This window comes from Dendrobates tinctorius, unplaced genomic scaffold (assembly GCF_039654945.1).
Source record: "Dendrobates tinctorius isolate UK_male_01 unplaced genomic scaffold, ASM3965494v1 ptg000016l, whole genome shotgun sequence".
NCBI classification, from domain to species: Eukaryota; Metazoa; Chordata; class Amphibia; order Anura; family Dendrobatidae; genus Dendrobates; species Dendrobates tinctorius.
In genome coordinates, this window is record NW_027361684.1 from 78,774,328 (window position 1) to 78,846,416 (window position 72,089).

Consider the following 72,089-nt stretch of genomic DNA (forward strand, 5'->3'; position numbering starts at 1 on the left):
TATGCAGCATGCAGGAGGTCAGTGTCAGTGCTCCCACCCCGGGGTATCTTGAGAGAGCAGGCCTAAGTCTTAGAGGCCATAGTGCCATTGCCAGAGACTGTTGTCAGAGTCTTGTACCGACACCGCTGACACCACTGACTGTTAGTCACAGGGTCTGTGGACGGAGCATAGTAATGCGCCCATACCAACCGGAGAGGCTGGTCACTCGTTTTGAACTTTGTCTTGATCAGTTCGCATACAACTGCCACATAGAGAAAACTCCTGTACGGGACAGAGACATTGTCTTCTCCACTTCTATGCCTTTCGGACCCAGGACCGGCTTCAGGACCACGAGGAAATACCGCCAGCGCCAGGACTCAGGATGCCATCTTCTCCAGGACTAAGTCAGAACCCCTCCGCGCCACAGCCTTGGCGCCACCATTTACCCCCCAGGAGATTTGCTGCTGATTTCGCCAGATTGATAAGTCTGTTACCCCTGAATGTATTGTTTTAATTACCAGTTTTGTTTTTGTGTTCAAATCCACAACTTGTCATATTAAGGAAACTTCCTCGCTATTTCCCCCTGCGTGGAGTGTCCATTGTAGAATTAAATCCCCTGTTAAACCTTGCTCTGCCTAAGATCCGTTACTGCATCCCACGTTCCTGCGATTTAAACACTACAGTAGTGTGATGTTAGGTATGAAGCATATCACATTCAGTTGTAGGCTGCAGGCCTCCACTATATCCAGGATTACATCCTCAGGAGCTATCGCAAACAGTTCAGGGGACATCAAGTTCTCTAAAACAGGCAAACATTTATTTGTTAATTCAAGGCCATCAGTAATAGGTTAATGCATTTATTTGGTAATTCAAGGCCATCAGGGATAGGTCAAAGCATTTCATGTTTCTTCCTTCCCTAGTACAGTAGCACTTCAGCCCTGCCACTCATTCGTGCAGGACTACCCCAAAACTCACTGACTAAAACAGCCTCAGGGATATCTCTTCCACTCCGGCAGAGCACCCAGGACCGACCACCTGCCCCCCATGTAATTCCACAACCATTGAGATGTCAGAAGACCAAGCCTGCTCATTGGTACCTGGCCCAAACCCTAGGCTCCAGATGTTACAGGAATGTCCATCAGGGAATTCAATATGGCCTCCCACTACCTCGAATGATTGGTTCATGCTGCTCCTAGCAGACCAATGCAACTGAACACTGCACTTCTCTAACCACGCAATATATAAAAAATATCCCTTTTTATCAACACTAGTTACCACCCACTGAGCTAGTTCCATCATTAACTATTTCCTATCTTATCATATGCCCTATACTGTTGCTAAACCACTTAGCATATAAAGCACACTTAAGCTATCTCAAAGCTAATTCTATACTTATCTTGCACTATACACTATTCACATAACACATTAACACATTACATGACTCATATGCTGTACATTACCATAATACATTTCATAAGACGCACTTCAATATTACATATTAAACTGCATGACCCTACTGTATATACATACAGCGATAGTTATCTTCAGGAGCAGGAACAGGATAAGACAGTTCACATCCCTACATCTCTCACAGAGAACAGTGGAACACTCGGTCAAGCAAAGTGTCCTTGTGCATTGGGGAGTCGGAAGAAATTATTTTGGAGACAACTTTCTAATGCGCATTAGATAATGCTTACACAAAGAGATACGTAGATTGTCTACTTAACATTGTCTACAGAAATTTCTCATTGTGAACTGCGGTGAACTTGCTAAGCTCAGCGCTGTATTGTGAGACTTTTTCTCATGATGCTAGCAGTGATCTCACTAAGGTCACAGCAGATGATTGGCCCAGCTCACAGCTAAGTGAGCTGGGAACGCAGCCTCAATGACGTTACATCTGGTCACTGACACTGCTTATGCAGCAGTTAATTTTACCGTATTTTTTACTTTTGTTTTTATACAGGAGTCCAGGACTTCAATGGAATGGGTGTTAGGTGAGTATTATTGTTATTTATTATTTTCTTGAACGAGGGCTTCAATTGAATGGGCATAAGGTGAGTATAGCTTTGTTTTTTTATTTTTAAATAAAAAATGTAAAATGGTGTGTATTTTTATTTCAAATAAAGGACTTTATTCTGGCTGTATTTTTTTTACAATCTGACTGTAGAGTTAGTGATGGAGACGCCTCTCCATTACTAACTTGTGGGATTGATGTCACCTGACAATACAAAGGTGACATCAACCCCACAAATATGAACCCTTCTTGCCACCACCAAAGAGCAAGTGAGAAGACCCAGGTAAAAAGCCACAATTGTCGCATCTAATTGATGCACCTTTTCTGGGTCAGCTGTGGGCTGCTATTTTTAGGCTGGCCGGTACCTTACTAGCCTGAGAATACCAGCCCCAGCTGTCTGCTTTAGCTTGGCTGGTTGTAAAAAATGATGGGGAGACCCCATGGTATTTTTTGAACTATTTAAATAATTTAATAGAAACACGTGCGGATCCCTCTATTCTTGATAACCAGCCATGATAAAGCTGACATTTGAGGGTTGCAGCCCACAGCTCTCAATTTTGTCATGGAGGTTATCAAAAATAGAGGGTAACCCATGACTTTTTTTAAATTTATTTTAGAATGCAGGCACCGGCTGATGAATACTCCCATCAGCCAGCACCTTCTCTCGATGTTATCAGCAACAGCAGGCATAAGCCGCTCCAGTCACAGCTGCTGGCTCACAGCAATATCTGACAGCATGTGAGTCACAACGCTCTGACTGGCAATAATGATATTAACTGTTCTTCTGAATCCGCCGCATCCCAACATCCAGGGGTTGGCCCATCACTACTCACAGCTACACAACCCTGTATTAATAGGCCCAGGGAGGTGAAAAAAATTAAGTACTTACCTCCTAGATCATCTCCTCTCCTTCGTACTGAATACTGCATTCCTCACTGGGCTACAACGATCCATGACTGAAAGGGTAACAGGGGAGTCAAGCTGCAGTCAATCAGTTTCCACTGCATTCCTATTTAACACGAATGGAAGAAACCATGTAAAATGTGAATTGTGGCGGTAGATTGGCTGCAGTGCTCATATGGTGCAGATGTTGATGATTGCTGGTTTACATGTTCATTTTTCCATTAGTTACAGACTATACTGAATTAACCAGCAACACGCTTTAGGCTTATGTAATGAGAAAATAGTCAGCAATTTGAGTTTTCTGCAGTCAAATAAAATAGAGCTGTAAGCCTGCAGTGGCCATTGAGATCACACAGATTGTGCCCCATCTATCCAGCCTATGAATAGCAGCATCTGTTTCTCTTGTGATCTTAGACATAGAGGGGGAGTTTGTACAATGGAGGTCTGCATTAATAATGATCGATAGATTTCACAGTTGTGTCCCTAATGCACGCAGCTCTGCTCCTTCAGTAAGAACATGAGCGCAGCTCTGACACATAAATGCTGTCGTACACAGGCATAATTACATTGATCTGCTCAAAGAGGATAACCTTGCACCACAAGCCTGTGATTACGCCTGTGATCTGTCTAAGGAGAAAACTAAATTAGATATTGAAATCCAGTGAAAAAGAAAGCGTCTTGCGGTCGATTTGGTTGCTACTGTACGATGCTAAATGAACCTGCTCCTACGATTTTATGAATCTCCAGCAGAAGAACCATAAATAAAACAGTCTATGACCTTGCAATGCTACACGCAATTGATTCTTAGCGGATGAACAACTGCAATTAAGCTGTGGGTGCAAATGGATCAGAAACAAGATATCAGATTTATATTCATAGTCCTGTGGTATAATTGTATTTTAGCAGATATGTGCACATTGCCTTCATGTTCGCTGAGGATGTGTTTCGTAATGGCTGTTATTTGCTAAATCGCTCTTTGGCTGATCATTCTAATTAGAGAAGATTCATTGCTGCCGGTTTCAGCACAATGGCAGTTTTTCCACTTAACAGACATCTCCCGGTAGAGTTACAAAAATCCCAAAGAAGATTTAGGCCTACATCTGCTATCTACTGTATATATCTATGTATCTATCTATTGTGATAAAGTCACTGGCAAAGTGTTGGAAGGGAGATATGTTCCAGTGAGGCTATTAGCTTCAGGGATTTGAAACCCGAAGTTTGCTCTAGCACACTATACGTTGAGAGGGGTTATTCAGGCTTTTTAAGGACGGGGTTTTTGTGGACAACCATAGAGCGTGTGGGATGTTGTCCACCCTATCTCCACCCCAAGGTATGGTCTGGGGTTTAAATAGTTGGCCTTCTGAGGCTTTCAGTGTTCAGTGTGTCTGGAGATGCAAACTCTTGAGAAGTGTTTGTGTTTGTGCTAACAATAACTGTGTGTTTTTGCTTAACCTGAGCAGGTGGATCCCTGCTACCACAAGGACTATACTTTGTGTTATCACTTTGTTTAGTTTTCCTGCTTTTGCCAATGTTTATTTTTACTTCATCATGGTTTACATCGCATATATATTAAGCCAGTGAAAATCTTAAAGAGCACGGTTACCTTGTCTGCCTTGGTGTACAGCTGAGTGAGCCGATCTACCACACTATCTATTTATATTCTATCAATCTATATATTTTTTTGTCTATTTATCTATCTCTTTGTGTCTATCTAGAAATACACCAATGAACAAAAGGGTAACAATATGTTGCACTTTTGACTTTTAGGCTCCATATCTCACAATTCACTACTGTTTAGAACCTTAGACTACCATCATTTTGTAAACAACTAGAGGTGTGCCTGATGCTATCGCATCGGGAGGGAAGTGTGTGTGGGGTGTGTGTGAGTATGTGTGTGTACATGTGTGTGTACATGTGTGTGTACGTACATGTGTGTGTGTGTACGTGTGTGTGTTGCAGCTCCCTGCCCACCCACCTCCATGCAGTCACATCCGACAGGAAAGAGGGTGGTTTGCGGCCTGTGCTGGAGATGTGAGAACGTGTGTGGGCGTATGTGAGCACGTGTGTGTGTGTATGTGAGTATGTGTGTATGTGTGTGTGTGTGTGAGTGTGTGTGTATGTGAGTGTGTGTGTGTATGTGAGTGTGTGTGTGTATGTGAGTGTGTGTATGTGAGTGTGTGTATGTGTGTATGTGAGTACGTGTGTGTGTATGTGAGTACATGTGTGTGTATGTGAGTATGTGTGTGTACTGTATGTGAGTATGTGTGTGTGTGGGTGCGTGTGCGTATGTGAGTACGTGTGTGCCTGTGTGTGTGAGTACGTGTATGTGTGTGTGTAAGTATGTGTGTGTACGTGTGTGTACGTGTGTGTACGTGTGTGTGTACGTACGTACGTACGTGTGTGTGTACATACATGTGTGTGTACATGTGTGTGTATGTACATGTGAGTGTGTGTATGCACATGGTGGGCAGGCAGCGGCGTGTCCGGCGGGGGGTCCAGCAGCATGGTCAACAGCGGCGCGTCCAGCGGCGGGGGGTCCTGGCGGCGGCCAGCCGGCAGGAAAGACTGCGGCTTGTGGCCTGTGCTGGAAATGGGGTGCGGTGCCACCAGAGGGTGCCCGCACCCCATCTCCAGCACAGGCCGCAAGCCGCGGTCTTTCCTGCCTGCTGTGACGGAGGTGGGTGGGCAGGCAGCGGCTGGTCCAGCAGAGGTGGTGGCGGGGGGAGGTCCCGGTGGTGTCCCGCTGGTGGTACTGTGGAAGGGCTTGGTACCACCAGCGGGTGCCATATTGGAATACCCATCACTCTTGTATTCCAATATGGTGGTCGGCGTACTTCCGGTGCGGCGCGGTGGATTGTGGGATACGGGGACATCCAGATGGAAGTGGATGACAGACAATTTAAGGCAATTATATATATAGATTTTCTTGGCTATGTGATACATAAATTTGACTTTCAACTATTTTGCATTTGATTAACTATGCAGATTCTTGTTATTTCACTGCATAGTTACTGCTTTTCTCCTATTGTTGGAAAAATCTTTTTCTTCCTGTATACTAAAAATTATAAGTGTTCTAACATTCCCTAATAGCTCAGTGTGTTATTAGGTTGATTCCCAAGTGAAAGGTCACTAGTTAGAATTGAGGAGCAGCCATGAAGAAGATTTCCCAAGAAAATAGAAACGGCATCATCCAGCTCATCGATAGCGGCCTCTCGGCTAAGAACATTGCAAAATGCATCATGTGAATGCCCTGTCAGTTGGAAAAATACGAAAAGAAGTCCATTCATCCACTCAAAAGCGAAAAACAAGAATAATTCAAACTGCATCATGTGAGTGCCATGACATCACAAGGTCTATCAGTTGTGGAGCGACAAACATGGCAGTGGAGGTGGCTTGTATGCTTTACAATAGTGAGATCACAGATGTCCATGCAAGTACCGTTCAAGGCACAATATACAAGTCTGGAATTGTTGAGAAGGTGAAGAAGCCTTGACTTCCACATCATCATATCATCATAAGAAGTGGTGGCTCGAGTTTTCAAAAAAATGCAAAAAGTGGACAGTAAAAAATTGGAAAGGAATTGGAGGTGCTGGATTGACCCACACAGTCCCAAACCTCAACACAATTGAACACTTGTGGGTAGAGTTGAAGAAAAAGATTTATACATATCCGAGTGAGTCAACCAGAATGCCCCTGTAAGGGTGGTGTGCTGTACTGTTGTGTTTCTACCCCTGAATCCACCTACCTATCTATCTATCTATCTATCTATCTATCTATCTATCCATCCATCCATCTCTCTCTCTATTGTATCTAACAAACGTAATGGTAAATTTATAAAAGCACAACTGTGTTAAATTCAAAAAATAAAATCACCTGTGATTATCGTGATAATAAAAAAATAAGAAACATGGTCACATAACCTATGAGATATACTTGACTTTAAAATGATTGCTTTACAGGCAATAATCTCAAGATTAAAGAACGAAACCTGGTGCTTTGGAGCAGCTCATAAGCCCCCCTTCGGTGATTTCTATAATAATGGGGACACTGCTGTATGTTAATGATATCAGTCTATTGGTTTGACTTGCTGCAATTGTGAGAGCTATTACTCTACGGCAGTTAAGTTTCTCTCATGAGTCACAATCAGTTTATAAGTGACAAATAAGTTTCACTAAATTTATATTAATGTGACTTAATGTATTGGGAGACACTAGCAAAAAAGTTACATGTGCCTACATGGTTCAAGAATCTTCAACTAATATATATTTATACTGTAGACCCTATCTGTCCTCCATGATAGGAACCTTATAGAAGGAGATTGTGAACTGGGTATATCAATAATCCCATTTAAATGAAAAATTCATACTATCTAGTATTAGCCATGAGAGTCAGTTTAGCACCATGCCAGAGTCCTGCTCTGACAGTTAGGGTATTCGGCGTGTCTCTTTGCTCACCCGTGCTGTGGTTAGTTCTTCGCTTCCCCATGCTCTGCATGCTTCCAGCCAGTCCTCTGGCCTTGTCCTTAGGGCATGTGCACATGCACTCCCAACCTCTTAAAGGGCCAGAGCGTGCAATTGCTATTTCTTCCCCAGTCAATGGCTGTAGGACTGTCATGATCCAGGACGGGATTTCGCTTTGACCCGTCCTGGTTAGACTATGGGTTAATTGTGCTGCCTCTCTCTGACAGCAGGGGGCTATTTAGTGCTCACTGGACCTGGGTCCGGTGTCAGTTATACTCCTTCCCTCTGCTGAGTTAAGTGACCTCTTGTATACGTGTGCCTTGTGCCTGATATCTTGCTTGCTTGTTCGGTTGTGATCTGGTTCTGTCCCTGTTACGAGTTCTGCCTGACCCTCTTGTACTGCGCTACCTCTCGTGTATGACTCTCTGCTTGTGACCCGACTTCTCTCTGCTTATCCCCTTGGTACCACGTCGTCCTCTTGTGTATGACCTTTGGCTTTGTCTGACTACCTGTCTGTTTGTCCCTCCTGTACCTCGTTTGCCCGTACTGCTGTGACCTCTGTTTTGCCTGACTCTGAGTTGTTGTATGGTGTCCTGTCCTATCTGAATACAGGACGCTAAGCCCCGCCCCCTTGCAGTCACATGACCATAGGTCCCATGCAGACTATTCAGTTTCAGTGTCCGCAGGTCCTATGCCTCTTTACTTTCCAGCGCTGACTGGACCCTGACACTATTAGCCTGAAGCACGCATGGTCACCTCTGCTGCCCTGCTCCACAGGTATCTTTTAGCACTGCTTCTGTACTCAGGACACGCGCACTGGCTCTATGAGCAAGTGTAGTGCGGTGTCTCTGACATTATAACTGACCCATACCATTTTTTTTTCTCTGCTCCCATTCACCTGTGTGTGTGATGGATCCTGTGCACACTCTTTCTGAGCAGGTTAAGCATCTGACGCAGATGTCTCAGAAACTCTTTGGAGAACAAAGAGTCCTGGCTCAGTCTCAGCAGCTGATCGCCGACACTGTGCAGGGAGTTCTTTCATGGGGGGCTCGGGATGTTACATTAATTTCCCCTGAGTCTCCAGTGAAGTTACCAGATACCTTTTCTGGAGATAAAAATGACTTCAGAGTTTTCAAGGAAGGTTGTAAGCTTTTTTTTTCCTTAAGACCACACTCTTCTGGGGATGAAAGTCAGAGAGTGGGGGTCATTATGTCTCTGTTAAGGGGAGCCCCCCAAGCTTGGGCTTTCTCCCTTCATACCATGGCCCCTGAGCGTATGACTGTAGATGCATTTTTTGAGGCCCTGGGGCATATTTATGATGAGCCTGATCGGGTGCGTATGGCTGAGGACAGGCTGATGAATGTTTGTCAGGGGAAACACTCAGCCGAGTGGTTTTGCTCAGAGTTCAGACGCTGGGGTGCTGAGGTCTGCTGGAACGACGCCGCTCTCCGGGGGTTGTTCCGTAGAGGCCTGTCTGAGCATCTGAAAGACGCCTTGGCTCTCCACCCCCCATCTGATGCCCTGGAGGAAGCTATGACACAGGCCGTCCGAATGGATCGCAGGTTACGGGCAAGGGGAGTGATACAAACCGAGACATCATTATTCTCCCAAGGAAGGGGAGCCAGTTCTTCATTGAAAATCACGGAGATGGGAACCACCAACCTTAATGAGGAAGAAAGGAGACAACGGCACGTGAGAAAATGCTGTGTTCACAGTGGCGAGTCTGGACATTGGAAAAAGGATTGCCCCTCCCGGCCACTAACCAACAAGCGACTGAGCCAGGGTAATTATCGTGGAGGTCACCCAGGCTCTCAGGTACCCTTTTTTGCATTTTCTAAAATGTCATTTCAAGTGGAACTTTGTTGTGGGGGTGTCTCCACATCCACTTCTGCCTTCGTGGATTGCGGTTCATCATTGAACTTTATTGACTCTGACTTGGTGGCCAGGTATAAGTTAGGGACAGTTAGGTTGGAAACTCCGATTCACCTTGTTGCTATTGACAAAACACCACTGGTTAAGAATGACATTGTGTTTTGTACTGAAGAGTTTCTCCTTAAAGTGAGTTCCTTACACCAGGAACGTATTTCATGTTTTGTAATGAACAACCTGCCTGCGGGACTGGTGTTGGGGTTCCCCTGGTTACAGCTGCATAATCCTGTGATTAATTGGGAATCTCGGGATATTGTTAAATGGGGTCCCTATTGCTCTGAGAAATGTCTTGTTTCTGTGTCTGTGTCGTCCGTGGGTCTAGAAGGCATTCCGGAGTGCCTGATAGATTATACTGATGTTTTCTCCGAAAAAGAGGCTGAGGTTTTACCACCACACCGCCCATTTGATTGTGCCATTGACCTGGTTCCAGGTGCTAATTTGCCCAAAGCTTGCCTGTATAACCTCTCGGGTCCGGAACGGGCTGCGATGAAGGAATATATTTCCGAGAGCCTCTGTAAGGGACATATTCGTCCTTTTGTTTTTCCTGTGGCGTCAGGGTTCTTTTTTGTAAAAAAAAAAAGACGGTGGTTTGTGCCCATGCCTCGATTTTCGTGAGTTAAATAAAATAACTGTGAGGAATACTTATCCCCTTCCACTTGTTCCTGATTTATACAATCAGTTGTCCGGAGCTAAGTGGTTTTCGAAATTAGATCTACAGGGAGCGTATAACCTTATCCGAGTCCGGGACGGAGATGAATGGAAGACCGCTTTTCTCACTACTGAAGGGTTGTTTGAAAATTTGGTCATGCCCTTCGGCCTGACCAACGCTCCAGCGGTCTTCCAAAATTTCATAAATCATGTGTTCTCCGATTTGATTGGACATTTTATGGTGGTGTATTTGGATGACATTTTAATCTACTCGCCTGATAAACAGACTCACATTGGTCATGTTCGGGCAGTTCTCCAAAGGCTCAGGGAGAACTGTCTGTTTGCTAAACTTGAAAAATGTTTATTTTTTGTTCAGGAACTGTCCTTTCTGGGGTTCTTTGTGTCTGCTGAAGGGTATCGCATGGATCCTAATAAGGTGCAGGTCATTCTCGAGTGGGTTCAACCGTGTGATTTGAAGGGTCTGCAACGTTTCCTAGGGTTCGCTAATTATTATCGGAAATTTATAAGGGGGTTCTCACAGGTGGTTAAACCCCTCACAGACATGACTCAAAAGGGGGCCGATATCAAGAATTGGTCAACCACAGCGGTAGCGGCATTTCAGTTTTTGAAAAAATGTTTCATGTCGGCCCCGGTTCTTATCCAACCGGACCCCTCTGAACCATTTATTGTTGAGGTAGACGCCTCAGAGGTGGGGGCGGTATTGTCCCAGGGACCCGCCACTTTGACCAATTTAAGACCTTGCGCCTTTTTCTCAAAGAAGTTCTCCCCTACGGAGAGAAACTATGATGTGGGGAATCGGGAACTTCTGGCCGTAAAATTGGCTTTTGCAGAATGGAGGCATTTTTTGGAGGGGGCTGTTCATCCTATAACGGTAATCATGGACCACAAAAACCTAGCTTACATTGAGTCAGCTAAAAGGTTGACTCCCAGACAGGCTAGATGGTCACTATTTTTTTCCCGATTCAACTTCTCGATCACTTTTCGACCAGGATCCAAGAATATTAGAGTGGATGCATTGTCACGCAGTCTTGATCCGGTGTCCCCCCCGGAACCTCCATCCTCCATTCTTCAGCCTGGGGTGGTGGTGGCAGAGGTTTCTAATGTGTTGGAATGGGAGATTCGAGAAGCCCAGGCTCTTGCACCTCCAGCTAAGCCGTTGGATAAACTTTTTGTGCCAACTCAGTTTCGTCTCAAGGTCCTCCAGGAGTTCCATGACTCAGTTCTGGGTGGACATCCAGGGATCTCAGCGACCCGGAAGGCCATTGCTAGAATATTCTGGTGGTCTTCTTTAGCCTCTGATGTTGGGGAGTATGTGTCTGCGTGTGAGGTTTGTGCCCGTGCGAAAACTCCCCATAACCGGCCGGCCGGGGAATTGGTACCACTGCCAATTCCTGAGAGACCATGGACTCATCTGTCCATGGATTTCATCACCAACCTTCCCCCTTCCAAGGGTAATACCGTGGTCTGGGTCGTAGTGGACAGGTTTAGTAAGCAGGCACATTTTGTACCTTTGGCAGCTCTACCTAATGCGGAAACATTGTCCAGATTGTTTGTGGAGTATGTGGTGCGGTTGCATGGGGTACCCCTGAATGTGGTGTCTGATAGGGGAGTGCAATTTGTGTCCAGATTTTGGAGAGCTTTTTGTAGGAGGTTGGGTATTGGTCTGTCCTTTTCATCCGCCTACCATTCAGAGACTAATGGGCAGACTGAGCGGACCAATCAGTCTCTGGAGCAAATTCTGCGTTGTTTGACCTCAGCCCAACAGGATGATTGGTGTTCTGTGTTACCATTGGCTGAGTTTGCGTTTAACAACCGCACTAACCAGTCTATGGGTACATCTCCTTTTTTTTGCAATTATGGGTTTCATCCTCATTTTGGAGAATTTTCCCGCTTGAATTCTGGGTGTCCTGGGGCGGACGAGACAATCCAGTGGTTGGGGGAGGTATGGCGGGAGGTCCAGAATAACATTACGAAGGCCCAGGACAAATTTAAATTTTTGCGGACAAAAAACGATCCGTGGGTCCAGTGTTTCAGGTCAGAGATAAGGTATGGTTATCCACCAAAAATATAAGGCTCAAGGTCCCCTCTGCGAAGCTTGGACCCAAGTTTATAGGTCCCTATGTAATTACCGAAGCAGTTAACCCGGTGGCTTTTCGGTTGAGTCTTCCGCCATCTCTAAGGATCCCTAATGTTTTCCATAAGGCCCTTTTGAAACCTGTGAGGTCCAGTGGGGGGGATCATCTTCCCCGACACCGGTTCTGGTAGATGGGCAGGCTGAGTACGAGGTGGAACGAATTGTCGACTCCAGGTTGGTCCGTCGCGCCCTTCAGTATCTGATACATTGGAAGGGCTACGGTCCTGAGGAACGCTCGTGGGTTCCTGCTCGATCAGTTCATGCGGATCGGTTGATCCGAGCCTTTCACGCCAAGTACCCTGAGAGACCTGGGGGTCCGGTGGCCTCCCATTGAGAGGAGGGTACTGTCATGATCCAGGACGGGATTTCGCTTTGACCCGTCCTGGTTAGACTATGGGTTAATTGTGCTGCCTCTCTCTGGCAGCAGGAGGCTATTTAGTGCTCACTGGACCTGGGTCCGGTGTCAGTTATACTCCTGCCCTCGGCTGAGTTAAGTGACCTCTTGTATACGTGTGCCTTGTGCCTGATATCTTGCTTGCTTGTTCGGTTGTGATCTGGTTCTGTCCCTGTTACGAGTTCTGCCTGACCCTCTTGTACTGCGCTACCTCTCGTATATGACTCTCTGCTTGTGACCCGACTTCTCTCTGCTTGTCCCCTTGGTACCACTTCGTCCTCTTGTGTATGACCTTTGGCTTTGTCTGACTACCTGTCTGTTTGTCCCTCCTGTACCTCGTTTGCCCGTACTGCTGTGACCTCTGTTTTGCCTGACTCTGAGTGGTTGTATGGTGTCCTGTCCTATCTGAATACAGGACGCTAAGCCCCGCCCCCTTGCAGTCACATGACCATAGGTCCCATGCAGACTATTCAGTTTCAGTGTCCGCAGGTCCTATGCCTCTTTACTTTCCAGCGCTGACTGGACCCTGACACTATTAGCCTGAAGCACGCATGGTCACCTCTGCTGCCCTGCTCCACAGATATCTTTTAGCACTGCTTCTGTACTCAGGACACGCGCACTGGCTCTATGAGCAAGTGTAGTGCGGTGTCTCTGACAAGGACATTATGTATATATTGCTTCCTCCCCACTGAGGAGGTGCCTGAGCAACCCTTATGTTTTGCAGTCTAAGTTGTGTAAGGTTGCATACCAGTCCCCACTGCACTCAGGTGCAAATCCTGCCTGCTGCACTCTAGTGTAATTCCTGCCTACTACATTCTGATGTAAATCCTGCCTACTGCTCTCTGATGCAGACCCTGTCTGCTGTACTTTGACACGAACTCTGTCCGCTGCATTCTGACACAAACTTTGTCTGCTGCATTCGGATATGAACTTGGTCAGCTGCACTCTGATGTAAACTCCGCCTGCTGCTCCGTCCAGTCTGTCCTTCTGGGTCCAGCTGCTGCGTGACCGTTGGCCTGTCCTGGAGTGGCAACTTGCATTCATCGGGAGCCAAGTCTAACCTCACCATCAGAAGCTCCAGTAAACAGTCAGGTGATCGCTTAGTTACACCTCTCCAGGCTCTCCGCGATCCGTGGCACAGTGGTTCCACAAACCACGTCCATGACACTTTGCTCAGGCCATGGATGCCGCTGGACCCCAAATCCTGCCTGTTCGGACCATGTACCAGTAGATTTGCCAACAGGAAGAACTGTCCATTCAGTTGCAGTCCTTACCCATGAAGTTGGAGGCCTTAAACATCCCTCCAGAGTTCCAGCATGTTCAAGCAGCCATGTCTTCTCCAAAGGCTTCCCAGCTAGTCTGCTTAATTCAAGATCCAGTTCCCCGACTCTCAGCCCCACCACATTTTGACGGCAATCCAAAGCTCTGCCGTGGGTTCATCAATCAGTGCCGGCTTCACTTTGAACTCTTTCCTCATCACTTCCCATCAGACCAAACAAAGGTGGCATTTCTTATGTCACAACTTGGAGGTAAGGCCCTGGCGTGGTTGAATCCATTATGGGAGAGAGGACCCTATCATCTCCAATTTGTCCGTATTTTGGAAGCTTTTCGCAAAGTATTCGACGAACCCGGGTGAGCCACCTCTGCAGCTTCTGCTCTTCTTTGCTTACGCCAGTCTAACTCATCTGTGGAACAATATGCGGTATGCTTCCGTACTCTGGCATCCGAGCACGGTTGGAATAATGAAGCATTGGTGACAACATTCTAGAAGGGCCTCTCTGGAAACGTAAAGGATGAGCTAGCTGGCCAAGGCTTAACCAACTGCCTCCGATGACCTGATCTCCCTCGCCATCCATATAGATCTTCGTTTCTGTGAGCATACCTGTGAGGTGGCACGTGAAAGAGGAGGATGGTGCCTGGCTCCAACTTTTCAAATGCCGCTTGTTCCTTCGCCCTCACCTGTCGAGGACTCATCTGAACCCATGCAGATCACCTGGCCCTTGCTAGACAGCGACTGAGGGATCAACACGCTAAAGGCCTGTGCCTGTATTGTGGAGATATGGGTCAATCCATTCAATAATAATAATAATCTTTATATAGCGCTAACATATTCCACAGCGCTTTACATTTTTGCATACATAATCATCACTGTCCCTGATGGGGTTCACAATCTATATTCCCTATCAGTATGTCTTTGGAATGTGGGAGGGAGGAAACTGGAGTACCCGGAGGAAACCCACGCAAACACGGGGAGAACATACAAACTCCTTGCAGATGTTGTCCTTGGTGGGATTCGAACCCAGGACTCCAGCACTGCAAGGCTGCAATGCTAACCACTGAGCCACCGTGCCGCCCGCCTTCACGTCTGTCCGGTAAAGCCGGAGAAGCTCCGGCATCTAGGGTCGGTAGGAGAGGCCTCCCTAGATGGAAAAGATATCTCCCTACTCCTGACCCCTACTGTGGCCGTGACAACCAGTGAATACCAGTTTGTTGAGTTGGCATATTTTGATTGCGGGGCAGCCAAAAATTTTATCCTCCAGGCTGTAATTTGCTCAAGAATCCCCTGGCAATAACATCTGTGGATGGGAGAACTCTTTTGGAGACGGTTCATCTGGCTACTGAGCTGCCTGTGGTCCGTATTGGGATGCTTCATACTGAGAGGCTTGCCTTCTATGTTCTTTCCCACATGTCTCAAGCCTTTCTCTTAGGCCTGCCATGACTGCAGCAGCACGAACCTGTGTTGGACTGGAGAACTGGAGAGGTGCTCCGCTGGGGACATTCTTGTCATGAGAAGTGTCTGGCTCCATTACATCTGGCTAAGGCCCTGTATTGTCCAGCATCGCTGCCCAGTTTGCCATCTGCCTATTGGTCCTTTGCCGATGTTTTTGACAAGAAGGAAGCAGGATCTTCACTAAGTGAGACTTAAGAGACGCCTACAATCTAATCCGCATTCGCCGGGAAGACGAATGTAAGACGGCTTTCAACACCAGGGTCATACCTTATGAATACCGAGTGATGCCCTTCGGTCTCAGTAATGCACCAGCAGTTTTGCAAGAATTTGTCAGCGACATCTTCCGGGATCTGCTTTATACCTGCGTTTTCGTGTATCCGGATGATATCTTGGTATTTTCCCCAGATCTAGCCTCCCACAGATGAGCAGTTTGGAAAGTTCTTCAGCGTCTTAGGGAGAATCGCCTCTACGCCAAGTATGAGAAATGCGTTTTTGAACACTCTTCCCTTCTTGGGTTACGTTATCTTGGATACCAGTCTCAGGAAGGATCCTGAGAAAGTCTCTTCCATCCTAAAATGGCCACTGCCTGTGGGAGTCAAAGCAATACAGCGATTCCTTGGCTTTGCTAATTATTATTGCCAATTCATTCTCCACTTCACCAGTCTGACTGCTCCCATCTCTGCTATGACCCAAAAGTGAGCCGATCAAAAGAACTGGTCCTCTGAGGCTGAAGAGGCCTTCTGCTCTCTTAAATGGTTCTTCTCCACCGCTCCCATCCTGCATCGCCCGGATTTGAACAAGCAGTTCTTTCTCGAGGTGGCACATCCTCGTTAGGAGCTGTAGCTCTGCTCAACCAGAAGTCCTCCTCGGGCTGCTGCATGCCCTGCAGTTTCTTCTCTAAGGCCTTCTCTGCTCCAGTGCGTAACTACTCCATTGGGGACTGAGAGTTACTCAACATTAAGATGGCTCTGGAGAAGTGGCGATAACTGCTTGAGCGCACAGTCTATCCAGTGGTCATCTACACGGACCATAAGAACCTGGTGTATCTCCAGTCCGCCCAGGGACTTAATCCACGCCAAGCTAGGTGGTCTTTGTTTTTTGCTTGCTTTAACTTTCTTTTACATTTCAGGTTCGGTGATAAGAATGTCAGAGCCGATGCCCTCTCTCGCACTTTTCTGTCCAAGGATCAAGAGGAGGATCCACAGTTTATTATTGAACCAACCAATATGTTCTCCAGTCAGTCTGTCACAAATTTCCCCAGGAAGGACCCTTTGGGTTGAATCCGAGAAAGAGTGAGTTTTTTCTTGGGGCCACTCATCCAAGGTGGCTGGTCACGCAGGACAAAGGAAGACTCTACAGTTAATTTCTTGCCAATACTGGTTGCCATCCATCAGGAGAGAAATATATGCTTACATGACTGCCTGTCCGATTTGTGCCCGCAATAAAGTCCCCAGATGGCATCCTGCCGGTTTTCTCCGGCTGTTACCTGAATCATCTGGTCAATGGCAGCACATACCTATGGACTTCATTACGGATTTGCCAGTATCCAAGGGTTGCACTATCATCTGCGTAGTCATGGATCGCTTCTCCAAAATGGCGCACTTTACCCCATTATCATAGAATCATAGAATCGTACAGTTGGAAGGGACCTCCTGGGCCATCTGGTCCAACCCTGTCATGAACTCATTTTCTGCTCCACCAGTTGGGAGTTCCCCTTCCGTTCTCCCTCTGGTGGTGACAGGAGGTAGTGCGGTTGGTTTAAGTGGTAGTGATCTGCCACCTGATGAGGAAGATAACGATTGGATCTCTGGAGTATCAGACTGGATATAAGACAGCCGACGCCCTATCCAGGTGCTGGTAATTCAGGCTGCTTCTCAGTTCCTGGACTTCAGTTCTCTTCCAGTCTTCTCAAGTTAAGTTTGTTTTTTGCTAATGTTCACACTTGCGCTTGTTCGTCAATTCAGTTTGTTCTTTATTCAGCCTGCCCCTGCTGGGGCTATGCTGAAATTCCTCTCCTATTAATCAGTATTTGCCAATCTGCTTTTTGTCTCTTATTAAATTGGCCTCTTTTTTGCTCTGTCTCAGAATATTTCAGAGTGCTGATATAAGTTTAGAAGTCTAGTGACTTCAGGGTTAATTTTGCTATCAGAAGTGTTGGACAATATTTTTGTAGGTTGTTTTTGGCAGATTGCTGACAGTGTCTTTCCTTTTCTGTCCTTTTTAGTTAGCCGGGCCCCATCGTTTGCTCTGCCTATTTTCCTGCCTTTGTTTGTATTTTCATCTTGTTTCACTGTCAATACATGTGGGGGGCTGTCTTTCCTTTAGAGTCTGCTCTGGGGCAGTTAGTTTTCCTCTTTTCCTGCTTTAGGCTTATGTAGTTCTCCGGTTGTGTCGAGGCATCTAGGACCAACGTAGGAATGCTCCACGACTGCTGCTAGTTGTGTGGTTAAGATCAGGGATCTGCAATCTGCATAGTTACTAACTTCTCTGGTTTTCTGAGACTTAGCTTGTTGTCTTGTTTTTCCTCCTCGGTTTCCCATTCATAGCACAACCCCCTGCTCAAAGGATTCGCTAAATCATCCCAGACAGATGTCTGTCCAGCCTCTGTTTGAAGACTTCCATTGAAGACGAACTCACCACTTCTCGTCTCAGCCTGTTCCACTCATTGACCACTCTAACTGTCAAAAAGTTTTTTCTAATATCTAATCTGTGTCTCCTCCCATTCAGTTTCATCCCATTGCTTCTAGTCTTTCCTTGTGCAAATGAGAATAAAGATGATCCTTCTACAATGTGACAGCCCTTGAGATATTTGTAGACAACTATTAAGTCTCCTCTCAGTCTTCTCTTTTGCAAGCTAAACATTCCCAAATCATGCAACCTTTCCTCATAAGACAGGGTTTGCAGACCGGTCACCATTCTGGTAGCTCTTTTCTGTACTTGCTCCAGTTTGTTGATGTCTTTTTTAAAATGTGGCACCCAAAATTGGACACAGTATTCCAGATGAGGTCTGACCAAAGAGGAGTAGAGGGCAATAAAGACTTCACGTGATCTAGACTGTATGCTTCTGTTAATACATCCTAGAAATGCAATTGCCTTTTTTGCTGCTGCATCACACTGTTAACTCATATTCAGTCTGTGATCTATTAGTATACTCAAGTGTTTTTCACATGTGCTGTTGCTTAGCCCTATTCCTCCCATTCTGTATATGCTTTTAAAATTTTTATTGTTCAGATGTAGTACTTTGCATTTTTCCCTGTTAAAAACCATCCTGTTAGTTGCTGCCCTCTGCTCCAGTTTATTTATATCTTTTTGAATCCTCTCCCTCTCTTCTCTAGTATTAGCTATCCCTCCTAGCTTTGTGTCATCAGCAAATTTAATCACTTTACCCTCAATTCCTTCATCTAAATGGTTGATAAAGATGTTGAACAATACAGGGCCCAGGACAGAGCCTTGTGGTACCCCACTTGAGACATTCTTCCAACTGGATGTGCAGCCATTTACGACCACTCTTTGTGTCTGATCACTAAGCAAGTTATGAATCCACCTAACAGTTGCCTTGTCCATTCCATACCTAGTCATTTTTTCAATAAGGATTGTGTGAGATACTTTGTCGAATGCTTTGCTGAAGTCAAGATATACTATACCTACAGCATTTTCCTGAACCACCCAATCAGTGATTACGTCATAGAAGGAAATTAAGTTAGTCTGACATGACTTATTAGTTACAAACCCACGCTGACTCTGTTTAATCACTTAATTCTTATCCAGGTACTGACATACATGTTGTTTAATAATTTGTTCAAAGATCTTTCCTGGTATACAAGTCAGACTCACCGGCCTATAGTTGCCTGGGTCCACCTTCTTCCCCTTTTTGAAGATAGGAACAACACTTGCTCTTCTCTAGTCTTCTGGGACTTCTCCTGTTCTCCAAGAATTTTCAAAGATTATGGAGAGGGGTTCAAAAATTTCTTCTGCTATCTCCTTCAGTACTCTGGGGTGTAATTCATCTGGACCTGGAGTCTTGAATTCATTTAGGTTAGCTAAGTGTTTCCTCACTATCTTTCTGTTTATAGATATCCTGGATTTTTCTATTCCCTTAATAGGACAGTGAAGAACAGTTGATGTTACATTTCCTTTCTGAGAGAAAACAGATGCAAAATAGGAATTTAAAAGTTCGGCCTTCTCAACATTCTGTCTTACCATTTCATCATTACGGTAACCCTGTATCCTGTTCATTTAGACACTGTTCATATGTTCAGGTTTTAAATACATTAGATAGGGACTGCTTCGTGAAGGGTTACCGTGACGTGGTGAAGCGTCTTAGTATACATTTTTTGCAAAAAACGTGTCAACTAAATACCCTGTATTTGTTACACAGCACTTGCTGATTACTGTCATGTTTTTTACTGCTGAGTATTCTTTGCAAATTTGTCATTTTGTGTTCTTTTGTTGTGTTTCAGCCATTGGGTGGTGTGAGCATTGTCTTACTGACTTGTTCACACTTGTGCATGTCACATATGTTTTTAATCTGTTTTTCCTTGCTAAGCATGGTTTGGGAGACCCCACCCCTCTCCTGGGTGACATGCACATAAATGAGCTGTCTTACACCACAAGCCCATATACAAGGAGGCGCCTGTCTGTATCCTGTTCATTTAGACACTGTTCACATGTTCAGGTTTTAAATACATTAGATAGGGACTGCTTCGTGAAGGGTTACCGTGACGTGGTGAAGCGGCTTAGTATACATTTTTTGCAAAAAACGTGTCAACTAAATACCCTGTATTTGTTACACAGCACTTGCTGATTACTGTCATGTTTTTTACTGCTGAGTATTCTTTGCAAATTTGTCATTTTGTGTTCTTTTGTTGTGTTTCAGCCATTGGGTGGTGTGAGCATTGTCTTACTGACTTGTTCACACTTGTGCATGTCACATATGTTTTTAATCTGTTTTTCCTTGCTAAGCATGGTTTGGGAGACCCCACCCCTCTCCTGGGTGACATGCACATAAATGAGCTGTCTTACACCACAAGCCCATATACAAGGAGGCGCCTGTCTGTATCCTGTTCATTTAGACACTGTTCACATGTTCAGGTTTTAAATACATTAGATAGGGACTGCTTCGTGAAGGGTTACCGTGATGTGGTGAAGCGGCTTAGTGTACATTTTTTGCAAAAAACGTATCGACTAAATACCCTGTATTTGTTATACAGCACTTGCTGATTACTGTCATGTTTTTTACTGCAGAGTATTTTTTGCAAATTTGTCATTTTGTGTTCTTTTGTTGTTTTTCCCCCAAGGAACTTATCTAGATGTGTGGTGAGCACTTTGAACCCCCAAGTGCTTCACAGAAGTTTATAACGTCCGGGCGTGAAAATAAAAAAATCATATTTTTTTGCACAAAAATGATATTTTTGCCCCCAATTTTTTATTTTCCTAAGGGTAACAGAAGAAATTGGACCCCAAAAGTTGTTTGGCAATTTGTCCTGAGCAGGCTGATACCCCATATGTGGGGGTAAACCACTGTTTGGGCGCATGGCAGAGCTTGGAAGGGAAGGAGCACCATTTGACTTTTTCAATGCAGACTTGGCTGGAATTGATATCAGACGCCATGTTGCATTTGGAGAGCACCTGATGTGCCCAAACAGTGGACACCCCCCAATTCTAACTCCAACCCTAACCCCAACACACCCCTAACCCTAATCTCAGCCCTAACCCTAGCCCTAACCCTAGTGGGAAAATGGAAATAAATACTTTTTTTAGTTTTATTATTTTTCCCTAACTAAGGGGGTGAGAAAAGGGGGGTTGATTTACTATTTGTGGCGAGTTTTTATGCTTGGCAGCTGTCGCACGCTAAAAGATGCTTTTTATTGTAAAAATAGTTTTTGCATCACCACATTTTGAGAGCTATAATTTTTCTGTATTTTGACCCACAGAGTCATGTGAGGTCTTATTTTTTGCAGGACGAGTTGATGTTTTTATTGGTACCATTTTTGGGCGGGTGACATTTTTTGATCGCTTTTTATTCCGATTTTTGGGACGCAGAATAAACAAAAACCAGCATTTCAAGAATTTCTTTTCGGGAGTGCGTTTACACCATTCCGCGTGCAGTAAAATTTATAAGGCGGTTTCATTCTTTGGGTCAGTACGGTTACAGCAATACCTCATTGATGTCTTTTTTTATGTTTTGGCGCTTTTATGTAATGAAAACAATTTTTTATAAAAAAATAATTATTTTTGCATCACTTTATTCTGCGAGCTATAACTTTTTTATTTTTTCGCTGATGATGCTGTGTGGTGGCTCGTTTTTTGCGGCACAAGATGGCGTTTTCAGTGCTACCATGGTTATTTATATCTGTCTTTTTGATTGCGCGTTATTGCACTTTTTGTTTGGCGGTATGATAAATAAATCATTATTTTTTGCTTTTTTTATTTTTATTTTTTAAGGGGTTTGCTAAAGGGGTTAACTAGTGGGACAGTTTTATAGGGCGGGTTGTTACGGACACGGCGATAACAAATATGTGTACTTTTATTGTTTTTTTTTATTTCCAAAAAATCCATTATTAGGGAACATTTTTTATTTTTTTTTAAATTTACTTAGCGATTATTTTATAAACTATTTTTACATGACATCACTGTCATGTGACAGATCGCTGATCTGTCACATCACAGATCTCTGTGACAGATCAGCGAACTGTCACAGGCACTGCAGCAGACTTCCTCATTCCTGCGCTCAGCAGGCATGAGGAAGACGCCTCCCTTGCAGGCCCCCTAAGGTCCCCAGCGCCATATTGGATCCAGGGACCTTAAAGGAAGGAGGCGCGATGTGCAGCACTGCTGCAGGGGGCTCAGGGAAGCACGGAGGGAGCCACCTCCCTCCAGATGCTTCCCTAAACCCCCGGTACACTGCGATCGTGTTTGATCGCAGTGTACCATGGGTTAATGTGTCGCGGGCGGTCTGTGACCGCCCCTGACACATAGTGCTGGGTGTCAGCTGTGATAATCAGCTGACAGCCGGCCGTGATCAGCTGCGCTCCCCCTGCGAGCGCAGCTGGTCGCGCTAGACGTACTATCCCATCCATGGGCATAGGGTCCCGGGTCCCATGGACGGGATAGTATGTCTGATGTCAGAAAGGTGTTAAAATCTGCAGTTCTTAAATCTAACCTTAACATCTGAGTCTTCACAGGTCTTCCTCCTCTAGTTATCCGAAATTCTAAAATAGCATGGTCGCTAGGGTCCCAGCCACTTTTACCTCCTCAACCATTTCCTCCCTGTTTAGAAGGATTAGATCCAAGGTAGCAGATCCCCTTTTTTTCTCCCCTACCTTTTGGAAGATAAAGTTGTCAACAAGAGAGGATAAGAATTTCCTTGACCAATTAGTTTTGCCTGAGAGAGATTCCCAACAAATGTCTGGATAGTTGAAATCTCCCATGACAACTATGTCATATTTTTTGGAGAACTTGGCCATTTGATGCATAAATAGTTCATCCATATCTTCAGCTTGCACAGGCGGCCTGTAGTAAATGCCTACAATGGTGTCCTTTCCATTGTTCTGTCCTTGTATTCTTACCCAAACAGTTTCCACAGAACTCCCAGTCTCTGAAGCTTCAATCTCTGTTCAGATATACGCGTTTCTAACATACAATGCGACACCTCCTCCTCGTTTATCAAGTCTGTGTTACGGCGGCGGAACACGCTTAAAAAAATATAAATAAATGTGTGGGAGGACACCAAAGCCACTTTAGAAGCATCCTCCACCTGTATGAAGAGACATGCAGGCAAAAGGCGTCTGGATCCTCCTTGCTTCCATCCTGTGACAATGTATGGCTCTTTTCCAGGTGCGTCCAGCTGAAGGTTCCTTCTTACAAGTTGGGTCCTCGTTTTATCTGACCTTTCGAGGAGCTGAATCAGATCAATGAGGTCTCCTATAAATTGAAGCTGCCTCCATCTTTATGGATTCCAAATTCCTTCCATATATCTCTACTAAAGCCAGTCATCCTGAGTCCCTTCTTCAGGGATCCCAGTACCACGCCCATGCCAACAGCCTCGGATGATGTTTTTGAAGTGGAGAACATCTTGGCCATGAAGGAGGTGAGAGGCAATACCCTCTTTGTCGTTGACTGGAAGGGATTTGGTCCGGAAGAGAGATTCTGGGAGCCATAGGAGAATATTCACGCTCCGATTCTTCTCCAGAAATTCATTGATGGCCTGAAAAGGAGGGGGCATAAAGGGGGATACTGTTAGCACCACTCTGCAGTCCTGCTCTGACAGGCAGGGTCTCCGGCATGTCTCTTCACTCACCTGTGCTGTGGTCAGTACTTCCCTTCCCCATGCTTTGCATGATTCCAGCGGTCCTCTGACCATGTCCTTAGAGCACGCGCGCGTGCACTCCCACCCTCTTAAAGGGACAGCGCATGCACTTGCTATTTCCTCCCCAGCCAATGGCTGTGTGACATTATGCATATATTGCTTCCTCCTCACTGGGGAGGTGCCTGAGCAACCCTCATGTTTTGCAGTCTAAGTTGTGTAAGGTTGCATACCAGTCCCCGCTGCACTCAGGTGCAAATCCTGCCTGCTGCGCTCTAAGTGCAAATCCTGCTTGCTGCACTCTGAAGCAGACCCTGTCTGCTGCACTCTGACACAAACTTTGTCTGCTGCACTCTAATACAAGCTCTGCCTGCTGCTCCATCCGGTCTGTCATTCTGGGACCAGCTGCTGCGCAACTGTTGTTCTGTCCTAGAGTGGCACCTGGCATTCATTTGGAGAGAAGTCTAACCTCACTATCAGAGGCTCTAGTGAGCAGTCAGGTGATCGCTAAGTCATGCCCCTCCAGGCTCTCCACAGTCCGTGGCACAGTGGTTCCACAAACCACGTCCGTGACAGTCGTTATCCAGTCCAGAATAGCTAAAGATCAGATGACATGTGACTTTTTGGTCTGGGTTGTCAAAACCTAAAATGTATCAATCTATGAAAGGCAGAGGTGATTAAAAGGGTATTCCTATCACATACAATACATGTATGTGTTATCCACTGAACATACCATAAATGAATAGTAGATGCAGGACCGACCAATAAGAAATACATCTAAATAGAGAACAGGGGTTACTGCATACTGTTTCCAGAGGAGAGATGGTTGAAATTCTACACAAATAAATTGGAAATCTGACTGCCTTTCTACTGACAGCAGCAAACCTTAGAGCCCATTCTCAAGATCTCATTGATGTAATACCTGTATCTGCCTTAAGTGTACAAGATGAGAATACCCCTTTAAATATCTCCTCCTGACTTTTCCTTGATGGCAGGGAATATAAGAATGTTATCCAGCAGTCCTATCCTTTTTGACTTCGAAAGATAAGTCGCTTAGAGAGGTTTCTGGCATCAGCTTTCTCCCATCTTCCTACTGAGAACACATCCATGCTCATTTGATCTCTGGGATGAGATCTTAGATTAGACAAAAGAGCTGATACAGAAGGCCAGCCTTCATCCACCTACAGTAAGTGTGATATGAATTGGTCAAAAGGTGAGTGTAGGTCACTTGTATTGTAATTTAAACCAAGCTTTTACAGGACAGGTTGGATTTCTCCCCTCCAGTGGCTTAGAGAGGGTTGTCAGAGTCCAAGATAAGGCAAGTATTTTGCCCCTTTATCAAGTCATAATATTCCTTAAGTGCTTCTTAAAACAAATGATGCTCTCTGAGTGCCTCTTTTAAAATGAATATTGCCCTCTGAGTACCCCGTTTAGAAAGTATAATGCCATCTAAATGCCCCTTCCAATAGTAATAACGCCACCTTTGTGCCATTGCCCACAAAAATAATCAAGTTTATAATCGCCTAATCCAGTTGATCAAATCTTCGTCTCCCCTGCATACACAGTTGGCAACATAAGTGATGGTTTACAGTGACGTCATTGTGCTGAGTGTGCCAGAACGCTGAAGGCCTGAGTGGTGGGGCAGGGAACATATGACTCTCTGCTCTACCACAGGATGCAACTTTATTGGCGCAATGACGTGTATTGAAGCTGATGCAGTTCAAGGTGGCGCTTGCCCCCCAAAATTTGGGACATCGGCACTGCTCTAGAAATTCAGCACTAGCAACACAACTACTTTACTACTATTTTTTTTTTTAATCTTTTCAAGTTTTGCGCACCTAATAATTTTGCACACTGGGAAACCACCCATTTGAACCCTGCATATTACACCATTGTTTCCCTATAAGGAGTGACAGGTTGCCCCTCCATGCCTACATACTCAACTTCTAGCCTAATGTTCATGTTCATAGAAGATGAAGGAGAAAAAGTTGTAGCGGTCTGTGTAGCGCTGAGATAAGGGATAATTATAGGGACAGCAATCTGGTTAACAAACCTTTATTAACCCTTCGATATCCACAATGCGTTTCAATAGCATAACACTATCTTCATCAGGTGGTACAAAAAAGGCTATTGAAATATGTTGTGGATATCGAAGGGTTAATAAAGGTTTGTTAACCAGATTGCTGTCCCTATAATTAGCCCTTATCTCAGTGCTCCACAGACTGCTACAACTTTTTCTCTTCATCATTCCATATCCCTACTCCTGAGGGTTTACGTCAGAAGCAGCTATGAGCATAGTCAATTCTATTGAGAAGCTTAAGGACCTGCGGTGTCCGGGCAATGCTGGATCCACACTTCCCAGCTTAAGGACCTGCGGTGTCAGGTATCCTCTTCCCTAATCACATGACCAGAACCCGATAGAGCTGGCCAGCAGCGGCGGTGCACGTCAGTCTCAACGATCCTCAGGAATCATCCCTTCAAGCGCAAACTGGGGTTGTGCAGGGGTGCACAACCCAATTAGTGAGTGGCCACTTGGCCCCTGTTTGATAATCCACTTAATCACCAGGTTTCACACATTTTGCACTCCTTGTTTATTCTCATTACATGTTCATAGAAGAGACTTATAGAACATAGGTATTTTTGGGGACAGCTCGTGTGTGATCCTATTCTTATACAGCTCTTTAGTTTGGATGTTGATCTCAGTACTTCATGTCAGATAATTAATCATTAATAAGCAAGCCAACACACGAGTAACAGAAAACAGGGCTGGTAGTGCATCTAACGCAGGAAGCCATGAAATCAAAGTTCAGCCAGAAGGCAATGATAAATTAAATCCACCATAACATGAGCACTGCGCATTGTTACATGTGGATACCAGATCTGTCCCTTGATATTTTTATTCAGCTAACACATCTTTAGAATTCCTGTTCCCAGTGACGTTCCTATCTGTTGTCTTCAGCATACAAGAGGAGTACAGCTAACCGTACCGCTACAGTGTATATGAGCTGTCCATGTGTGGTATCATCTGTTTTATGCTTTCACACTAAAAGCATCACACACAAAATGTTCCCTCCGAAATGTGAATGGAAATGCGGGTCTAGGTAAAATTGTTTGTCAAGAAACTTTCATTGAGAATTGCCCTGACTGTATGGTCAACTAAAAATGTATGCAATTTAATCAATGATGGAGCCTAATTCAGCTGGTTGTCGCAAATCTCATTATTAGGGCATCCTCTAGACCCAGGGTTGCCAACCATCGAGAAATTCCAGCACAGTCCATAAAAATAGAGCACTTTATTCCCCTGTCCCTATAAAACTTTAAGGCGTTTGTAATTTTTTTGAATCTGATGAAACTTTTACAGATTATTTTGTCTGTAATTATCATTTTACGGTTTACAGTGAATGCAGCTTATGTCTTCATTAGAATTATGGGCTGCAGACATGTATCACTTATAATCATAATGATTTCATATGGTTTTCCAATGTGTGCATACAAAATATTGTCTGTCAGGGATTTTTTGCCAAGTTGTCCACAAAAAGTAAAAATTCAAGTTGGTAACCCTGTCTAGACCACCGGTCCCCAACCTTTTTTACTTGAGAGTCCTATTAATCTCTGAGAGATGGTTGTGAGTCCCATCCAGTGCCCCCCTAAGGCCGGGGTCAGACTTGCAGGAAACTCGCACGAGTCTCACATCTCAATACCCGGCACTGCCGCCGGCACTTGGGACCGGAGCGCTCAGCTGTATAGAAAGACATGCAGCCACACACTCCGGTCCCGAGAGCCGGCAGCAGTGCTGGGTATTAACATGCAAGACTCGTGCGAGTTTCTCGCAAGTCTGACCCCAGCCTAATAGTGGCAATCAGTTCCCCATTACCATTATAATAGCCTAAGCCTCCCCTCCCCCTGTGAACTTGTCCGCCCTTCTTTATTTGCATTATGCTTACATCGGGTGGTTTAAACTTCACCTCGTATCAAATACACATACTGCACTATTACACCGTGTTCAGCATTCCTCTCACAGTGTCATCCTATCTCCAGCTTACCATACTTATCACCCTCACCCCCCTAGTTTGTGTGCATGCAGATCTGCACCTCTGTCAGAAGTCACCATCTGTAGATGCTCTTGATTGCTGTTTACTAGACTTGATGCTAATGCACATTATGGATCCATGAGCCACAGGTGGCTCCCAAGCAATGGGTTTGGGACTCCTGCATTAAACAGTTAGTTCTTAAGTTTGTCTTATGGGTATCCACGGATGTACATGCCCTGTCTACAGGTGGTTCTCTCACTGCTATCATGCAGTGCTTTAAAGAGGATTTCCACTAGTTGAAAAAATGATGACCTATCTGGGGAGAGTGGTGAATGGCGAAAGTCCTATCTTGACACCCCTATTAGTTAGCGGTTATCATCTCTGCTGTCGTCTGGATGTAGAGTAAATGGGGCACAACACCAAAACACAGTAAAATGCTTAGTGGCCGCTATTGGGCATTGCTACCCACAGGAGCATTATATCATTATTGGACAGCCCATTTAAATGTATAGTACAATGTAAGATCAAAGCATTATGGCTACTTTAATTGGGTAGATAGCACTCAGCATAATTATCTTAGGAAGCATTATAGTAGCAATCATTGACTAGAGACATCCTCAGTAAAGGTATTGGAATGGAAGTGTTTGGCGTTATATATCCACATTAATCCTGCTTCTGATGATAATGAAACTGTTGTAAATTCCTCCATGAAGGACCTGCAGAACGAAACTAAAGGAGCCCCGTTGGCTACTGTGAACATTGCAAAATTACGAACTTTATTCTTTAATACAAAAAAAAGTTCAAAACTTTAAATATACATTTAACACAAAAAGTTGATTAAAACAATAGGTCATTTTCTGATGATAGCTTCCCTTTAAAACCCATTTTCAGTCCACATGTCTACAATCTATCTTACATATCTACTTGTTCAATCTTCATTACTGAGGATCAATAGTTTTCATTATATGTAGAAACCAAGAGGATCATTGAGGATATCCGCATCACCGGCTCATTCGATCTTTGTCCACAGATTTTGCTGGTAAGATCCAATGTCATCTGAACATAAGGAGCATTTAGGAGTCATAATCAAAAATTTACAGTAAACCTATATATACTTCACAATATAGAATTGCATTATGTATCACCTGTACACAGGCTTAAGCCAAAAATATGCAAATTTATTAGCTTGCTATGTTAATATGAATAAACCATGCAATGTGCAGCATAAAAGAGTCCTAGAATGTCAAAAGATTCCTGCCATATTAACTCAATGAATGGGTTTAGTGGACAATAGCGCCACCCGCTGTCCATTATACGAAATAAAATCTATAACTGTACTGCAGAAAAAATGACGCCACACTTTTCATGGCTTTCATGTAATCTTGTTCTTCAGTTAAATCTTTATCACAGCAGCAACTGGAGATTGTTAACAAATCTGCATCGCTGCAGTCCAAAGAAATACATTATGCGCTATCCAATATTGTGTACAACAGCTGTCAGTAGTGCTACCTACGAAAAGTTTCCATTTAGCCCTAGCCTTTTTGCTACTAGTGTATTCTTGTGTATGAAAATACTGCTATCTTAAAACTTCTGGTTGTAGTTCTGGTAAGATCTTATAGATCAGGGGTACTCAACTATTTTAGGTCAATGGTCAGTAAAAGAAGCAGAATAAGCAGTATTAAAGATGTTTACTGGATTTGCAAATTTTCTACTATTCACCTCAGGATTTGTTCTTATTGAATTATTAGGCATAGCAGACTAAACTTCAAAATTAATTCAAACCAGACCACGAATAATTAAAAACCCGGACCTCCAAATTAATTTGGACCCCAGTTCAATCTTCTAACCCTATTCAGATCCCTATTCACACATCTAAACTCATTTTGACCCCCTAGCTCAGATCTCTAAAATTAATTCAGACCTTGATCAAAACCCTAGAATTATTAACACCCCAGGCCAGACTAATGAAATTAATTTAAACACCTGATCAAACCCATTAAAAGTAATCTGTCATCCAGAAAACCCTAATAAATAACTTATACATATACTGTAAATAGGAGACTTAGCTCTTATGAAAATCAGAGCTGTAACATAGCTTTTAATGGTTTAGACGCCAGAAAAAAAAATCTACGTTGTAAGCATATGAGAAGGTTTTGGTGCCAGTGTAAGTGCCAGGGAGGAATCTGTTTGACATCTATTTCCGCATTCCTAAACACCTTACAAAGGGGTCTCTGGGTGTATGTGTGGACATGTTTCTACTGCAGATACCTTCAGGTTCAGTTCTCGCACCATTTGTGTGGCACTGGACCCCTTTATCTTCGCGACAAAGAAACCAGATGGCTTTATAAAAGTAAAGTCTTGTTTACTGAAGTTGGAACTTGGATACAAAGGATAGCAGAAACAATGTTTGCCTTTTTGTTCTACACAACACAGGCATATTCTTAGTGGTTCTGGACAGTGGCACATTACTTGAGAGAAATATTACAGATGCATAACAGCCTACTCTGGGGCCTTCACCTTCCCTGTACAGGGCCACATGGGAACACTCACTAGCTACCACCTTACTGACATGTCCCAGCCTGGCTAACCCTGTATTCTTTCATGCTATCTAGGTCTGGCTAACACCGCAACCTTCTTCATCTCTCCAAGATTAGGTGCCCCAACTTGCCTTAGGTGGACCAAAGGCCCCAAATTTGACTACAACATAAATAGATTTTTTTCTGGCATCTAGACCACTAAAATCTATATGATTTTTATTGTAGCTAAGTCCCTTAAATGCCTGTATACATGGGTCAATCAACATTTGGTGGTGACAGACTCCCTTTAAAGTTACCAAGCCCCAGATTAATCAGACTAGTCCATGTCTTATTATATACCGGTAAATACAGTACCAAAATTAAACTCATTATCATTATGCAATTTCAGTACCAGAGATAAGCCTCATATACACTGCTCAAAAAAACACTTAAATAACACAATGCAACTCCAAGTCAATCACACTTCTGTGAAATCAACCTGTCCAGTTATGGAGCAACAACAAATTGTGAATCAATCTATCCTGCTATTGTGCAAATAGAACAGATAACAGGTAGAAATGATAGGTAATTAGCAAGACAATCGCTATAAAGTAGTGGTCCTGCAGGGGGTGACCACAGACCATTTCTCTGTTCTCATCATTTTTGGCTGTTGTTTTGGTCACTTGCATTTTGTCATTGCTCTCACCAGGATAGCACAACATTGTGAGCTATAACAAAAGATAGGGTAGGAGAAAAGGAAAGTCAACTCACCACAGCATGCCGGTCTGTAATAGTGGAAATCCTCTGCACGGAGCCGCCCCAGTCCAGGGCATCAGCAATCAGCAGAAAAAAAGAAGAGATGTGCTCCAGCGATGAAACAATCCACTGATGTATTAATCATGGTTACCATGATTAAGGCTTAATTGCTGAAACGCGTTGGTCATATTTCTGCCTCTTGTGTTAACCACATTGCTTTTTCATGTTTTTAAAAAGCAAATAAAAAACTGTGTTTAATACATCAGTGGATTGTTTCATCGCTGGAGCACATCTCTTCTTTTTTTCTGAACATTGTGAGCTGTGGCAAGAAGGGTAGCTGTGTCTGTCAACACAGAGTCCAAAGCATGGAGCAGATACCAGGAGACAGGCCAGCACACCAGGAGAAATAGAGGGTACCGTAAGAGTGCATCAATCCAGCAGCAGAACCACTACCTCCTCGTTTGTGCAAGAAGGAACAGGAGGAGCAGTGCCAAAGCCCTACAAAATTACCTCCAGCAGGCCACTAACATCCATGTGTCTGCTCAAACTGTCAGATTCCATGAGGGTGGTATGAGGGCCCAATGTCCACAAGTGGGTGTTATGCTTACAGACAGACACCGTGCAGGGTGATTGCCATGTGCCAGAAAACACCAAAATTGGCAGATTCAACATTGGCGCCCCGTGCTCTTCACGGATGAGAGTAGGTTCACAATCAGCACATGTGACAGACATGACAAAGTCTGTAGAAGCCGTGGAGGACATTCTGCTGCCTGCAACATCTTCCAGCATGACTGGTTTGGTCAGTAATGGTGAGGGGAGGCATTTCTTTGGGGGGCTGCACAGCCTTCAATGTGCTGGTCAGAAGTACCCTGACTGACATTAGGTACCAGGATAAGATCATCAGACCCATTGTGAGACCTTGTGCATGTGCAGTGGGCCCTGGGTTCCTTTTGATTCTGGATAATGCTAGGTCTCATGTGGCTGAAGTGTGTCAGCAGTTCCTACATAATAAAGGCATTGATGCTATGGACTGGCCTGCCCTTTCCCCAGATCTGAATCCAATCGAGCACATGTGGGACATCATGTCTTATTCCATCCACCAACGCCATGTTGCACCTCATACTGTTCAGGAATTGACTGATGCTTTAATCCAAGTCTGGGAAGAGATCCCTCAGGAGAACATCCATCTCCTCATCAGGAGCATGTCCAGGTATTGTAGGGAGGTCATACAGGCACATGTAGGCCACACACACTACTGAGCATAATTTACTTGTCTTGAGGTGTTTCCACTGAAGTTGGATCAGCCTGTAATTTGATTTTTCACTTTGATTTTGAGTATCATTCCAAATCCAGACCTCCATGAGAAATTAATTTTGATTTATATTGATCATTTTTATGTGTTATTGTTCTCAACTCATTCCACTATGTAATGTATAAAGATTTGCAACTGTAATATTTCATATCTAGGATATGGTATTTTAGTGTTCCCTCTATTTTTTGAGCAGTGTATATATGCATTATCAAAATCAAGCTCATTGCAAAAGTATTGTACTGGACCCAAGCTTATATTAAAAATACAGCAGCAGATTCAAGGTTATAATAAAAATACAGTACCAAAACCAAGCTCCAATATATAACCTCAGCAAAGAACCAAACGTATTATATAAAGTACCCGAACCAATCTCATCATAAAATTATAGTAACAGAACCAAACCGATCATAGAAATACATTTCTTGAAACAAGTTCCTTATATAACTGCAGATCCAGAGTCTTGCTCTTTACATAAATGCAACACAGAGCCAAGCTCATTATTTAAATTCAGTCAATGTATCGTCACTGGATAGAAAAAAGTTGATTCAGCTCACCCTTATAGTGATGTCCACACCGCACATGAGTAGTTCTATCCGAGCAAGGAAGCGTCTCTGCATGACGTCAGGTACTTGTGAAAAAAGAAGGTATCCAGCTCCGGAGATAAAATCCAAAATCTTTATTGAAACAAATTAAAAGGTAAAAAAACGCACCATTAGCACAACATGATTCCGCACATGTTGTGCTAATGGTGCGTTTTTTTCCGCTGCAGAAATGCTTAGCGGAAAAAAGCGCAGCATGTTCATTAATTTTGCGGAACGCATGCGTTTCCGCATACATACAGTTGTATTGCAAAAACGCATAGGAATACACATGCTAAAACGCTTAACAAAAGTGTCAAAAACACTTACAAAAGCGCATCATAAAACGCATGCATTTTCCCGGGAAGAGGCTGTGCCTTTCCGCTTAGGAATATTCTGCTTCAAAAAAACAATGTGGGCACATAGCCTAAAAGTCACTTGGATTCCTCAATGAAAAACTTGTCAAACTATGTGTAAAGTTTAAGCTGTTGTATTATTATTAACAGTAAAAAAAATGAAGAAAACCCTGAAAATCAGCTCCATTACATTAGGCCTGGGCAACCACATTTGGTACTATAATTTCACATTCATGTACTTTAGGTAATGTATCCATCATACCCTCATTCAACCATGAGACCGTCAGACACACGACTTACCATTTCAGAGAACTCTTCCACTGTCCCACATTTTCACAATACTGTTGCAAAATGACATCATTTTGCTTTGACGTTTCAAAAAATTGCTTCAAATATTGAATCCTAATAAACCTATCAGATCACTAAGGATTGTACCTTAGAATTAAAGCAGATCTGTCACAAGAGTTCACCTTGCAAGTTGCAAACGTTATTAAATTGATCTGTTGGATAGAATGAGACTGATATATTTCTTTAAAATACATATTAGAATGGCTGTTTAATTCTAATATGAAGATGAGCATTTTAGGAGTCTAGCCAAAGAATGCAGCAGCTAATGAGTCCAGTCATATTATTTAGTCTCCACCCAACCTGACTAGACAGTTGTAGCTTGTACCTATCAATTTGTGATCGCAGCAGAAGTAATGAGAAGGGACACTGAAAAGCTGTCAATCAAGCTAAGTCAGGGGAGTTTGAGTTAAACTTTCATAAAGGATTACGCATCCATCCTTACATGGTTTTTCCAAGTGAATACGGAATGCTTGTCAAGTCTAATTTAGTAATTTATGCAATCTGTAATGTGAAATCTAGTAACAGATCTCCTTAAAAACAATATTACCTGTAATATCATTCTGAGCTGTGCTTATGTGGTAAAAGTGCCTCTCGCTTCCTCAAACTCAATGTGGACAAATCTGAACTTTCCTACATCTCGCAGATCTTCCTTATCTGATCTATCTATTACAATAAATGACATCACACTTCCCCCCCCCCCCCCGTACTGGAAGTCTGCTGCCTTGGAGTAACCCTTGACCCTGCCCTGTCCTTCAAACCACACATCCAAGCTCTTTCCACCTCCTGTTGCCTGACGGAACCTGAAAACCCACCTCTTCAAGTAAACTTACAGCCTGCAATGACCCCGCTGCCTCCTCACCACTACCGGAGCTACCGCCTCACCATCACCTGAGCTACTGCAACCCCCCAACCTACTGTCTCCTTCCCCACCATCCTGTAGAATGTAAGGGCAGGGTCCTCTCTCCACTCTGTGTCAGTCTGTCATTGTTAGTTTGCTTACTGCAAGTGATATCTCTAATTAATATGTAACCCCCTTCTCATGTACAGCACCATGGAATCAATGGTGCTCTATAAATAAATAACAATAATAATAATGTAGTAATTCTATATTAACATGCGTAAGTCTATCTATCATCTTGATAGTATATATAAATTCATTGTGAATCTCTTCGCAGCCCAAGGTTTTTTTTTCCCCCAACTATGTTTTTCATCATGTTGCTCCAGTAGACTGAATGTCAACATAGCAGACTATTTTACTGATGGATGGTTTCTACCAACAGTCTTTGAATAAGCTTAAAATGGCCTTCAAGTGTTTCAGCAGCTGTATACAAAGGATCAGATCATAAAATGGAGATTTAACATAGCCAATTGAGTTTATCAAGAGTGGAAGTGAAGCTTTAGATGCAGTAGACGATGAAAGTGAATAATATCGCAGCCATGATCAAGAAAAAAAAATAGAAAGCACAGCGGTTACAGGGGGCATTGCCGAGAAAAAATGTGGAGGAAGTAAGTTTGGCTCTGGTTTCCTCATTAACATAAGAGGACTGCTAGAAAACAGACATATTGCTGAAACCTGTGCCATGCTCTATTACCCGTAACTAAATACTGAAAACTTCCTCTATTTGTTTAGTGAATGGCTTAAAAGGTAATGACTCAATGGGTTTAAAAGGGCAAATTTTAGTGCCTACCTAAACAAATATACAGAATAGTGAACAGGGTTACTTCATGACTGCCTGACCCACCATTCAAACTGCAGGTCAGACTCTGTATTTGGGTAAAAAAGGGTGAGAAGATCCTTCATTAATAAGGCTGGGCTTACATACTACAACTTTTCGTGTGATTCAGTTAATTTAATGGTGACGGATACATGTACGGTAAATGATTTCAAGTTATTGCCTTCAATTAGTAATCATAGTAATAGAAGTTATTAATGATTAGAGTATATAAACAGGTACATTTCTTATTCACCAGCACACATATGTGCTCTTCACGAGAGGGAGACAAGTATACAGAATCTTTAGATTCCACCTGTCAATCGTTTTATCAATTGGAACATAACCGATGCTATAGGTATCATGTCCTCAGATTATCCTGCTCTGCCAATAGCAGTAAATATATATATTCATCCAATGTTCTTGTTCATTAGAAAGTTTTTAGAGATACTTTTTGGCTGATTCTATTTCTGTGTCTAGCAGACTTTAGACATAATACTAACTCAACCAGCATCTCTAAAAAGTCAATACATTCTCAATATTTGGACATTCTCTTTTTTTCTACAGTTATCCCAAATTCCATGCTTTACATGTGCAGTTTAACTATATTTATCCTAAAAGATGGATGAACAATTCAATACGAAACCTTTTTACCATCAGTGTCACCCCTATATCCACTTTTAAATTCTTCTAAGCAAGGAGTTCACTCATTCTGGTGAATTATGTGTTTCCCTGTAAAGTCAGAAATTGTTTGCACATGTCCCCTCTAATTTGTAAAGTGCTGCTGAATATGTATTTGTCATGCACAGCGTGCTTGACAGTTTGTGAACCCTTTAGAATTTTACATACTTCTGCATAAATATGACTTACAAAGGATTTTCACAGAGGTTTTAATAGTAGATAAAGAGAACCAACTCAAACAAAGTAAAAAATATTAGACTTTTTTATTGAGAAAAATAATCCATTATTTCATGTCGGTGAACATCAAAAGTATTTGAAGCATTAGTATTAGCAGATAATTTGAAGGTTAAATTGGAGTCTGATGTTTTCAGTCAATGAAATGACAAACAAATGTGAATGGGCAACCTCTTTAATTAATGAACAGATAGATATCAAAGTTTGATTTTCACAACACAAGTTTTTGGAAGTGTATTATGGCACAAACATTGGCATTTTCTGTGGACTTCAGAAGATGAGTTTTTGAAGCTCATCAAGTGGGAAAAGGTTTCAAAACTATCTCTAAACCGCCAAGACCAATGAATTCAAAGTTAGATTGTGTAGGAATGGAGTAAATTCAAGACTGTCTTTACATTTCTAGAATTCGACCGTTTCTTACTTTCGACTCTGCAAAAACTCTTACTGTTTCTCTTAGTCATTCTTGTTTGGATTATTGCAACTCTCTACTAATCGGTCTCCCTCTTACCAAACTCTCCACCTTCAAATCTGTCTTGAATGCTGCAGCCAGGATCATACTCCTCACCAATCCTTATACCGATGCCTCTACCTTGTGCCAGTCCTTACACTGGTTACCCATCCACTCCTGAATTCAGTATAAACTTATTACCCTCACCCAGTGGCGGATTAAGTGGACTATGGGCCCGGGGCTGTTCATAAAACCTGGGCCCCTGTACCCCCCTTCCCAGGAAAACATTTTCTGTCCAAATTTTGTGGCTCTTCTCACAAAAACACTGCATATGCTGATTTTTAGGTATACAAATTGTAACATTTATTAGACCATAAAAACAAAGAAAAATTACTTTTTTCTCACAAGAAATTGTATTGTATGGTCAAACAATATAAATAATATTAAATATTCCTCAAAATCAACAGTCAAAATATAATGATGGGCTATAAAACCGGGACACAAAGTGTAGGGAAGAACCCAGGTGCGCACCCTGAGGAACAACCCCGTTATCCCATGCTAAAGTGCTTACCCATCATGTGCTCCAGGACAAGTGCAGCGCCGCCACCAGCGCAAGTGCAGCGTGGCGGCGCTGCACTTGTCCTGGAGCACATGATGGGTAAGCACTTTAGCATGGGATAACGGGGTTGTTCCTCAAATAAATTTCTTACGTTTCTAAAATATTTTGGACTTTCACTCCATTTTTTTGTGTTAACATATAAGTTACACTTAGGCTGTGTGCACGCTACGGATTAGGTGCGGATTCATTTTGTAAAATCCGCAGGTGAAACCGCAGGTCAAAATACCTGCGGTTTTACCTGCGGATGTCAAAAACCACTGCGGAACCGCAGCAAAATCCGCAGTGTGTCCACACAGCCTTACACAGGCTGCCTGCCTGCGGCTGCCTGGCTGCTGTGTGTGTGAGTGTGACTTAAGTTGTGAGTGACACTGAGTGGAAGGAAGCTGCCCGCAGGGAGAGCTCAGCAGCTGACTGAGCATGGAGGCAGCTGCATAATGCATTGGAGGGAGCAGCCAGGGAGGCTGGGGAGAGGCAGAGCATGGAGGCAGCCGCATAATGCATTGGAGCCGGGAGCAGCCAGGGAGGCTGGGGAGAGGCAGAGCATGGAGGCAGCCGCATAAATTGCATAATGCATTGGATTGGAGGGAGCAGCCGGGGAGGCTGGGGAGAGGCAGAGCATCCTCCTCCCAAATGGTGATGGTGAGTGACCCACCTGTGCTAGCCGCTGCCAAAATCTCCTGGGCTGAGCCTGATATACTCTCTCTTCTCTCCTCACTGTGCCTCGGCCGGCCGCCTCCACGCTTCTCTCCCGAGTCCCGGCCACAGCACAGAGAGAGGAGGAATTTCTGCTCCTGCCGTGCTGCGCCGCCCCCACACACGTGCCGCCTGGGACTGCCCGCCCCCCTTCCAAGTTCCTACGCCACTGGGCGGCGGCGGGCGGCTCACACAGATGCCGACCGACCGGATTGGCCCCTGCCCTGGGCCCCCAAAAAACCTTGGGCCCGGGGCGGCCGCCCCATCCACCCCTATTAAGATCCGCCATTGCCCTCACCCACAAAGCACTCCATGGCTCAGCACCACACTACATCTCCTCCCTCGTATCAGCCTACCACCCTACCCGAGCCCTCCATTCTGCTAATGACTTGAGGTTAACATCCTCAATAAGCAGAACCTGCCACTCCCATCTCCAAGACTTTTCACGTGCTGTGCCAGTTCTTTGGAATGCACCACCCAGGTTAATACGATTAATCCCCAATCCCCACAGTTTTAAGCTTGCCCTAAAAACGCATTTGCTCAGACTGGCCTATCACCTCAACGCATTAACCTAAATATCCCTGTGTGGCTCATTCAAAAACTTTTACAATAACCTGGTGCCTCGCATCATGTTCTCACATGCTTTATGCATTTAAAAGCCCTGTGTGTCTGTACGGTTACATATTTAGACTGTTAACTGGTTCATGCAGCATCACAGGAACACCCAATTCTTATACTATGACTGGTCCGAACAACAAAAGCAATTGTTACCATCCACCTTTTGTGTCTCTCCTGTTTCCTTATAGATTGTAAGCTTGCGAGCAGTGCCCTCATTCCTCTTGGTATCTGTTTTGATCTATGTGTTTATTGTTATGCTGTAATGTCTGTTGTCTGTAGAAGTCCCCTCTATAATGTAAAGTGCTGCGGGATATGTTGGGCTATAGAAATAAAATGATTATTATTATTAATATTGCCCTCCCCAGAATTTGTTGACTAACAAAGGATTACTCCAAGCACAAGGCGCATAATAGTCTGCAAGGTCATAAAGGAACAAAAGTCCTCTCTTAGGTTAATTATTATTAATATTCATTGGTATACCATCAGGAGGACAATAAACAAAAATGAGGTGCATACTGGAATTGCAAGGAGAAGGCCTCTCCTCTCCAAACAGAACATTACTGCCTATCTGCAAATTGCTACAGATCACCTCGACAAGCCAGAAAACTATTGGAAGAATGTTTTGAAACCAAAATAGAGATTTTTGGTTTAGATGGGAAAGCGCTATGTTTGGAGAAAGAAAAATAAAGCATTGCGGCATAAAAACTTAAAACCAGGTGGTAGTATCATGGTTTGGGTCTGTTTTACTTCATCTGTGTCAATACACATGTGGTCAAAATTGTTGGTACCCCTCATTTAATGACAGAAAAACTCACAATGGTGAGAGAAATAACTTGAATCTGACAAAAGTAATAATAACTAAAAAATCTATGATAATGAACAAATGATAGTCAGACATTGCTTTTCAACCATGCTTCCACAGAATTTTTTAAAAAATATAACTCATTAATGGAACAATGAGTTTAGATTTTTATCAGCAAATTGTAAATGAAAATGTCAAGGCATCTTTCCATTAGCTGAATTGAAAGATAACATGGTTTATGCCGCAAGACAATGTTCCAATGAATACAAGTCATTCTATAAAAGAGTGGCTAAAGTTGAGTAAAGTTAACATTTCGGAACGGTGGAGTAATAGTCCTGACATTAATCCTATAGTAATAATGAGGAAACCCCCCAGCATAACACTGTTGAAGCTGTTTTGAAAGGAGAAATGGGCTAAAATTCCTTGTACAGGACTAATCAAAAAATACAGAAGCCGTTTAAATGCAAAGTACTGAAAGCAAAGGTTCACATACTTTTGCCACTCATAGACATGTGATATTGGATGATTTTCCTGGATAAAAAAATACAAAGTCAAATATTTTGAATTTTGAAGTCTCTCAACCAGCCAAACAAGATATCACACTTTGCACTGACGAGGGGCAGTACCCTGAAACACAGTGTCTGCAAATTGAGATTTTGGTTTTGGCTGTTATCCTAAGTCGTGTGGCAAGCTCATTAGAGTATCAATATTGTCTTCTAGGATTGCTAGTTTCAAAAGGTGGCACTAGTTCTAGTCCTCTTCCTCTCTGAAGAGACAATTTGCATATTTCCCAGAGGAGCATTGCAAGGCTTAAAAGTTTCCTCACCTTAGCATGTCAGGCTTGACATGTCACTTTCTGCAAGGACAAATGTTACGCATTGGATGCATATATATGAAAAATTCTAAAGGGCTAGCAAACCTTCAAGCATCACTGTAAATACAAATAATTAAGTAATGGTGTTTGGTGTCCACACATTTTTTGGCCAAATAATGTTTATTTTTTGGTATTTTACAGGCGATCAGATAGCTTACATCTGAAATAGTTTTTTGAGAAGTTATGGTTTCTTCACTCGAGGATTTGCTTGATATTTCCTGAATAATGTCATACCAGGTTAAATGTAACATTTATTTTATGATATCCAGTGTTTGTACATGTGGTTGGCAAAGTCTTGAAAGAATTTCAAAATAATGTGACCATGCAATGTGTACATATTATATTTTAATAACTGATTGAATATCACACAATAGGTATTGTTTCCCAGTCGCCTTAGAGGCCTAAGGACTCTATATATTTGTTTATACAAATATAAAAATTATAAGCCCCGCTAGAAGTAATACAGTATGTTGACACATGCCGTTACCGCTTTCCCAAACAGTAATTTAACCGACCTGCTCAGAGAACCAGCTAAATCAAATCTTGAAAGTATGCAAGCCCACTTCAGAAAAATGACAAAAATATCTATTGACAGCTTAGAACATCTGGAAATAATTGCCCCTAGATAAATCTTATAATTTTACTGTTTCATTCTTTGTTAGGACATTGTGGTAACATCAGTTATGTGAGTTGAAAGTTAGTAATTGTAAGTAGTAGGAGTAATAGGATGTCAAGTCCATCACTTATCTCTTATTTTACTTAGTTCAGAAAAAAAGGTGAATTTTTCTCTGATTAGAGAACTGGAAAGAAACCAAATATCAGAAGCAATAGTGGATAGTTATTATGAAAAGTGAATTAAGGTTGTGATGACAACATGTGGAAAGATGTGAAATGAAGAAAAATTTGGTACTGTTGTAGCCTAAAATGTATGTAAACTAGAGATGAGTGAATCGATACGATGAAGCTCATATTCTAGTAATTTATGATTTGCTTTGCACAAATTGCCTAAAAATGTCTTGTGCTATTTTGCAAAATGCAGGATATTTCATTAGACTGAGAAAGCTCACATGACCTCAAAATGCCTGGGTGGGCTTTCCCATAATGCCTCGCCACTATCACATTACAAGGTATGGAACAGCCAATCATGAAGAACTATTGTAGTCTACAGAAAAGCAGAGGCAGGGAATGCAGCATATATTTTGGAGAGAATGTGGATAGTTAGAGTAGTTAGCGTTCACAACCCACTAATAGAGATAGGGAGAAAAAGACAAAAAAGCAGTGAACAAATATTCTGTAGATAGTGTGTGAGTGAGAGCACAGCAGTGCAGAAAAGATAGACCATGTGGAGTACTTGCATCTCACTGTGAATCAATTTACCACAAGTTGAAAATTGGGGAAAAAATAGCAAAGCTGGCAAATATAAATTTCGAAACATTTGCTCATGTCCAATATTAAGGTATGACCTAAGAATACATCTGAACAGCTTTACATATTTTCTGTGCTAGGGTGTCATTCCTCCCACATTCTAAAAACAAACTTATGGCATGTGATTTCCAATGAAATTGATGTATGTACATATCTGTGAAAAGAAAGTGATTTATCTCATCAATAGAAAGGCACTAATGTTGTGCGAGATTGCCTAAGGCCTACATGTAGAATTAACTTGATGCCAACCATACACATATTATCTGTTTATTTTAGACATCGAGGATGAAGCAATTTTTCGTAGTAGTAGTTTTTATTATTTATTGTAGCTTGTTAAGAGGCATTTTCTCTTGTCAAGATGTGAGCATGTTTTTTTATTGAATGGAAACATTCGAAGGTACAGTACATTGCAAATTAATTATGTACTTTTAATATTTAGTGGGATAATTTTGCAATTTTTTTTTTGTTTTATTTTACAACTTCCTGCATCAGCCGGAAGATCACTTGTGTCTACTATTGAAAAGAACGCCGGGAATATAGGAGTGGAGAGCACTAAATATTCATTCCCTTAAGTAGCGAGCACAAATGATCACCCGGCCACAACCGGAAGCCGGCTACTGTGCCCGTTATTAAAGATCAATGAATATTCAGTGCTCTCCACTCCTATAGTCCCGACATGGAAAGGAGTGAGTATTCCAGCAGCTGTCCTCTGCTTGTAGATCATGAATATCAGGAAAGGATGAGGAGGCCATAAAAACCAGGATGGGGATGAGGAGGCCATTCATACCAGTATAGGAATGAAGGTGCCATGCATACTGTCATGATCTGAAGTGGATCTGACAGTTTTTTAAAAGCACAGAGTGAACTTTTTTTCCTTTTGGCAAGTTGCCAAAGTGACTTGACTGTCCCCGGTGGTGATTAGTGGTATCACACCTTAGGTTTCAGTTTAATGTGCACGTAATTAGGAATCAGGTGTGGGGCTCTATAAATGAGTCTCAGGGTGTGTAATCACTGCTGGTGATATTGATTCATTCTTTGATTCTGAGTGGGTGAGAGCCTGGTGGAAGGATGGAGCTGAGGAAGAGTCCTGTGCAGCTTAGCCAGGGGGGACGTGTGTCAGCTATGGTGTCTGGACGAAGGGCTGGCATGGACTGGTGGAGTGGCTACTATGGAGAGTGGCACTCACCATGTGGGACTTGGCTGCTGAGCTGGACTCAAGCATGCTTGACTTCATGGCAGAAGCTGAACTCATCCTTGGGACTCTGTTACTAAGCAGCAGCAACTGGTGGTGGACTCTGCTCCAAGGCTGCACTATGGTGAAGGATCCTGTTATGGTGATGGATCCAGGTGGAGGAGAAGACAAACGCAGGTGGAGGGCTCTGTTGCAGGAGCATAAGCAAAGAGCATAAAGCTAAGTGGTGTCCCCCTGTATTGTCTCTTTCCCTCATGTGTGTTGTTAGTGCAGTGGTGGGATTAGTTTCTGCACCGACCAATTCCCTAGTGAGGGTTTAGGGTCAGGGCGAGCAAGGGCTTTGAGGTACGCGTGCGGCGCCCGGTGCGGAACCGGCATAGGGAACGTTAGGAGTGCAGGGACACTGGCTCAGGGGAGCTCAGGAGGTCTCCACTTCCCTTTTCCCTATCGCAGGGCCCACCATTGTTAATGTTTCCCAGGTTTCCCCTTATTATTTAAATTCGCCCCACTGGAGGCGCTGTATCCAGGGTCACGTGTGTTATGGGTCCGCCTTGCGGTATCATCTGCGTCCAGACACACGTGACCGTGACACATACCATGACAGGAATGAGGGGAACATGTATACTGGGATACGGATTAGGGGGCCATACATACCAGGATAAGAATGAAAGGATCATGCATACCAGGATGGCGATGAGGGGGCCATGAATATCAGGATAGGGATGAGGAGGCCATGCATATCAGGATAGTGATGAGGGGGTCATGCATATCAGGATTGGGATAAGGGGGTCTTGCATACCAGGATAGGGATGAGGAGGCCATGAAAATCAGGATGAAAATGAGGAGGCCATGCATACCAATAAGGGAATGAAGGTGCCATGCGTACCACAATAGAGATGAGGAGGCCATGCATTCCAGAATGGGGATGAGGGGGCCATGCATACCAGGATAGGGATGAGGGAGCCATACATATCAGGATAGGGATGAGGGGGCCATGGATACAAGATAAGGATGAGGAGGCCATGCATAACTGGATGGGGATGAGGGGACCATGCTTATCAAGATAGGGATGAGGAGGCCTTGAAAACCAGGATGGGGATGAGGAAGCCATGCATACCAGTATGGAATGAAGGTGCCATGCATACCAGGATAGGGATGAGGGGTGTTACGCCGGAGGCGGCGGGAACCAAGCGTGGACCCACTGGACTGTGATACCGAGCACACCAGGTTTGACCAACCCCTATACAAGGATCGTTAGGGAGCAAGCTCAGGGACCTCTAGTACCACGGATGCCAGGACGAGGGGTTGGCTCAGAGGTAGTGCACAAGCTGAGACAGGACTGGAAAATAGGAAGAGGGATAGACCAGAGCAGCAAGGGAGCAAGAGATGTACAGAGGGAAGTATTCCACGAGATGATGAGGGTACAGGGCAGAGGGAAGCCAAGGTGGAGATTGTATGCAGGTTTGAGGAGAGACGGAGGAGGAGATGGTAGCAGGAACCAGGAGGACGTAGGACAGGACGGACACTGAAAGAAAAGGGAGACAAGGAGTTAATTTGTCAGCGATGCTGGGCACCAGAAAGCAGGACGGGCCTGGACAGAGGAGATAAATTCAACAATCAGGTGCCTCCACGAGGGGAGGGCAGCCTGAAATACCAATGCCAGCTCCCTAATGGCCCGGCAAAACTGCCAGGTTAGGTCACAGTGCAGGATAAGGGGGCAGAGTGAGCACGTGCCCGGCCCCTAAGAGACACAGGGGAAATGACAGGGGCACGGCCAGCAGCACTGAGGGAGCGCGCTGACATGCCCGAGCAGCTGCATGCCTGGAAGCTGTCCAAGGGGAAGCCTGCTGTAGCATGGAAGTGAAGTGGAGGGAGGAGGAAGGAGCGGTGAGCGTGGCACCAGCGGTGACAGCCCAGGGGCCTGTGGCGGTGAACATAGCAAGGGGGCCATGCATACAAGGATGGAATGAGGGGGCCATGCATACCAGGACAGGGATGAGGAAGCCATGCATACCGGGATATTTATGAGGGGACCATGCATACCAGGATAGGGGTGAAGGGGCCATGCATACCAGGATAGGGATGAGGAGGCCATGAAAACCAGGATGGGGATGAGGAGGCCATGCATACCAGTATAGGAATGAAGGTTCCATGCATACCACGATAGGGATGAGGGGGCTATGCATATTAGGATAGGGAGAGGGGGCCATGCATCAAGGTTAGGGATGAGGAGGCCAGGCATACCAGGATGGGGATGAGGGGACCATGCATACCAGGATGAGGATTGGCGCCATGCATACCAGGATAGGGATGGGATGGGTGCCATGCATACCAAGATAGGGATCGAGATGGGCACCATGCATATCATGATAGGGTTAAGGGGGACTATGCATACCAGGATAGGGATAAGGAGGCCATGCATACAAGGATAGAGATGAAGGGGCTATGCATACCTGGATTGTCCCCATATGCAGTGAAGGAAATCATTATTTGATCCCTTGCTGATTTTGTAAGTTTGCCCACTGACATGAACAGTCTATAATTTTAAGGATAGCTTAATTATAACATTGAGAGATAGAATATCAAAAATAAATTCCAGAAAAAATTAATGTATAAATTATATAAATGTATTTGCATTTTGCAGTGAGAAATAAGTATTTGATCCCTCTGAAAAACAATACTTAATACTTAGTGGCAAAATTCTTGTTAGCAAGCACAGCAGTCAGACTTTTTTTTGTAGTTGATGATGAGGTTTGTGTACGTCAGGAGGAATTTTGGTCTACTCTTATTTGCAGATCATCTCTAAATCATTAAGATTTTGAGGCTGCCGCTTGGCAACTCGGAGCTTCAACTTCCTCCATAAGTTTTCTATGGGATTAAGGTCAGGAAACGTTCTAGTCCACTCCATGACCTTAATGTGCTTCTTTCCGAGCCAATCCTTTGTTGCCTTGGCTGTATGCTTTGGGCCATTGTCTTGCTGGAAGATGCAACCACAATCAATTTTTAATGTCCTGGAGGAGGGAAGTAGGTTGTCACTCAGGATTTTACAGTACATGGCTCCATCCATTCTCCAAGTGATGCAATGAAGTAGTCCTGTGGCCTTAGCAGAGAAACACCCCCAAAACATAATGTTTCCACCTCCATGTTTGACAGTGGGGACGGTGTTCTTTGGGTCATAGGCAGCATTTCTCTTTGTCCAAACATGGCAAGTTGAGTTAATGCCAAAGAGCTCAATTTTTGTCTCATCTGACAACAGGACCTTCTCCCAATCACTGACATAAACATCCAGGTGTTCATTGGCAAACTTCAAACGGGCCTGCACATATGCCTTCTTGAGCAGGGGGACCTTGTAGGCACTGCAGGATTTTAAACTTTTACAGCATAATGTGTTAACAATGGCTTTCTTGGTGACTGTGGTCCCAGCTGCCTTGAGATCATTAACAAGTTCCTCCATGTAGTTTCAGGCTACCTCATGATGGGGCTTCCTCATGATCAAGGATAGCCCATGAGGTGACATTTTGCATGGTGCCCCAGATCGATGTCCATTGACAATCATTTGGTATATCTTCCATTTTCTTACTATTGCACCAACAGTTGTCTCCTTCTCACCCAGTGCCTTATGTATGGTTTGTAGCCCATTCCAGCTTGGTGCAGGTCAATGATCTTATCCCTGATATCCTTAGAAAGTTCTTTGGTATAAGAACCTGGATGGGGACATAACTACTATATGGGGAACTGGATGGGGACATATCTACAATATAGGGACCAGGATGTGGACAGAGCTACAGTATGGGAACCTGGATGGGGACATAACTACAATATGGGGGCCTTGATGGGGACATATGTACAATTTAGGAACTTGGATGGGGACATAACTACAATATAAGCACCTGAATGGAGACATAACTACAATATAGCGACCTTGATGGGGACATTTCACTATCCCAACTCCCTCACAAAGCATGGAGCTTCTTTTCCACCCACCCCTTAAACATTTGCTTTTAGCGCAAAGATTGAAGAATATTCCAGAAGCCCATCCCCTGGGACTGCATGTGAGATCCTCTATTGTGATGGCTCCATTAAGTCTACAATCCCTATCAACACAATGGGACTAGTGGCTGGAAGGACAATGGAATGATTTAGAACTTTGATTACTAATCTTGGGTCCGGCCTTATGTATGGATAATATCTAGCCTGCATGTCTTCCTCTGCTTACTGTGAAAAGAAAACCATGTGCACTACTAGAGTAGGTGCTGTAGTAGGTTCCCACACCATGAAGCAGATAATAATAAACTAGGCACTCAACTTAAAGATGAATTTTGACGACTTTTTTAATGCAGCCAAAGTAAAACGTTTCGGCCACATTCGGCCTTCATCATTTACAAGCTGAAAGAAGTGGAGTGGATTCGTGGGAATCCTAAGTATATAGGCAAGGCACATCTCGGTATTGAAAGAGCTGTAGTGAGAGTGGTTTTACTGAAAAACCCCAGTGGTTGGGAGTCCAAGGGTACTGGTACATACACAGGCCTGGTAAGAGAGTGGTACCAGGCCAGTTCTTAAGGGGATGTGTCACTGCAGCAGTGACCAGGTCCGTGGCCCTGGGCATCCAATAAAAAGGATGAAAAAAGGGGAATAAAGTTTATAAGATATAGTTTGGGACACCACCTGTGCTATTCGGCAATGGATAGCCTACACTGCTTAAAGAGACCACTGGGGCTGATGGTGATGCAGCAGAGTTGGTACAGCTCTACACAGGTAGAGCTAAGTCCCAGGGCACTTATGATGTTAAAGATAGTGGAGATGGTTGTAGTGCAGAGTGATGGTTGTAATGCAGAGGGGATGGTGCAGTAAATAACTCTGAGGACACATCAGGGTGCAGTCTTCTCACTTTTACTCACGGTTTGGTGTAGTCCAGGGCACTGATTACAGATGGTAATGGAGATCCGGGCATCCTGGAAGCAATTTGGGATCCCCTAAGCCAGATGGTGTTAGAGACCTCCTTACTGCACTGTTCACTGAGGTCCTTGCTGCTTGAAGCTATGCTCAGTCCTCTGTTCTTTACTGTTCTTTAGTCCTTGCCTCTATGGCAGGCAGCTTGAGCCTTTTACAGGTTTCACTCCGTCATGGTGGCTCCGGCTCTGTTATGCTGCTGTGCCTTCAGGTGTGTGATGGGGCCAGGAGTCATGCAGTCTCCTGCCCTCCAGATTTGGCTGCTGGGACTGTTGTACCTGTGCAGCCACGGACTCCAGCATCTGGTGTCAGGTGATCTTCCATAGGGTGAGCTTGGTCACAGCTCCAATCCCCAGGCTTTCCTAAACTTCCACTTTCCTCTCTCTTTACTCTGCTCATGGGACAAGCTCCTCACAGCTCCTGTCCCTTGTACAGACTCTCACAGACTGCAACCAACTAACTCCATCTCCAGCCCAGAACTTATGGGAAAGATCCCCTGAAACTGGGTTTAGAGCTCCTCCTTCTGGTCTGGAGTAGGAAAAGTGTTAACCCCCCTTGCTTCCAGGCATGACATCACCCCCTATGAGGGAGGCAATGCCACTGTGGCTCCTGGAGTGCCACAATTGCACCTTTAAATTCTGCAACTAGGATACCGGCACATCCAATCAGGCAGTGCCTGATGAGGTGGATTCCTGGCTTCCTTCCTTTCCCTTCATCCAGGACATGTGCGGTGCTTGGTGCTAGCTCTGCCTCCTGCTTTGCTGCGTTCAGGGCTTCTCTGCTTCTGCTGCATGTAGCAGCCCCTGGATGGAGAAATGATGGTAAAATGCAACTAACATCTAACAGTTTGTGTACAGTGAGGGAAGGTGGTGTGTTACTGTGGTGTGTAACTGTGGGGTGACTGGTGTCAGGGTATGCATTACTGCGTATTGTGATGGGCTGGGTGAGGGGCTATAATAAGGGTCTGCTAATATGTGTGTTATGAGGTTATCAGTGTATGTTACGATGTATGCTATACGAGGCTGAGGGTCTACACTGTAATTTGTGCAGCACTGTATACTTTGTGGTGTGATGGGCTGTGGGTTATACTGTACACTGTGAGGAGCTCTGTGGATTTTCCTTGAGCAAATGAGAAGTTTGTTATCTGGAAGAAAGAATGCAGAGGCTAAAGGGGTGGACTGAAACAACATTTCACCCTAAATGTCTATTTCAAGGGGTTGTCCGGCCTACATGTTTACAGGCACTCTATGTAACTCTGAGACTGCAGACTTTTGAATCATCTCATCTCATGCACTGCACACTGTGAGGATTCTCAAGAGCCGGGAGCGGGGGACGCATGACTGACAGTATATGTGATTTTCAAACATGCGGTCACATGCCGACTAGATGGGGGCAGCCTCACTCAATGCCAGAGTACTGAGCAAGGCTGAAAACAGTCTAGCTGGAATGTGGATGGGAGTATGTAAATCACATACTTGCAATCATGTGTCTACTGATTTCAGCACCGTAAAATTCTCACAGCATGCAGTGCACCGAATGTGTGAATTCACAAGTCTGCAGTCACATTGAGTGACTCATAGAGTGACTGCAGACATGTAGCCTAAGGCCGGAGTCACACTACCGTAGAATACAGCTGAGTGCTATGTAAGAAAACATCGCATTGCACTTGGCCCAGTGTTAATCTATGGGGCAGCTCACATCAGCGTTTATTTTCTCAGCCATATTCGACATGTGTGTAAAATTGCAACATGCTGCGATTGTCACTGAGACTCGGCCGAAACTCGCCAATGCAAGCCTATAGGTGCGAGAAAAAAAATCACACAGCACTCAGGCCAGTGCTGTCCGCTGTCGGTGTCCTTTCAAAAGCAGGCAATTCATCTGCCATGTACAGTAAAGTCACAGAATGACAGGTTAGAATTAGGGATGAGTGAGTATACCCGTTAGGATTCAGTACTCGCGGTACTCGAATCCTAGCGAGTAAATTTCACTACTCGCCTTGCAATATTCGGATCTCCCGCCCAGCATGTGTTAGCCAATCACAGTAAAGCCGCCGCCTTCTTTGTTGTGGCATTACTGTGATTGGCAGCGTCACTGTATTGCTGGAGCCCCTGGAGAGCAGTCACATCAGCTGATGCGGCTGTTCTCCACGGGAGATCGATGTGGGACCCTCGCTATTAATGGAACTACGGCGGAAAGGCGAGTATAGGTTGCTTTATTTTTTAAATTTTTTTTACAGGTGACCGATGGCTTTGGGGAATTAGGTGTGTGCGGTATGTACTCTATGTTATGTGTTGTATGTTATGTGTATGCACTGTATGTTATATGTTGTATGTTCCGTATGTCTTTTTTTTCTACATTCACCACATTAGCCGGATGATGGGAATACTACTTTCTCATCATCCGCTAATGCAGTCACTGTAGCGCCCATAGCCGGATGGGACAAGTAGTCCCATCTGACGATGCCCGCATAGCCCGGCAAGGCCCCGAACAGCACCTGCAGAGGCCGGCACAGCCCCGCACAGGTCCGGCAGAGCCCGGCACAAACACACACAGCCCCACAGACCCCCGCACACATTCTCCACACACACATAGTCTCCGTCCCACACACATTCTCGGCCCATTACTCACATTTCCCATAGACTTACATTGGACTCGCTACTCGTTACGAGTACCTGAATATTAGGAGCTACTTGTAACGAGTACAGCGAGTCCGAGTATGTCACTACTTGCTCATCCCTAGTTAGAATATATAGAATAGATACTGTATATACACATAGAATACATAGATATATAGATGTCAGTGACACACGCTGTATATACATTACATAGACAAATAGATGGATGAAAAGCCGGTATTTCAGCAGCCGCGTAATGTAAAATCACAGGAGGCAGGAGCTGACAGGATAGAATAGATGGATTGCACATAGTAAATACACATAGAATAGGTAGATATACAGACGTCTGTGACAAATACAATTAGTGCAGTGTGTGTGCAGCTTAATGTGCATGTATTTAATTATTAAAAGATAATTTTTCAGAAAAAAATGGTGTAACTCCCGCTTTACTTTTGTAACCAGCAGAGGGAAAGTCGACGGCTGGGGGCCGATGTTTATTGCCTGGGAAGGAGGAGATAATATCCATGGAGCTTCCCAGGCTATTAATATCAGCTCACAACTATACTTTACTGGCTATTAAAATTGGGGACCCTAAAAAAAATGATGTAGGGTCCCCTATAATTAATAACCAGCAAAGGCTATGCAGACAGCTGCGGGCTGATATTAATAGCATAGGAAGGGGCCATGGATACAGTCCCCCCGAGACTAAAAACACCCTCTCTCAGCCGCCTCAGAAAAGGTGCATCTCTAAGATGCACCAATTCTGGCACTAAGGCTGGAGTCACACTAACCAGCGCAAAATACGCTCCGTAGTTTACATGCGTAATACGGATGAATGACCCCTAAATAGTGCTCCGTAGGTCATCCGTAAGCCAGGTGCAGTCGCGTATTTTGCGCATGTCTGCATCCGTATGTAATCCGTATGGTATCCGTATGCAATCCGTATGGCGAGATTTTCTCACAGCCTTGCAAAATGGACATTTAACGGTTTTGAGGCCTGCTAACTATTTAAATCATTAGCCTGCACCCTATTTCTGCACTCAGAAACAGGTGGCTGCCTCCATACTGTCCATTTGTGAGCTTGCTTTCACGAGGTGTGTTGGTGTTCTTTGTGCAACATGGCAGAGGGTCTGAGATTCAATACAACTGAGCAGGTTCTCTTGAACTGACTTTTGTCACGGCGCTTTGGGCAACCATACCCAGTGATAGTGGATCCGAGGAGGAGGAGACGCATGTGGGTACATCCACTTTTGAGGCAACGACTCACAAGAGGTCATTTTCACCGCCTCTATTCTTCTCTGCGGGAGCACCCAGAGAAATTTTACCAGTACTGTCGCAAGAGCATTTCCACATTTGATCGACTCTTGGAGACAGTGCGCCCTGGGATAACCTTTCAGGACACAAGGATGCGCAAAGCGATATCTGCAGAGGAGCGACTTCTACTCACAATACGTTATGTACTACACAACCACATTCTCTATGTTCATAATGTGTGTGCTAAAGTATGTTTTTTGGCCTTCTTGGACAAAGTTTTATGCCCTCATCGTACTCCAAATATGTTTCAACTTACACACCAGAATGTTAGCTGTAATATGTACTGCATATCACTTAGTCATTGTGGAACCAAATATGTGTGTGTTATTCTATCTCAATTCCTCCCAAGTTTGGTCGGCATGTAACTGATGTTTTTGGACTTTAGGCATTGTAAACTTATCAATTTATGTTGTTCTACAGTTTCCTGTCCACTGGCCTGTCTTATGCCGCCCTCCACCATGAGTTTCTCATTGGAAGATCAACCATTTCAGGCATAGTGAGGTCTACATGTACAGAAATCTGGACAAGACTCCATCAAGTGGTCATGCCCAAGCCCATAATGGAAGACTGGTTGAGGATATCAAGGGACTTTGAGGAGGACTGCCAGTTTCAAAATTGTATTGGGGCCCTGGATGGCAAACATATCCGGGTGCGTAATCCGCCAAACTCTGGCCCCCAATTCTTCAATTATAAACAATACTTTTCTGTTGTATTGTTGTCTCTGGTAGACCCTCAATACAAGTTTTTAATTGGTGACATTGGGGCCTATGGAAGGACGGGAGACTCTAGAGTCTTCAAAACTTCCATAATGGCTCGGCGGCTACGCACCAACCAGTTGGATCTACCACCACCACGCCAGCTACCAGGCTCCCCTGAAGAATCAGTCCCTTATGTCCTTGTGGCAGATGAGGCCTTTCTGTTATCGCGCAATGTCATGAGGCCATATCCCCGGCGCAACCTTCACCACAGGCGCTGAATTTGTAACTTGCGCCTATCACGTGCTAGGTGACTGGTGGAGTGTTCCTTTGGGATTCTTTGTGCCAAATGGCGGGTACTACAGTCTGCCATTCAGTTGAGTGAACAAAATGTGAATGAAGTTGTGAAAGCCTGTGTTGTTCTGCCTAACTTTACCAGGATACATGATTGTTCCTCCTCTGATGGTGTTGTGCGTAGGCTGGACAATGTGCGCAGGGTGAGACCACCTATGAACCCTCAATGTAGACCGCTCTCTGGCCTCAAAGTGCGTGATATTTTCACTATTTACTTTATCTCATCTGAGGGGGCAACTTCTTGGCAAGAGCATGCTGTGTCTATGTTATAATTTGTTTGTTTAAGTGTGTCTAAATATATATTACTCAACCCCTTATGATTCTATGACTGTTTCAATGCATTGGTTAGTGTATGTTAGTATGTTGTGAGGGATTGTGAAAAATCACACAGAGACGTTAAGTATAGTAGACAAATTTTTAGTTTTGCCTTTTTTTTTTGTTTGCTTAAAGGCAAACATAATATTGCCATAAGAACATTTTGGCAATGGGCAAAATCACCCTTTGTGCCTTCTTTAACTTTTTTGAAAAGTAACATTACATAACATAACCCAAAAAAAGATTAGGCAATAACAACATTGCTGCATGAGAATATTAAACTAGATTTGAAAAAAAAGGTGAGCTCCATCACCAAAATAAATGCTAAAAGATAACACTCACATTTCTTCATAATGTTTTCCAATCATAGAAAGATTCCACCATGACAGGCAAGGCTACCTCACGGCTTTCAGACAGATATTACCTGTCTGTAGAACAGAGAATATTTAACCATGCTATACTGGAAAGGATGACAAAACAAAACTCACTTGTTAAGACATAGAGAGAGCGTGATATTCTGAAGGCTGGTCGCCTTGATTTGTTTTACTAGAGATTGCTAGCAAAAAAGGTGACTACTTCACTAAGGCCAGCACGCCTTTCCTAGGCATTAGCAAGTGAGTAGTGTATTTTCATCCTTTCATTTTACAATATAGCGCGTTGAAATATTCTCTTTTGTACACACATGTAATATCTGTCTGAAAGGCGTGAGGTAGCCTTGCCTGTCATGATGGATTCTTTCATATGATTAGAAAACATTGTGAAAAAATTAGAATGTTAAATTATGTAAAAAATTTTGGTGATGGAGAACACCTGTTTTTTCCTTTCTATTTGGAGCACCAGTTAAACCGCACTGGACATCTCCGGCCATCAGACTCATAAATCCTCATAGGTTGGGGAAGGGGAACGTGGAAGAGCAGCCTGCGGGTGCTGCTGGACACTGTGGCCAACATCGCCTGACACTATACAATGTATACTATATAGAGAGTTCCTGTTGCATTCCTAGTGCTTTATGATCCATGTAGTGCTGAACATTTGTTTATCTGACCACAACATTTATTGGGTCCTGCTGTCTCAATTTTGTTTGATTGATTAACAAGAAGAGAGAGAAAAAAAAAGGAGATCTAAGCCTTAGCCTCCTATATATTCAGACATAGCTTGGAGAAGGCATTTATGCAGGGGGCATTTATGCACATTTAATTGAAGTACATTTAATCAAAGTATGAGGCAGTTATAACATGGCAGTTAGACAGGGCAGGAGACAGGTAAGACATTTATATACATCTATTCCCTATACATCTGGAATGCAACAAATATATACCATATGCATTTGTATAATTTATATCCTGGCTGCTACATTCTCACACAGCCACCGCCCTGTCATTAACTCTCTACACTCTATCCATATTGGCCCCTCACTCCTTTCCTCTCCTATGTATAGCACTCACGCTCTTTTCACATTGCTAAATTGCACAGATCCATTCAGTCCCACCATTCAACATCAGAGACGCGCTCACAAATCACTTAACCATCTGCTCACTCTTTCTATCCTCCTTCTCCTAGTCACAGGAGACATTGCTCCCAACCCTGGTCCCCCATGTTATAGAAAGTCAAACCCCCAACTGCTACACTCAGAAACCCCTCTAATCTTATTATTATTCCCTGCATGCCATCTGTCTCTCTTAATTGTGCCCTTTGGAATTCTCAATCAGTGTGTAACACACTCTCCTTCATCCTTTCTAATTCTCTTAACCTTCTGGCTCTTACTGAATCCTGGATCCAGCAGTCAGACACTACCGCTGCTGCTCTTTCATATGGTGGACTACACTTCTGTCATACCCCAAGATCAGACAATAGAGCAGGTGGAGGCGTTGGTCTGCTCCTATCACCAAAATGTACCTTTCAGGTTATCCCTCAACTACCCTCACTTGTCTTCCCTTCTTTTGAGGTCCATGCCGTCAGACTCTACACCCCCTTCTCCATGCGAGTGGCCCCTCCCATCAGTTCCTGGATCATTTTGCCACTTGGCTTCCACATTTTCTCTCCTGCGACATCCCTACTCTCACCATGGGCGATTTCAGCATCCCCATTGCTCTTCCCCTCTCCCCATCTGCTACTCACCTTTTATCTCTAACCTCCTCATTTAGCCTTTCACAGCTTACTAATTCTCCAATGCATGAAGATGGAAACTCCCTCGACTTGGTCTTCTCTCGGCTTTGTGCAGTGGATGATTTTGCAAACTCCCCTCTCCTGCTCTCTAAGCCTCTAATGATCTACTAACAGCTAAATCAAATGGTCATTACTCCATGCTAATTCTCTTGGATCTCTCTGCAGCATTCGACACTGTGGATCATCAGCTCCTCCTCACTATGCTCTGTTCCATTGGCCTCAAGGACACTGTTCTCTCCTGGTTCTCCTCCTATCTCTCTGACCGCTCCTTTACTGTATCTTTTGCTGGTTCCTCCTCCTCTCATCTTCCTCTTACTGTTGGGGTTCCTCAAGGATCAGTCCTAGGACCCCTCCTCTTCTCTTTGTACACGGCTCCTATTGGTCAAACAATCAGTATATTTGGTTTCCAGTACCATCTCTATGCTGATGACACCCAATTATATGCTTCTTCTCCTGACATCATGCCTGCCTTTCCAGAAAACACCAGAGATTGTCTAAATGCTGTGTCTTACACCATGTCCTCACTATATCTGAAACGGAATCTGTCAAAGACTGAACTCCTTGTGTTTCCTCTCGCTACTAATGTACCTATACCCGACATTGCCATTTCCGTGTGTAGTTCCACTATTACTCCCAAGCAACATGCCCGGTGTCTTGGGGTCATACTTGACTCCGAGCTTTCCTTTGCCCCCCACATATGATCACTGGCTCGCTCTTGTTATCTGCACCTCAAAAACATTTCTAGAATTCGACCTTTTCTTACTTTTGACTCCGCAAAAACACTTACTGTTTCTCTTATTCATTCTCGTCTGGACTATTGTAACTCTCTACTAATCGGTCTCCCTCTTACAAAACTCTCCCCCCTCCAATCTGTCTTGAATGCTGCAGCCAGGATCATATTCCTTGCCAATCGCTACACTGATGCCTCTACCTTGTGCCAGTCATTACACTGGCTACCCATCCACTCCAGAATCCAGTACAAAGTTATTACCCTCACCCACAAAGCACTCCATGGCTCAGCACCACCCTACATCTCCTCCCTTGCTTCAGTATACCACCCTACCCGCGCCCTCCGTTCTGCTGATGACCTGAGGTTAGCATCCTCAATAATCAGAACCTCCCACTCCCATCTCCAAGACTATACAGGTGCTGTGCCAATTCTTTGGAATGCACTTCCCAGCTCAATATGATTAGTCACAGTCCCCACAATTTTAAGCGTGCCCTGAAAACGCATTTATTCAGACTGGCCTACCGCCTCAACGCATTAACCTAATCTATCCCTGTGTGGCACAGTCAAAAGTATTATCATAACCAGGTTCTCCGCATCATGTTTCCACATGCTTTATGCATCCATTAGCCCTCTGTGTCTGTACTGTTACACACTTAACATTATGGCTGGTCCATACAATCAGGGCAATTGTTACCACCCACTTTTCGTGTCTACCTTTTTCCTCATAGATTGTAAGATTGCGAGCAGGGCCTTCATTCCTCTTGGTATCTGTTATGATCTATGTGTTTATTGTTATGCTGTAATGTCTATCGTCTGTACATGTCCCCTCTGAAATATAAAGTGCTGCGGAATATGTTGGTGCTATAGAAATAAAATTTATTATTATTATAATATGTGGTCTGGTCATGGTGCGGTGGTATTTGTCCCTTGTATGTGATATTATTCGGTCACAGTGGTGGTAATATGTGGTCTGGTCATGGTGTTGCATTTTTTTCCTTGTATGTGATAGTATTCAGTCACTGTGGTGGTGATATGTGGTCTGGACATGGTGTAGCGGTATTTGTTGCTTGTATGTGATATTATTGGTCATTTTAAATATTGAAAAATAAATTAAAATATACCTAAATTGTATTGGATATTTTAACAAATATTTAGTTGGTTACAGTAGAGTAGAGTTCAGCCAAAAGTGTCTACCGTGTTATGATGGCGGTAGGACTGTGGACAGTTCGAGGGGTTGAGGGCGGGGTTGGGGTGGAGCCTGGGTGGAGTCTCAAGGGGGCCCCTAAAATTTTGCCATTATGGGGCCCCGAAATTCCTAGTGGCAGCCCTGCTTTCACATATACTCAGCCTGATATGGAGGTGTGGGGAAGGTGACTTGACGGACAGACTTGACTGGTATTAGGTGGGGACGGTTTGTGCACTAGAGACGGAGATTGACAGGTTAGAAGGGTGACAGCTAGGAAAGGGAAATAGGAGAGTGCAGTACCGAGAAATGACCACAAGATGGCAGGGGAGAGTAGCTTTGGACTTAACAACGGCTTATGGCTCAAGAAACGCATATTCATGGGGGGCGGGGAGATAAGAACCCAGGAAGGGAATTCCCGGTGAGAGAGGGGATAAGTAGGAGTGGTTGGAGTTCCAGGAGGTCAGTCCCGGGAGGAGCTCGATAAAAGACTAGAACGGAAGTCGGAAACGGTGAATAGCTTGATTGGGGGACTGATAGGAGAAGACAGTCAGGGGGTGGCCCTGACACGACGTACCGCAGGACAGACGAGGCGGTGGGTCAGACACGACGTACCGCAGGACAGGCGAGGCCCCGGGGGTACCGATTGGACAACGACCTTGGGCAGGTGAAGCACTGGTGGTAGATTGGTCTAGGACAGCCCCAGTGAAAGATCCACGAGGGACGTTACTACGACTGGTGCAAAGGTGCTGGTACCTGGGCCTTGAGGCAGAGAAGTGTAAAGTGGCTGCGGTTCGAGGCAGTGGTCGCCAAGAGGACGAAGAATAAATCTGGAACTGTTACAACTGAAATCTGTCTCCATCTCATCCTTACATCGCCTGGTGTCCGTGTCATCTGTCCAGCGGTCCACCACCCAATCCCGGCCCCTACCACATTTGGCGTAGTCGGCAGGATCGCTGCCTCTAAAAGGACACCTTCCACGGCAGGCCTGCGACTGGAGAAGCTAGAGGGATTTGAACTGCTCTCCTGTGGATTGCAAGTACCAGTGATAACAAATACCTGTGGATTATAAATTGGGGACGTTGTTCCGGATCATCGCTGCCATCAGAGGATCCGGGGCAGCACCAGATTCCGTCCAATATGTCGGTGGTACTCCAGCGCTGGGAAGAGGCCCGGGCGGTTGCAGTCATTCTGGATGGACTGGGGCCCCCTCCAACGTACCCCTGGGGGGAGCGGTGTGTCTGTAGGCCACCACCCCCTGTTATGAATGAGTCACCGTAGGAGGCAAAAGCAGAAATACAAGCTAAGTCCAGAAAACCAGAGAAGTTGGCAACTATCAGATTGCAGACCCCTGAACCTATCAGCACAACTAGCAGTAGCCGTGGGGGGTTCCTACGATGCCCTAGACCCCTCGATCACAGCCGGAGAATTAACTAGGCCTAAAGAAAGAAAGGGGAAATCTAAACTGCCCCAGAGCAGACCCCAAAGCAATAGGCATCCCCCAACATAAAATGACGGTGAAGCAAGATGAAAACACTAACACAGACAGAATGATAGACTGAGCAAAGACGGGGCCCAAAACTACCTAGATAGGAAAGGACAGGAAGGCTGCTGTCTGCAATCTGCCAAAACCCTATCAAAGACATAAGCCAACAAGCTGATATGAAAAAGGCCCTGAAGCAGCTAGGCTTCAAAAACTAAATCAGCACTCAGGTATTTTCAGAAGACAGAGCTAAAGGAATTCAGCACACCCCAGAAGGGAATGGCAGAAATCCAGAAAAACAAAGCAAAACAAAGTCAAAGCACAAATGCAAAAGGCCGAGCAGCAAACTTAGCTTTAGAGGAGCAGGAATTCAGACTGGTCTCCAAGGATCCCACAGAGAAATCACCTGCAGGGCAGAAGGGCGTCGGCAGCCTTATATCCAGTCAGTAACTCCACTCAGCCAGTCATCATCATCAGCCTCAGGTGTTTGATAATCAGGCTCACTACCTTTCTTTACCAGAAGAGGGAGTTCCTCGGGCCTCAGTAATAAGGGGAAAATGAACTCACAACAGCCCCCCCATACTGGACAGGGCAGCCAGACCACAGACCAGGGCTTCACCAGCGCAATTCAATTCTAGAGGTTGTATACCCACTGCTATCAGCGCTGTCTTCTCTCCTTATATTAGTGATCCTGGAGGTCCCTTTTCTGAAGCCCTATGCTGTACAGCTGCCTGTTCTAATTTTGGACGGCTCAGTCCACATACGCTTTCCAGACGCCAGCCATTTTACATTTCCACTGGCCATCCAGACTCTCTACTTTGTCCTGCTTTTGGCTACCATTGCAAGGATTTATTTATTTCAGTAAACGAGATTTTTCTGATGAAGGTCCTATGCTGGGCCGAAAACGTTTAAACCTTTCTGTCTGGATGCACAAAATAAAAGTGTCTGAATATTTCACATATTGAGTGCCAAGATTTTTGTCATTTTTTGATTGATGGGTTGGATAACCGACTTGTGCACCAACAACCAAGCTATTCCTGAGTGCCCTGCTCTCTTTATAGGATTAAAGTAAGAGTAACCGTATGTTAACAGTTGATTTGGTGAATAATATGCTAAAAAAAAATGTGCATGTAACAGGTTCCGGGTACGAGGTAGATGTAACTAAGACGCCGACCATGACTCCTTTTTAGGTGAAGGATGAAGTGACAAAGAACAAAGAACCAGACATTAGTCCGTCAGTCAGGTCCCCAACACCACGGACACCCCAAACGGACAGGCGGGCGCCAGTGGTGACCTGGTATGCGAAAGGCCTCGGTCATCGCGTTCCAGGTAACTGAAGGTAATAGAAGGGGAGAGCAGTGGAAGGTACACACCGTAGATTAGTCCGGGTGGACCTCGCCAACCTGAAAGCAAGTTGTCATGTGGCGTGCGAGCTGGCGAGTAGCAGTAGGCTGCTCGGAGCATGGTGCTCCCATTTGGGTGCGGCCTCCGTGGGTGGCGGGTGTGGTCCAACGACCCGTCCGACACCAGACTGCGGACAAGCTTTAGAACGACGTAGGTAGGAGGTATGATTGTCAGGATGACAAAGGACAAAGGGAGGGGGAGTGTGGGGAAGGTGACTTGATGGACAGACTTGACTGGTATTAGGTGGGGACGGTTTGTGCACTAGAGACGGAGATTGATAGGTTAGAATGGTGACAGCTAGGAAAGGGAGATAGGAGAGTGCAGTACCGAGAAATGACCACAAGATGGCAGAGGAGAGTAGCTCTGGACTTAACAACGGCTTATGGCTCAAGAAACGCATATTCATGGGGGGCGGGGAGATAAGAACCCAGGAAGGGAATTCCCGGTGAGAGAGGGGATAAGTAGGAGTGGTTGGAGTTCCAGGAGGTCAGTCCCGGGAGGAGCTCGATAAAAGACTAGAACGGAAGTCGGAAACGGTGACGAGCTTGATTGGGGGACTGACAGGAGAAGACAGTCAGGGGGTGGCCCTGACACGACGTACCGCAGGACAGACGAGGCGGTGGGTCGGACACGATGTACCGCAGGACAGGTGAGGCCCCGGGGGTACCGATTGGACGACGACCTCAGGCAGGTGAAGCACTGGTGGTAGATTGCTCTAGGACAGCCCCAGTGAAAGATCCGCGAGGGACGTTACTACGACTGGTGCAAAGGTGCAGGTACCCGGGCCTGGAGGCAGAGAAGTGTAAAGTGGCTGCGGTGTGAGGCAGTGGTTGTCAGGAGGATGACGAATAAATCTGGAACTGTTACAACTGAAATCTGTCTCCACCTTGTCCTTACATCGCCTGGTGTCTGTGTCATCAGGTCGTCATGAGCAGCGGTCCACCCCCCAATCCCTGCCCCTACCATATTGGAGACAAGGATTTTCTGTGCTTACTGTACAAAGTCTCCTATCCTGGCTGTAAAGTCCTGTATGCAGTGTGAAAACTTCCTTTGTGACACAATAATAACCACCTGACAAGCCATAATACGGCACTGGATCATATAATAATAGAAACCACCAGCTCTTTTAGCTTCCAAAAATGTTCCTTCAACTAGAAGGTGAAGTCTTAGAAAAGCATTTTTTCCCATTACTAAGCAGTGGGTCTCCTATACTAATAAAGGGTATGCGCTAAGTGCAAGGGAGGCAAAAATTTAGCAAGAGGTACCACAATACTCCTTTGAAGAGATGTACTGGAGGGTCTCAGAAAACATTTTTTTCCTATTATTAATCAGTGGGTATTCTAGACTGGTAATGCCCATACACTGAATGCATGGGCTTAAAAACATATACCCCTCAGGGGATATACCGTATTTTTTGGACTATAAGACGCAACAGACCATAAGATGCTCCTAGGTTTTAGAGGAGGAAATTAGAACAAAGAGAAATTGAAGCAAAACACGTGGCCAATTCTGTACTTAATATCACCCATCCTTGCATGCATGGCCCCCTTATCCCTATCCTGGTATGCATGGTTTCATCATCCCTACCTTGGTATGCAAGGCCCCCTCATTCCTATCCTGGAAAGCATGGCCCCCTCATCCCCATCCTAGTGTGCATTGCCCCCTCATCCCCATCCTAGTGTGCATGGCCCCCTCATCTCTATCCTCGTATGGATGGCCCTCTCATCCCCATCCTACTATGCAGGGCCCCGTCATATCCATCCTGGTATGCATGGTCTCCTCATCTCCATTCGGGTATGCCTGGCCCTCTCATCCCCATCCTGGTATGCATGACCCCCTCATCCCTATCCTGATATGCATGGCCCCCTCTTCCCTAGCCTGATAGACATGTCCCCCTTATGCCTAGCCTGGTAGGCATGGCCTCTTCATCCTTATCCTGGTAGGCATTGCCACCCTCAACCTTATCCTGGTATGCAGGACCCCATCTCTGTCCGGTCTGCATGGTCCCATCCTTATCCTGGAATGTTTGGCCCCCATCCCCATCCTGGTATAAAGGGAACCCATCTCTATCTTGGTATGAGTGGCCCCATCTTTATTCTGGTATGATTGTCCTCATCCCTATCCTGGTATGCAGGACCACATCTCCATCCTGGTATGCATGGCCCCATCAGAAAAACATTAAAAAATTATACTTACATTTGCTGTGTGCCTTCATAGCATCCTGTTCCGATGCCAGTAGCTGCTTTCTGCTAGTAAGCAGCACATGGCAGGGATGTCATGCGCTGCTTACAAGCCAAGGACAGCTGCTGGGCGTTCGCAGGTGCCGCTCCTAAAGGGAATTTATTTTTAATACATTCCATGCCTACGGGAGTGGAGCGCAGTGAATATTCATTGCAAAACTGGTGCAGTATAAATGGTGTATAATATTTCACTGCTAAAAAAAACTTTACAGGATTAGTATCGCAAGAAAATTTGCCAACCTCAGATGGACTTGTTACACTTCAGTAGCAATATAGAGATGCTTTTGCTAACTAACCAACTCAGGCGTATGCTTTTGATGCTCAACTGACACAGTATAACTGGCTCATAATATTTCCTGCTACAAAAACATTGTAGGATTAGTATCAAGGAAAATTTGCACACCTCAGATGTACTTGTTTCACTACTTGCGTTATATAGCGATGCAGTTTAAATGGCATATAATATTTCCCTCCTGAAAAAACTTTGCAGGATTGGTATCACAGGAAAATTTGTCCACCTCAAATAGACTTCTTACACTGCAGTAGCAATATGGCGTGTTATGAATGGGTCACCGAGGAGGATGGCAGGAACAGGCTAAGCCACCAGAAGACCAGAGAGGTTGGTAACTAAGCGGATAGCAGACCCCTGATCCTATCCGCACAACTAACAGTAGCCGTGGAGCGTTCCTACGATGCCCTAGATGCCTCGTCACAGCCGGAGGACAAACTAAGCCTAAAGACAGAAAGATGAAATCTAAACTGCCCCGCAGCAGATCCCCAAAGGAATAGACAGCCCCCAAACATATATTGTCGGTGAGACAAGATGAGACGCAAACACAGGCAGAGAACAGACTGAGCAAATGGTGGGGCTCAAGCTGTCTAGACAGGACAGGACAGAAAAAGATACTGTCTGCAATCATGCACAAAATCTTGAAAAAGTCCAACACTTCTGATATACAAAAAAAACCTGAGATCACATGATCTCACCCCCGCTAGATCAGCACTCTGGTATAAACTGGCAGCAAGCAAAAAGATACTAACATAACAGGGGACTGAACAAGCTGCAACATATGAAGCAGGGCCCAGCGCTGCCCCCGTCAAGGAGCACGCTGAACCCTAGCAGCAAAACAGAAAGCAAAAAAAGACACAACCAGATTAGATGCAATGGATTAGCAAAAGAATCACTTAGCAGAACCATGCAGATCAGGCAGGGGACAAAAGAGCTCCAAATGCACACTGAGGAAATCACCAGCAACCTCCAACAGCAGCCAGCTCAATTATATGCTCCCAACCAGTAATCCCAGGTTTCCAATTATCGTCGTCAGGTGGGGAACTTCCATCCACCTGACCAGCCCCACTACTCTCAGCAACCACCAGAGGGAGCAGAGGGAGCTTTGGCTCAGAACTCTGAGCAAGAGAATTCACAACAATGGCGATATTGTTGCTAACCACCCAAGTTTGCTGCATGCATTTGATGCACAGCTGGCACAGTATAAATGGTGTATAATATTTGTCTGCTGAAAAAACAGCAGAATTAGTATTGTAGGAACATTTTCACACCTCAGATGAACTCTTACTTTGCAGTAGCAATATAGTGATGCTTTTACTAACCAACCAAGTCTGGCTGTATGCTTTTTATGCAAAACTGACACAGTATAACTGGCATATATCCTGCTATAAAATCTTTGCAGGATTAGTATCACAGGTAAATTTGTACACCTCAGATGGACTTGTTTCACTGCTTGCGCTATATAGCGATGCTATTGCAAGCAACCAAGACTGGCTATATGCTTTGGATGCTCAACTGGTGCAGTATAAATGGCGTATAATATTTCCCTGCTGAAAAAACTTTGCAGGATTAGTATCGCAGCAAGATTTTCCCACCTCAGATGGACTTTTTACACAGCAGTTGCATTTATGGCAAAGCTATTGATAACCAACCAAATCTGCCTGTATGCTTTTGATGCACAACTGATGCAATATAAATGGTGTATAATATTTGCTGCTATGAAAACTTTACAGGATTAGTATTACAGGAAAATTTGCACACCTCAGATAGACTTGTTTCACTGCTTGCATTATATAGCGATGCTATTGCTAACCAACCATGTCTGGCTCTATGTTTTTGATGCACAACTGGCACAGTATAAATGGTGTATAATATTTATAACTAGATGGTGGCCCGATTCTATCGCATTGGGTATTCTAGAGTCTCTGTTAAAATAAAAAATAGTTATATATAGAGTTGAGCGAAACGGGTCGAAAAAATTCAAAAGTCGCCGACTTTTGGCAAAGTCGGGTTTCATGAAACGAAACCCGACCCTAGGATGAGGTCGGCCACGAGGTCGGCGACTTACGCGCCAAAGTCGCGTTTCAAAAGTTTGTTTTGCGCTCTTTTTCAGCCAATCAGGATCCACGGACACTGTGGGCAACGTGATGACATAGGCACGGGTCACCACCATCTTTCAGAAGGGCATGCAAGTGATTGGCTTGCTTTGGTGGGCGTCACAGGGGGTATAAAAGGGCGTGCACGCCGACCGCCATCTTACTTCTGCCGATCTTAGCATAGGGAGAGGTTGCTGCTGATTCTGTAGGGAGAGCGTTAGGCAGGGAAGAAGACAAAAAAACTGCTTCTGCTGCTAGCGATTTGGCCTGCACAACACACCAGTCACTGTGTGTGCAGTGCAAGGGGAGGCTATATAGTGGTGTATCAGTGGTGTTGGTTGTTGGGCTGCCTTCTAAGGCTACCCACTGCTCCGCAAACTGCTTTTTTAAAAGCAATCCAATCTCCCTTATCCTCTAGTCACTTTGGTCACAGCTGCGCCATCGAGCCTGTCACATAGCGCTCAGATATTCATTGGGCCTCAAACTGCTTAAGCAATCCCAATTTTTTTTTTTGTCCTGCTGAGAAGAAAAAACAACTGCTTCTGCTGCTGATAGCAATTTGGCCTGCACAACACACCAGTCACTGTGTGTGCAGTGCAAGGGGAGGCTATATAGTGGTGTATCAGTGGTGTTGGTTGTTGGGCTGCCTTTTAAGGCTTCCTGACAGGCTGGCATTGCTGTTTACCCACTGCTCCGCAAACTGCTTTTTTAAAAGCAATCCAATCTCCCTTATCCTCTAGTCACTTTGGTCACAGCTGTGCCATCGAGCCTGTCACATACCGCTCAGATATTCATTGGGCCTCACACAATCCAAAAGTGTCCAGTGTCCAAAAGTGTGTGCAGATATTCAAAATCTCCCTTATCCTCTAGTCACTTTTGTCACAGCAGTGCCATCGAGCCTGTCACATAGCGCTGAGATATCAGTGGGCCTCACACAATCCAAAAGTGTCCAGTGTCCAAAAGTGTGTGCAGATATTCAAAATCTCCCTTATCCTCTAGTCACTTAGGTCACAGCAGTGCCATCGAGCCTGTCACATAGCGCTGAGATAACAGTGGGCCTCACACAATCCAAAAGTGTCCACTGTCCAAAAGTGTGTGCAGATATTCAAAATCTCCCTTATCCTCTAGTCACTTTTGTCACAGCAGTGCCATCGAGCCTGTCACATAGCGCTGAGATATCAGTGGGCCTCACACAATCCAAAAGTGTCCAGTGTCCAAAAGTGTGTGCAGATATTCAAAATCTCCCTTATCCTCTAGTCACTTTTGTCACAGCAGTGCCATCGAGCCTGTCACATAGCGCTGAGATATCAGTGGGCCTCACACAATCCAAAAGTGTCCAGTGTCCAAAAGTGTGTGCAGATATTCAAAATCTCCCTTATCCTCTAGTCACTTAGGTCACAGCAGTGCCATCGAGCCTGTCACATAGCGCTGAGATAACAGTGGGCCTCACACAATGATGGTGTTGGTGGTGGATCTGATGGTAGTGGCAAGAGCAAAATAGGACCGAATGCAGGAGGTGCTGACCCTGCGTCATCGTCTGGCTACATAAGGCCTCGAACGCTTAGTTTTCTAGGAGTTGGCAAACCGCTTTTAAAGCCAGAGCATCAGGAAAAAGTTTTGTCTTACATTGCTGACTCAGCCTCCAGCTCTATCGCCTCCTCTTCTGAAGTTGTAAAAAGTAAAAGCACTGAGTCGTCATTGGAGGCTCATGTTCATGAACCACACCTTTCCTTGTGTCCTTCACCCCAACCAAGATTGAAGGATGACGCAGGCCATACTACTGATTACTCCATGGAGCTGTTTTCACATACCATGCCTGGATTATCAAGTGAAATGGTGAATTACCCAGGCCAAGATGAATCTGACATGGAGTGCACTGATGCACAGCCGCTGATGGATGCTTCTGCTGGTACATTCACTCAGAGCACTACATTGTCCTCGCAGTGTACAGAGCCAGATTCTGACCCTGATGAGACTCAGGTGCCCCTTCCCGCACACTATACCACCATACACGGTGACACAGAGGAAGGTGCACATGACATAGAAGAGGAGGTGATGGATGACCCAGTTGTTGACCCAGATTGGCATCCATTGGGGGAAGAGGGTGCTGCTTCCAATAGCTCAGATGAGGAGCATCCACAGCAGACATCGACATCGCAACAGCTGTTATCTGGCAGGCCCGGAGCACTCCACAGACAGGTTCCAAACATCAAAAGAGTTGCTGGACAGCTTGTCCAGAGGGTCAAAAGATCACAGCGTGCTAGGCCGCAAAATGTCTGCCAAAGTAGGAAGAGTGCAGTGTGGCACTTTTTTGAACAAAATCCTCATGATCAGGCCAAGGTTATCTGTAAGAAGTGTGCAAAGACCTTTAGCCGAGGGAAAAATCTGAAAAATTTGAATACCAGTTGCATGCTTAGACATTTAACCAGCATGCACTTGCAAGCGTGGACACAACACCAAACCTCAAGTGCCACATGTGCAACTGATCACAACGAAGGTAGTCAGCAACGCTACATTGTTTCCCCCACTGTAAGCCCACCGGTTAGCACAGCAGCAAATGTTGAGGTGTCGTTGCAAGACCACAGCAGTCAGGGAATCCCACTGTTATATCAACGAAAGACTGATTCTAGGCCATCAGAAAGAACACCAACTCCATCACCATCATCAACCCTCTCTCAGTCCGCCCTGTCCACTGCTACTTCCACCATATGCAGCTCTCAAGTCCAGCTCACCCTCCCAGACACTATGAGTAGGTCAAGAAAGTACTCAGTCTCTCATCCGCGTACACTGGGTTTGAACGCCCACATTGCCAAACTAATCTCGTTTGAGATGATGCCCTTTCGGTTGGTGGAAAGCACAGCTTTCCGCGAACTCATGGCCTATGCAGTACCATGCTATGACCTACCCAGTCGCCACTTCTTCTCTCGCAAAGCCATCCCAGCCCTCCACCATCATGTGAAAGACCGCATTGTCCATGCACTCAAGCAGTCAGTGAGCGGAAAGGTGCACCTCACAACTGATGCATGGTCCAGTCGGCATGGCCAGGGCCATTACGTGTCCATCACTGCGCACTGGGTTAATGTGGTGGATGCAGGGTCCACAGGGGACAGCGGTGGTGGGACAGTGCTGCCTAGCCCACGGTATAGGAAACAGTTGGCTGTAGGCGTTCGACCCTCCTCCTCCTCCTCCAGAAGCGAAAGCTCGTCCACAGAGCGCAGTCGTACGAGCACTCCATCTGCAGCTGCCACTGTTGCACACGATGTGTCCCCCTATCGAGCAGCTAGTGGAAAGCGTCAGCAGGCTGTGTTGCAGATGATGTGTTTGGGCGACAGACACACCGCCGAGGTGCTGGCCGAGTACTTGAAGCGACAAACTGAGTCATGGCTGGGCAGTGTACATCTTGAGGCAGGCAAGGTAGTTAGTGATAACGGCCGTAATTTTGTGGCAGTCATAGCCCTTTCAAAACTCAGCCACATACCTTGCTTGGCTCACACCTTGAACCTGGTGGTGCAGTGCTTCCTCAAAAATTATCCGGAGTTAACAGCCCTGCTCCATAAGGTGCGAAGACTGTGCGCGCACATCCGCCGGTCGCCTGTACACTCCGTTCGTATGCAGAAGCTGCAGCGATTGCTCCACCTTCCCAACCACCGCCTCATTATCGACATTGCAACAAGGTGGAACTCCACCCTGCACATGGTGGAGCGGCTGTGCGAGCAGAGGCAGGCCATAATGCATTTGTGGGAGGATACACGGCCAGGCACTTTGAGAGCAGACATGGAGTTGACAGGTGTGCAGTGGTCGAAGCTGAAAGACCTTTGTAAAGTCCTTCAGTGTTTTGAGGAATGCACACGGCTGGTAAGCGCAGACGACGCCATCCTAAGCATGAGCATCCCACTTATGCGTCTGCTCATGCAAACTTTGACGCACCTTAAGGAGCAGGCGTCTGCAGCCAATGTTGATGAGGAGGAAGAGGAGGAGGGAATCCTTGATGACATTCAGCCATTGTCTGCTCAGGGACCTCTCCTGGACGAGGTGGAGGAAGAAGAGGAGGAGGAGGATGATGATGGGGATGATTACTTAGGGGAGGAGGATGCATCTCGTGGGGCAAGTGAAAATGTTGGCGTGGCAAGGTCTGGTACAGGGTTTGTGCGTGACTGGAGGGATGTGGATTTGCCAGAAAGTGCTCCTCCACCCAGCACTCGCAGTGCATCATTGACACCGGGAACATTGGCCCACATGTCAGATTATGCCTTGCGGATCCTAAAAAGGGACCCCCGCATTGCCAAAATGATGAACGATGACGACTACTGGTTGGCCAGCATCCTGGATCCACGCTATAAAGGCAAATTACAAAACATCATGCCACAGGAGAACCTTGACCTAATATTGGCTAATAAACAAGCAACTCTGGTAAATCGGTTGCTTGAGGCATTCCCAGCACACAGCAGCGGTGATGGTTCTCACACGAGCCGTACGGGCCGGGGGCAGCTTTGCAGAGGTGTTCGTGGTGCACACAGCAGAAGTGGCGTTGGAGACAGGGGTTTCATGACAATGTTGTGGACTGATTTTTCAAATACCGCTCACACAACTGGTAATACTGCATCGATGGAAAGTGACAGAAGACAGCAGTTGTCAACTATGGTTACAAACTACTTTTCCTCCCATATCGATGTTCTCCCACACAGGTCATTCCCCTTTGACTATTGGGCCGCTAAACTGGACACCTGGCCTGAATTGGCCCAATATGCCTTACAGGAGCTCGCTTGCCCAGCTGCAAGTGTGCTATCGGAAAGAGTCTTCAGTGCAGCTGGATCAATCCTGACAGAAAAAAGGACCCGTCTGTCAACCCAAAATGTGGATGATCTAACCTTCATTAAAATGAACCATGCATGGGTTTCCAAGGATTTTGTCCCACCTTCCCCTGATGACACATAGGGTGACAGAAAAATGGCTTGCTTTGGTCCACCTCTTCCTGGTACTTCACCTATTTCGCCTTTTGCATCAGCTGAATGTCCAACATCAACATATGCCACTTTCTAAAACTCCCTAACTGTGCTGCCTCCCCCCCCATGGCCGGGGTCACCACCTAGCGCACGACACCGTGCGAGTGCCGTTGCCCTGGACAGGTGGGTAGGCCGACTCTTGGGCGCGGAAACTGGCACAGGGTCCCTCATAGTGCAATCAAGTGTCTCTGACGGTGGTGGTGCACACCCGCCGTCAGACACACCGCTGTACTATGAGGGGCCCAGTGCCAGTACCGACGCCCACGAGTGGGCCCCCCTTGCTTGGGCAGGGCCTCAGCATTTGCAATCTTTACCTCTCCCTGCTCCTCCGCTGTGTAATCTGGGCCGTCAAATCCATACTGTGCCTGACACCGTCTGAGCCTGCCTCCTGATGTATAGACATATATTTTGAATGTGTACGCTATCCATACATGTTATCCGGGGATACGGTACCCTTTCTAACCTTTGTGCAATCACGTGCAATCCATACTGGGCCTAACACCGTCTGAGCCTGCCTCATGCTGTATAGACATATATTTTGAATGTGTACGCTATCCATACATGTTATCCGGTGATACGGTACCCTTTCTAACCTTTGTGCAATCACGTGCAATCCATACTGGGCCTAACACCGTCTGAGCCTGCCTCATGCTGTATAGACATATATTTTGAATGTGTACGCTATCCATACATGTTATCCGGTGATACGGTACCCTTTCTAACCTTTGTGCAATCACGTGCAATCCATACTGGGCCTAACACCGTCTGAGCCTGCCTCATGCTGTATAGACATATATTTTGAATGTGTACGCTATCCATACATGTTATCCGGGGATACGGTACCCTTTCTAACCTTTGTGCAATCACGTGCAATCCATACTGGGCCTATCACCGTCTGAGCCTGCCTCATGCTGTATAGACATATATTTTGAATGTGTACGCTATCCATACATGTTATCCGGTGATACGGTACCCTTTCTAACCTTTGTGCAATCACGTGCAATCCATACTGGGCCTAACACCGTCTGAGCCTGCCTCCTGAGACATATATTTTGAATGTGTACGCTATCCATACATGTTATCCAGGGATACGGTACCCTTTCTAACCTTTGTGCAATCACGTGCAATCCATACTGGGCCTAACACCGTCTGAGCCTGCCTCATGCTGTATAGACATATATTTTGAATGTGTACGCTATCCATACATGTTATCCGGGGATACGGTACCCTTTCTAACCTTTGTGCAATCACGTGCAATCCATACTGGGCCTAACACCGTCTGAGCCTGCCTCCTGAGACATATATTTTGAATGTGTACGCTATCCATACATGTTATCCGGTGATACGGTACCCTTTCTAACATTTGTGCAATCACGTGCAATCCATACTGGGCCTAACACCGTCTGAGCCTGCCTCATGCTGTATAGACATATATTTTGAATGTGTACGCTATCCATACATGTTATCCGGGGATACGGTACCCTTTCTAACCTTTGTGCAATCACATGCAATCCATACTGGGCCTAACACCGTCTGAGCCTGCCTCATGCTGTATAGACATATATTTTGAATGTGTACGCTATCCATACATGTTATCCGGGGATACGGTACCCTTTCTAACCTTTGTGCAATCACGTGCAATCCATACTGGGCCTAACACCGTCTGAGCCTGCCTCCTGAGACATATATTTTGAATGTGTACGCTATCCATACATGTTATCTGGGGATACGGTACCCTTTCTAACCTTTGTGCAATCACGTGCAATCCATACTGGGCCTAACACCGTCTGAGCCTGCCTCATGCTGTATAGACATATATTTTGAATGTGTACGCTATCCATACATGTTATCCGGTGATACAGTACCCTTTCTAACCTTTGTGCAATTACGTGCAATCCATACTGGGCCTAACACCGTCTGAGCCTGCCTCCTGAGACATATATTTTGAATGTGTACGCTATCCATACATGTTATCCAGGGATACGGTACCCTTTCTAACCTTTGTGCAATCACGTGCAATCCATACTGGGCCTAACACCGTCTGAGCCTGCCTCATGCTGTATAGACATATATTTTGAATGTGTACGCTATCCATACATGTTATCCGGGGATACGGTACCCTTTCTAACCTTTGTGCAATCACGTGCAATCCATACTGGGCCTAACACCGTCTGAGCCTGCCTCCTGAGACATATATTTTGAATGTGTACGCTATCCATACATGTTATCTGGGGATACGGTACCGTTTCTAACCTTTGTGCAATCACGTGCAATCCATACTGGGCCTAACACCGTCTGAGCCTGCCTCATGCTGTATAGACATATATTTTGAATGTGTACGCTATCCATACATGTTATCCGGTGATACGGTACCCTTTCTAACCTTTGTGCAATCACGTGCAATCCATACTGGGCCTAACACTGTCTGAGCCTGCCTCCTGAGACATATATTTTGAATGTGTACGCTATCCATACATGTTATCTGGGGATACGGTACCCTTTCTCACTTTTGTGCAATCACGTGTAATCCATACTGGGC